This window comes from Ursus maritimus, unplaced genomic scaffold, assembly GCF_017311325.1.
Source record: "Ursus maritimus isolate PB19 unplaced genomic scaffold, ASM1731132v1 scaffold_24, whole genome shotgun sequence".
NCBI classification, from domain to species: domain Eukaryota; kingdom Metazoa; phylum Chordata; class Mammalia; order Carnivora; family Ursidae; genus Ursus; species Ursus maritimus.
In genome coordinates this window covers 9,712,619-9,784,707 of record NW_024424897.1, presented here as the reverse complement: position 1 = coordinate 9,784,707, position 72,089 = coordinate 9,712,619, and the positions used below count along the sequence as shown (strand labels likewise).

General features: G+C 38.0%; 1 non-coding gene across 1 annotated transcript; it reads right to left on the bottom strand.

Moving 5' to 3' along the window:
• Window positions 1-46,625: 46,625 nt before the first annotated feature.
• Window positions 46,626-46,729, bottom strand: LOC121105124. Its single transcript, XR_005837554.1, has one exon. It is a non-coding gene; the product is annotated as a U6 spliceosomal RNA (small nuclear RNA).
• Window positions 46,730-72,089: the final 25,360 nt, after the last annotated feature.

Sequence of the window (72,089 nt, the reverse complement as noted above, 5' to 3'; positions counted from 1 at the left end):
AGGTATTAGTTTTGTGATTAGAACTATGTTATTAAAGAGAAAATCTATATTATGAAAGAGAAAAACAATATATCCTTATATTAATGTGGTGCATTTAGAAATTGGGCCCAGCTCTCTTATAGCGATGTACAAAGCAAAAATCATCCCCTATGCAGTGGATGGACAGGAGCAGCTCTGCTCTCTTCATAAAGTAGGGAAAACTGTCAGCACAGAGCTTATAACCACATTTGCACCAGCTCTTATGGAAGGTGCTTTCAACTGCTGGAACACAGCTCACTGAAACATGGGGAATCCCTGGCTCAAAGGTACCTCTCCTGTGGGATCATTCATATTCACATTCATGTTGGGAGCCCCACATCTCCTTTGCTTTGGTTGCAAATGTGGGCATTTATGGCTTCTTTGTTATACCATTTGATCATTGAAACTATCTTTTTTTTTTTTTTTTTTTTTAATGACTGAAATGGTGAAGGCTTACTTTTTGGAAACTATCTGATGCCACTCTTGGAGAGTGAAATAGAAAGAAGCCAGACAGAACTTTCTGAATGTCTGACCTGGTTTTACCCTTGAATTGCCATCAATTCAGCAGCAAATTCTGTCCTCCAAAGGGTATGAGCTTTCTGTTGCTGCTGTAACAGAATGCCATGAACTTAGCAGCTTCCAGCAACACAGATTTATTCTCTATTTCTGGAGGTCAAAAGTCCTCAAATCAAGAAGCTGGTGAGGCTGCATTCCTTTCAGAGGCTCCAGGGGAAAATCCATTTCCTTGCCTTTTCTAGTTGCTGCGGTCTTTGGTTTATGGCCTCCTTCAGACATTCTGACCTCTCCTCCATCATCACGTCTCCTTCTTTGACTCTGACTCTCTTGCCTCCCTTCCAAGGATTCATGTGATTACACTGCACCCACCAAGATAATCCGGGAGAACCTCCTTACTTAATCACAACATCCTTAACTTAATCACATGTGTGAAATCCCTTTCACCACGGAAAGTAACATATTCACAAGCTCTGGGAGTGAGAGGAGGCATTAGTGTGCCTATCATACAAAGGGAGAAAGTTTTCAATATCAACCTGTATTATTCTGTATCCACATAGCTAAAGCATATTGAGCTCCTATTATTCTTGTCCTATTTGCAAAAGATGGAGAGACAGACTTCAAGAGTCATGTAAATATTTATCCTTGACAATGACGGAATCCGTGTGACGTACTAATGAGGAAAACAAAGCTTATGTGGCAAAATTAAGTTGAATTTCCAATCCATTGTATTTAAAGAAAAAAAAATCACTTCTGTTTGAGTTCTTACAAAAGTTATGAACTATGATTGGACAGAACATTAGAAATACAGATAAAAGGAAAACAAAACAAAAAGTATGACGGTCTCTTGGATTTATATACATATTCATTTCTATTTTAACAAAATTGGACCACACTGCACAGCCTGCTTTGCAACTCCTGTTTTATCACGCCCCTGTGAAATCTTTTCCGATAGCGTTATTCATTTACTAAGCTCCACAAAATCATAAGTTATTGCGAAATTTCTCTAATGTTACTAGAGACGTCAGTTGTTTTTCATCTTTTAATTTCATAAATGATTTTATGTTGAGCATTCTAGCAGGTCAGTCTCTGTGCACCTTCAAGGTTATTTCCGCATAGTAAAATGACAAGGACAAAAAAATGGCTGAATATCTTTAAATACTTACCTCCATAATTGATGACGCCAGGGCCCTAAAATCACACAAAGGCAATAATATAAATATAATGTTTGGGGCCATTCCACTTGTTTTGAAAGACTCTTCTCCATCTCTTCTTTGGAGATAGAAAGCTCAGAGTCAAGTGTGTTCGTTATAGAACAGAAAACCCAGACTCTATTTAAAGAGATGGTAAGTAAACATATTTGGGATCTAGGTCTTTAAAGAGCCTTCATTTAAAATGTATGGCATGTAATTCCATGTCTGCAGAGAGGGACTTACCCTGCCACGGGCAGAGGCAGCTCTCAGTGGTGGATGTAACTGGACAGAGAAAGGTGGACAAATCCAGGGCAGTAACTGGAGTACCAGCAAAAAGTGTGGGCTGGCTGAATGCCAAATGCAACTTTGTTAAAAGAAAATATCGGTAGGGTGATTTTTTTCAAAGGCATAAAAATTAAAGTAGGTGCTCATCAGTATAGTCCAATCATGAGATGGTCCTACTCTCTTGCTGATTTTATATACCTGGAAGAAAGAAAGAACATGCTTTCTTTGACACTGGAGTTCGTTATCAAATGCTGAGATCTTAGAAATCCTGTGGATGACATCTGTCGAAAAGTCACAGTGTTGAGCTACCGCTGCATTCCAGATACAATGGTCAATGCTTGAATACAATATTACAAGTGCTCCTCAGAGCATTTTTCAAAAGGAGATATCTCCATTCTACAAATGTAAAACTGAGGCTGGAAAATTTAATAAAAATTTAGAACTTGACAATGATCATAGAGTTAATAAATGTTGGCTCAGGTCATGATAACACCAAAATCTATCATCTCAACAAGATCATTTGGCTTCAAGAAAATAAAAGGGAGAAGTGCCTAGAAGGGAGGATTTCAAAATTAAGTTAATGATGAAATAATTTTTTGAAAATGTCTAAGTTATGATAAACTCATGAATAAGTTTAAAGGAAACAAGCCAATATCTACATTTTTACATAATGTGAAATCAATTTTTAAATCAACATGAAATTTTGCAAAAGAAAAATTCATGTGTATATATATATATACACATATACATACATACTATATACATATATGTACATATATACATACATATATACATACTATATATATATAGTCTTAACTTTATTATAAAATGAAGTCTTAAATTATTTAAGTTTAACTCCTCATCCTACTTGTATTTTCTATAATGGAGATGATAGTATATTTTAGAAATCACTTTTACAACGACAAATGCATAACCATTTATTATTTTAAAAAAGAGAAAGAAAACAGAAAGGAGGGGCCCACTCAAAGCTTTCTTGGATCTTCCATAAAATAGGATACACAAAAGTCAGTGATCATTTTTTTCTTATCAATATTACAGGTATGGCGTTAGACATAAATGCATTTGGTGCTGTATTTAATTTGTGAGAGCAATAAAATTTACAATGTCTGAGGAAAATTGTGACAAATCAGTCCCCGGTACATGTTTTCTCCTGAAAAACCTAGTAAATATACACGTGCAAGAATAAAACATCACCTGACACGGAAGACTTATTGCAGAAATCAGACAAGGCTTTTGGACCCTGCTACCAGCGATTTAAATTACCAAATACTTTGCAATAGTAAACAGATATCAAGACCTGATTCTCCCCACTTTAATCATTGTACACAGTGCAATTGCGAATGACTGAAAACATGTTAGCTTCAATCAAACCGTAACAGACTGTGGGATCTAGAAAATGTCTGGAGTGACTAGAAATAGCACGATAATTTGAAGTCCTAGGCTTTCCTCGAGACGTAGACAGCCTTTGAACATTATATTGGTCTCAGCTTGGGGACTGAAAATCACTTGTAATGAATTCAATTCCATTTCTTTAATCTGTGAACTCACAGAGTTAATGCAGGTGAGGTTACTTGTTTTCAATGAGCCGTTTAATAAAATGAAGGAGGGTTTTTGTAATCCCTAATTAATTCGTGCCCTCAGCCCACCAATTGATTAATAACCCATGGGAGTGAACAGTCAGCCACCTTCCCTTCCAAATAATTGCTACTCTAGTAGGAACGTTGCATTCAAAATCACTGTCATGAAAATAATAACAAATCTGAGTAAATGATGGTGGCATTAACGAGTCAAACAAGTTTCAATTCTTATTGATTAATTGGTGAAACGTATATCATAAGCACTGCAAATCTACCTTAAATAAATGTAGGAGTAGAGAAGGGAGCTGTGGTTTTTATTGAGACTACTTCAACTATCCAAACAAGTGTTTCTTTTTTTTAGTGAGCAGAATATAATATAGGACTGTGCGAGATGACTGGCTGCTATATTTAACTCAGACAAATGCATAACAAATCACTATTCTGTAGTGCAAAGGCACACCTCATAGACTCCTGTTTCTTTCTTTCCTTTTTTTTTTTTTTTTTTCTTCCTTGGGGCCTGGATATAAGACCACAGCCATCTAAATAATCCTCCAGAAATAAACCAATGAAATTGTGAGTCTGACAACAGACACAGTATTATACCTACAGCTGGTAAATGTTTCCATAGTCCAACCACCTTTCCAGTAAAAATTTTATCCCGGGGGAAAGTCAGCAACTAAGATTTTAACTACTTTTCTGCAATAGAAAAGTTTGGAGCAATTGAGACTTCATAAATTTCATTATTTATGGCCTTTATTTTTCTTAGAGAATTACCCACCCATCAAGTATATCGTGAAAATACTACTACTGTATTACTCTATTCCCGTATAAAGAAAATTTTTAAAAAATTAAGGTGATTAAACTATGAGACTACCTCATAAGAAAGTACATAATTCCAAAGCCATTTTATTGTTTTCTGTATTACTTGGTGTGTTCATAATTGAATGAGCATTTCAATTACACAAATATCAGGAGACTAAAAATGTTCGTAAATGTTTTGGCCAATTACCTGGACGGTGACCCTTCACTGACTGGCCTACTCTGTTTTGGTGGGGATCCTAAAGTTTAGAATGCTTAGGTCTTGCATCCTCCCTGTTCACTCCATAGACATAGTACTTACTTCTGCACAACTTTGAACTCATGAACATATTTCTAATAGATACTGTGCTAATACTGCAGTATGACCTTGTGAATTTAGTCTCTGCTACCATGCGATCTACCATGGGTGTTGGAAAGACAGGACATTTCTACTGAATAGCAAGCAACTCCCAGAGATAGTCCTAATCATTAAAAGAAAGTTTGCATTACTTATTAAAACTTAAAATGTGTGAACCCTTTTACCTAACATACTAGTTCCAGGAATCCATTCCTATATATGTATGGATAACAAAAACAATGTGTATAATGATGCTCGCCATGATATTACCAGCATTACTTGTAAGAGCAAAAACAGCAATATATGAAAGGATTAGCAAAAGGAGAACGTTTGTAATTTTTTTCTTGTCCCGAATTCTTCCAAGAAACACAGCCTTGGAGATGGCTTGCCTGTAGGTTTATTTGGGGAATCGATCCCAATCAATCAGAGTGGAAACACAGGAACAATGTGATAGAAAAAGAGGGGAAATACCAATTGTTAAGCATGTTGTCGATCTTGCATTTCCAGATGGCAATAATGTGCCATTCGGGGACCCTCGGAAGAAAGGTATAGAGTTTACCTCGCTGTTATTTCCTGAGGGTTGGAATCTGGTATTTGTCGTCTCCAAAATTCATGAGTTTCTCTGCGGCGTCCCAGCTTTCTTGCACCTTTATATTCTCTCATCATAAGAATTTCTGAGCAATTGACACCAATGTTCCAAATGGCGGCAGTGAATCAAAGACCAGAAAGGCAAGGTCATGCCGTGGGGCTGAGCCAAGAGGATGCCAGATTCAGCCTGTGAACCACAAGGGCAGTTGAAACACCCTGTCAGCTGCATCCCAGAAATTGTGTATGGCCATTTTCATTAAGGAGGTCATGTGATGGGATGAGCACTGGGTGTTACATGCAACTGATGAATTACTGAGCGCTACATCTGAAACTAATGATGTACTCTATGTTGGCTAATTGAAATTAAATTTAAAAAATGTATTGGCCTTTTGATTTTGTCGTTGACCCATCAGTTCTTTAGATGTATATTGTTTAATTTCCAAACATTTGGGATTTCCCAGGTATCTTTCCATTGTTGATGTTCAGTTTAATTGTGCTGTGGAAAGAAAACATGCTTTGCACTATTTCAATGCTAAGTTTATTTAATGGCAAAAAATATGGCCTGTCCTGGTGAATTACCCATGTGCACTTCAATGTGTATTGGGTGGAATGGTCTCTGGAAGTCAATGAGGTCAAGTTGGATGATGGTGCTATTCAGGACCTCAATGTCTTAATAGGTCATCTGGCTCATTTATTATTAAATCCTGAAAGAGAATGCTAATATATATTAGCAACTATAATTGTGGTTATGTCTCTTTCTCCTGTTCTGTTCTTTCATCATGTATTTTGAGGCCCTGTTTTGAGAAATACACACATTTAGATTATGTCCTTAGTGAATAAACATGTTTATCATTCTGTAATGTTCACTCATTATTTCTGGTGATGTTCCTTTTATGAAATCTAATTTATCTGATGTGAGTAGCCATCCCAGCTCTGTTTTGATTATGGCATGATTCCTTTTACTTTAGGCAATCCATGATTTATATTTACGGTGGATTTCTCAGGGGCAATATAGAGTTGGGTCTTACTTTTTTATCCAATTTGATCATCTCTGCCTTTTAATTCCTATTTTTTGAGTAATTTTTGGTTGTTATCTCTTCAAATTCTGCCTTCTCTCTCTTCTGGATCTTTACTTGCGTGTATGTTAGGCCATCTGATTGTGTCCCACAGTTCTTGAATGACCTACACAGCTTTTCCCTCTTTTTTCATTTTGTGTTTCTGTTTGTTTAGTTTCTATTTACCTATCTTCAGGGTCACTAATTCTTTCCCTGGAGGTGTCAAGTTGGTTATAAAGGAATGTACAGCTATGACATTCCTTGACACATGAAATTACTTTACACCCAAAGACACTTTGTTGAATCGTTAAAGGTATTTGTCGATAAATAGTGTAAGCTTTGGTGTTAAGATTTACTTCATTTTTGTTATGTGAACACAGCCTCTGTTTGACATGTCTTAAATAAGAGCTACCCACATCCTTATACATGTTGATATGGCATAAATGAGAGGCAGCTGAAGACTTTTCAGACCGCTTCTGTGAGGTGGAGCCATTAGTATGGATACATGAAAAGGAAAATATTAAAAACGCTGCCCCAGAGGCTAATTTTTTTCACATGCCTTGGTTATAACTTTGTTTCTATCTCTACCTCCACGCATTTCATGGTTACATATCTGTTGATGTTATTCATTTTTGACATTCTTTCTTTTAATGAATTAAATATCACCAGTCTGATGGCTATTATTTTGGGGTAAACTAAAAACACACCTATTATGAACACACTTGATTATGGCCGACAAAACAATTATGATAAAAGATGGCCTTCATTACCTTAATCCTCACCTTCAACAGCTTCAAATACCTTTTGGGGAAAAAAAAAAAAAAACAGGAGTAAATAAATAATGAAGTAATTTTCCTTTGGGTTTTTAAAAAAGATAGGCTTTCATTAAGTTCACATTTCACACTTTCTCCTGTTTCTTCTTATACCTGTTTACATGTTTGTGAGATGGCAGGCTAGGGCTTTGGGGTAGAATATTTAGCTATGGAAAGCATTGTCCACAATAGCTAAATTGTGGAAGGAGCCGAGATGCCCTTCAACAGATGACTGGATTAAGAAGTTGTGGTCCATATATACAATGGAATATTACTCAGCTATCAGAAAGAACGAGTTCTCAACATTTGCTGCAACATGGATGGCACTGGAGGAGATAATGCTAAGTGAAATAAGTCAAGCAGAGAAAGACAACTATCATATGATTTCTCTCATCTATGGAACATAAGAACTAGGAAGATCGGTAGGAGAAGAAAGGAATAAAGAAAGGGGCGGTAATCAGAAGGGGGAATGAAGCGTGAGAGACTATGGACTCTGGGAAACAAACTGAGGGCCTCAGAGGGGAGGGGGGTGGGGGAATGGGATAGACTGGTGATGGGTAGTGAGGAGGGCATGTATTGCATGGTGCACTGGGTGTTATACGCAACTAATGAATCATCTAACTTTACATGAGAAACCAGGGTTGTACTGTATGGTGACTAACATAATATAATAAAAAAAACATTAAAAAAATAAAAGCGATGTAAGTAAAGTAAAAAAAAAAAAAGAATATTTAGCTATGGAAAATTTTTCTCTGTGCAAATCCATATGGCCTAGTTAATATAATTATTGAGCTAAATCTGTGTACTTACTCTAGGAAATTCAAGGCTTTCCTAGGAATTCCATTTGAAAGCTTGTTTCTGCATCCTGTGGACACACAAGGCAGAATTTAGAGGTGTCACCAAGCCTACTAAATAACCCAGTTTGGACATGGCAATACCTTGAAACCTATGCATTCTGAGCCACGTAGATGTACGTATGGCCTCCGTGCTACGTTGACAACCACTTCTGAGATTTAAAAATTCGATCTGAGGAGAATGATGTGAATGGGCCAAAGTTATTCCAGAAGGTAACGAGAATTGTTCTGAGAGGATCATTCTTATGATATTAATAGAGGATCCTGATAGCATTGGAGTCAGTGTAAGCATACTCTAATAATTGCTTTCTATAAATAGGAGAGGGGAAAGGCTGTACACAAAAATAAAATCGTTAGGATATGGTGACATGGCTTTGGAACACCTGAGTGCCAAGTCGTTAGGAAAAGGGTTGTATCGACAGAGCTTGGGGTTAAGGACAGCCTCCTACCTGGGGACCACTTGCGTTTGAAGCTTTACAACATGCTAATCTTCCCTTATTCCAGTTATCTATTTTTAAGTAGCAAATAACCCCAAATTTTAGTGGCTGAAAACAATAACCATTCATTTTTACATGTGCTGGAGAGAGAGAACTCCACATCTCTTCCTTTTTTATAAGGACATCGGTCCTAATGGACCTGGGCCCAACCCTCATAACCCAATGACCCTAAATCTAATTACCTCTCAAATGCCCCATTTCCAAATGCCATCACACTGGGGGCTAGTGCTTCAGTATGAATTTTGGGATGATGCAATTTGGTCTATAACAGATATTGATCTGTTATTTTCTTATAATTACCATTGTTTGGTTTGAGTATCAGGAGAGCTGCCAGTCTCATAAAATGTGCTGAAGTCTCATAAAGTGCGAGGAATGGTTTCTCTTCTATTTGTTTTCATGTATAATATATATTCTTTCTTTCTTTTTAAAAAAATATTTTATTATTTATTTGAGAATGAGTGAGAGAGAGAGAGAGAGCGCATGAGCAGGGGGGAGGGGCAGAAGGAGAGGGAGAAGCAGACTCCCCGCTGAACAGGGAACCCGATGCAGAACTCGATCCCAGGACCCTGGGATCATGACCTGAGCCAAAGGCTGACACTTAACCGACTGAACCACCCAGGCTCCCTATATTCTTTCTTTCTTAAAGGTTCTGTAGAATTTACCAATGAACCCATCTATGCCCCTCTCTCCTTCTCAATATATATATATATATAATTTTTGAATGTTTTAAACTACAAATTCCATTTGTCCTTTTCTGAAATTTGACCTTAGTTTGGGGCAATTCTAATTCAATAGAGTTTTATGTTTCTGAGTTTCAACTGAGGCCAGTTTCCCAAGTCCTCTTGCTCCCCCCACCCTTCTTACACCACACCCTAGAATAGACCCTATGAAAATTGGTATTTGCAGACTATGCAGAAGATTCAATGTAATTCATTGATCAGGGCCATCTATACTACAACCCAAAAATACACACACACAGTGGGGAGGAAGTGACGATTGTATTCAGATGACAGGGCTTTCTCTCCATCATTTCCATCAGAAACAGGCATCAAGGACTCTTCCTGGGACTTCACCTCACATTTGAAGAGCAGAATACACTTAATGTCATAATTGTTTGCTGGATCCCTGAGAGATTTACTCAAAGAAAAGAGAAAGAGAGAATGGGGACTTTTCTGGAAACCTCAGCTTTCCCCTTCAATTGACTTTGCCACACAAAATCAGACTGGCAGAATATCAATATAAACTTTATTTGCTGGGATTGATTCCGGACACATAGCATATTTTCTGCTCGGATATGTGTAACTATAGGTATAAATGGATGCACTTTTCCCTAACGCTTTGCATTCAGAGGCTTAAAAATGCCTGAATAAAATGTAGTCTTTCTTTCTAAAGAAATTGATTTATATGGATGCCGTTTTACGACACCCTACAGTATTCGTAAAGTAAAACATGTTCTAAATCCTGAGCTCTAACCGTGTGATCCCTACTGCCTCTTAGTCTACAGAAATCAGACTGGGAATTAAGTATTGGACTCCACAGTTAGGAGGCACGTACTTACGGACTTGATCCTATATACATTTATGTTTAAAGCGATCTGTGGTTTTATCTTTTGAAGATATATTTAACGCTGGCACTTGGATTCTTCTAGACCATGTGAACACACATAGACAACAAATATATTCTTTAATTGGATAGTTTTTATTTCTTTTGCCTTTATTATGCCTATTAACTAGCTTAGCACTTTTTCTGTTTTTCCTTCCCTGAATAGATGTGGTATTTTCGTCTTATAAGACATGGGCATTCTGGTAACGTTCTCTGATGATGTAGAGAACGGGAAGGCACTCAAGTGTAGCTCTTAAGTTATTTGAACATGTAAGGACATTTTAATCACTTTGAAGTAGATTTTGGAGTATTCTTAATTGAAAGGCTTTCCTCATAGTTGGAAACTTCAAAGTCAGTGGCGTGCAAAAATATGAAATAAAGAAGGGAAAAAACCAACAGCCGAACTAGTTAAATCTCCGACTAGTCCTATATTTCACACACTTTAATTGAAGACTTCTTGTTTTTAGAGTTAATGAATATGTTATTTTTATCTGTTTTAAATGGTAATTGGGCATTTTTATTTTGAGAAAGTCACACATTAAAATCTTGAGTAAAATTTAAGCAGAAATAAGCAGAAATATTTTAATCTTTCCCAGGAGTATTCTACGAACTGTGTTAACTCCTGGAGAGTGTGCATACCTATAATACACACGAGAAATTATGGATAATCAAAAAAAATTTCATAATGCAGCAGACCCTTGGAGGGCTGAGGCTTCAAATCCCCTTTTCTCTCCCCTCTTCTTTAGTAATTTGAATTTGGTTTCCAGGGTGCCTGGGTGGCTCAGTCGGTTAAGTATCTGCCTTGGGCTCGGGTTATGATCTCAGAGTCCTGGGATCGAGTCCTGCCTCGGCTCCCTGCTCAGCGGGGAGTCTGCTTCTCCCTCTGCCCCTTCCCCTTGCACATAAGCTCTCTCTTTCTCTCTCTCAAAATGAATAAATAAAATCTTGAATTTGGTTTCTACTCCTCGGACACACAAAGTAACATAGGTGGCTGAGTCTGAGGAAAAGAATATTCAACTGGGAGGCAGCAGACTGGTTCCCAGCCCTGAGGGTGTCACAGACTAAGTGAGCTGAGAGAAAGCCATCTCTCCTCAGGACCTCAGGCATCTCATCCCAGCATTACTCGCTGACTCATTTTTTTAAAATTTTAACGAGCACGTATTGAGTGCAAACTATGTGCTAGACACCTGTGATGACACAAAGTTTGTGGACGTAAACAACAACAAAAATCGTAGTTACACAGTTTATAAGGGACAGAGGCTACAATTTGATCCCTGCCTTCTGACTCTAAAGCTTTTCAACACTCACGTATGATACTCATACGAATTGATAGTAATTTAAAGCCCCATATTTTACACATTGTATCTGGCTTTTTATACATGGCGAAACAGTGTATTGTCCCAATAATTATTCAAATGTAAGTAGATATCTTAGAACCATGTTTATACGAAGAAATATAAATTATATATACCCACATGCCCTTTAAAATATGCTTTCACTTTAAAATTTCATTTGGGGGTTGCTTTGTGAAAATAAAATAACTGCTGATTTATGGGTCTTAATAAGAGTCCGATCCTTTCTTATAATAGAAGGGTTATTTATGTTGTTCCCGTTAAGACAGGAAAGTTTCTCCATGGGGGAGGAAGCCATTGATTTCCCTTTGGGGGTCCTAAAAGTGATTTTCTATTTCACAAGCTAGAAAGGAGACCCCTGTGTACTCTGCTTTATGCAGCCAAAGCTTATCTTTCCTTCAAAACCCACTCAATCCCTTTATGATTTGCACCCATGAATCTTTCCCTGACCTCTTCAACTCGTGATCTCATACTTCTCTAAACCAACCGCACTGACTCTCCTTTCAACAATGGAATCAGGGAACACAGGATAGAAGCAGAGAGAAACTCCCAGTACGAGGAAACCGAGGCACACACAAGTGAAAGAATTGAGAAAGCTTCAATAGTTAAGCATTGCCAAAGTGTCAGAAATTTAGAGTAGCTTTCTTACAAGGGGACAAGAACTGATTCAAGCAGAAGATGCTGTCTCATGGAGAAGTCCAGACTTGGAGGACAGTGATCCAACAGGTAGCTCATGCTAAGTCATTTGTGCTTCTCGAGAAGAGAAAAATAGATTTTAGGGCTATCATCATGGAGTAAGCAGGTAGAGATAAGATGACCTTAGTAGACTAAGAAGAATTCCAGGGTATGATATCCTAACTTCTCCACTGAGTTCCTCTTTGTTATTACTATTGTTTTTAATTAGCTTAAAATTTATTTTTTTGTGTGAATTTACTGAGTGTCCATACTATAAATGTTGAGAACTTGTTAACTTTTGATTAATTCCTCAGCCTCAAAGCTCAAGGTGACTTATGCCACTAAACACATTTGTTAGTGGTTTATACCAAATATCACTCATCTCTTTGCTCATGGGTTGGCTGCGGGTCCACAGGACTTGACCCGGAACAGCTGGGCGTGGCTTCATGTTTTGAGTTGTGTTCAAGTTGACCCCACAGGTTTCCTTCCTGGTCTACTCCTGGTGGGTCTCAGGCACGCTTGGGAAAACCACATCACAAAAGTGTATTCTAAGCATCTGTGTGTGTTTGATGTTGGCTGCCATTCCATCACCAAAAGCAAGTCGGACAGTCATAGGACCAAGCCCCATAGCAGAGGGTGAGGAAAGGGTCTCTGTCCATAGTGGGGAGCTCTGCAGTCGTAGCAAGGCTGTAGTTACTATAAAGGAGTGAAGAACTGACAAGAATCGATTCCATCACATAAAGTTAACAACAGTACCAAACGCTTGTAAGAAAAATCAGTATTTCCCCATAGCTACGCTTCTGAGCACCTAATTTTGCTTTCCAAGAGACAAATATTTTCTATTGTTTTTGGTGTTTACCTTTATCCATCTATCCTATCTATCTATTGATCTATCATCCATGCAATATATTCAGTAAATTGTATGTTTATATGTAATGTAAATTGGTATTAGTATATATACATCAACTTTCAACATCATCCAATTCCTGTAAGAGTTTGGCTTTGTTGCACACTCATCCATGTTTACTCTTCTCCCATTAGATCAATATAATGCATCACAATTTAGGGGTCTAATCTGTTACCAGTGTTTGCATTATGTTATTGATGTAATCCACTGCTTACATAATACTTTTTATATTTCCTATACTCAACAATTTTAAATCTGCTTAAATCCCTTTGTACCTATTTCTATTTCTCAATGTTCCAAAAGACACAAGTCTTTTGACCCCTGTCACTAATTTTTCCTGGTCTTCAAGCAGATCCCAGCACTCTATTCATTACATCCCCTGCCCCCAGCAAAGCACCTCAGACACATCCTCCCACCCCCTCCCTCCTCCCACCCCCACAGCCTTGTATCCTTCTCTCTTGTCCCAGACTAATGCTCTCTACTCCTCATGCAAACCCAACATCGTTTCTTTACTTCTCCACTTGAAGTACTGCTAGTAATCAATATTCTATTAGTATTCAAAGTTTCTGTTGAAAAGTCAAATTTCAGATTCTTAGCAGGTGATCTGGTTTATTTCCCTCATAAGTTTTTAGTGTATCCATTTTATTCTTTTATGTTTGAATCTCACAGCAATATTTCTGTTGCTTACTACTGCTTTAATTAGTGACTTTTTCAAATTGAAGACTCACTCAGAAGTTTGGGAAATTGGGGGCGCCTGGGTGGCACAGTGGTTAAGCATCTGCCTTCGGCTCAGGGCGTGATCCTGGCGTTTTGTGGGATTGAGCCCCATATCAGGCTCCTCCGCTATGAACCTGCTTCTTCCTCTCCCACTCCCCCTGCTTGTGTTCCCTCTCTCGCTGGCTGTCTCTCTCTGTCAAATAAATAAATAAAATCTTTAAAAAAAAAAGAAGTTTGGGAAAATGTTTTTTATTATTACTATTCATTTATTGTATCCCCTCTCTGAATCTTCTAGAGTTGCCTATTTTTATTATCTTTTCTCTCCGATTTTTCCTCTTTTCTGTTTGCCGTCTGGATGAAATTCTCAGTATTATTCTGGCTGAAGTCACCATCACCTCTTGCCTTAATTAATATAATATCCTCACCACAACTTTTCCTGCCTTTTGCCTTGTTTCATTGTTGTCCAGGCTCAACATAGCAACCTTTTAAAAATTGTCAGAATAAATATTCTCTGCCCCAGACTTTGCAGCTGTTTGGATTCTGTATTTCAGAGGCAGGAGTTAACATCTTTACAACAGCCTACACAGCCCTTCTTGCTGTAGAAGGTCATCAGCCCTCTGTCCTGCTTTCTTACTTTTCTCTCTTGCTCTCATTCCATCCTAGACACACCAACAGCTTTGCTAGCTCTCTGACATAGTGTTTGTCTTATGGAAATAAAAAGTGAGCCTCCCCCCCAAAAAAAGTGAGCCACAGATGAAATCCACGTGTGGCTTTAAATTTTTTAGTAGCCAATTAAAAAAAAAATGAAAACAAGGTGAAATTAATTTTAATAATATATTAATCTTAATAATATATAATAAATATATACTAATATAATTTAATAATATATAATAATATATTAAATATATATTTAATAATATAATATAACATAATAAATAATATAATATATAATATAATAAATATAAGTATAATCTATTTAATAATATATTTAATATAATGTATATTTAATAATATATTTAATAATATTTTTAAATAATATATATGAATCTAATGTATTTAGAATTTATCATTTTAATATGAAGTCAAACATTTTAAAATTTATATTAATGAGAAAATTTTACATTTGGTCTTTGAAGACTGACGTGTAGTTCACACTTATCGCACCATTCAATCAGATCAGCACTTGATCTATAACTGTCCTTCAGAGATGTCCCAAATGGAGGCAAGAAGTTAGGCTCTGCATTAGGCCAATTCTTGTATACGGACCACCCCTGAGGGAAGCATATAGCAGCTTCCTTCCACGGAGGCCGATGCCTGGGAGAGAGACATAGCTGTGAGTTTTCAGCAGACAATAGCACTGAACCATTAAAGTCCTTGAGTCTGGAGGGAGGGTCTGAGCCATGCACCAGAGAATATAAAATAAAAAGTAAGATGTAATAAAAATTAAAAATAAAGATGCAGCACATTTATTTACAACTAACACTTTTTTAAAAAAAATCTGGGATGCACTATTAATTGAAAAAAAAAGATTGCTCTTTATTACTAAGGGTCAAGAGTTTTTAGTAGGTCAGTAATTTGAGCACAAGTATGTAAATAATTCCAGGTTTAAGACCTAGATGAAAACATCCAAAGAAATATATATAATGTTCTATCATTATACATGGGACAACCCTGATTTATGGTGAGAGATAAATTCTATCCATATGCTAAAAAACTCCTCCAAAATTTTTTATTAAGTTACGATGAGATTAAAGGAACATACTAGCTCTTCCTTCGGATAAAGCAGCTTAGGAGAAATTAAATTGAAGAAATATTGGTAAAAATCCCACTAACGTATGCAAGTCAGGAAGAATGAGTCTGAGACTTATGGCCAAGATATGACTTGGGATTGATACTGAAAGCTTCAAATGGGTTTCCTTTGGTATCCTGGACCAGAAGCATTTGCAGCAATCTGTGAAAGAGATACACCAGCCAGAAAGTCCAGTGGACAGTGAGGTTTCTTCTTGATCAGGCAGAACTTGTCAGTGATATTTCAGGCAGCAGCACCAGAAAGGGTATCAGGCATAGACATATTGTGTCCAGGAACTGAAGGCAAGCAGAACAGAAGAGAGCTTATTGATAGCTGTTCCCAGCAAGGCAGCCTCCCCAAGTACACAGAGATAAAATGGCACTGCTGGAAATGCTAACTTGTCCACACTTTGTATTGCTGAAGTGGTAATGAAAATGCATATCTATTATATCTGCTCATATTAGGTTTGGCTGCTCAGCGGAAAATCCAAGTAAGCATGGCTTAAAGGAGGTGCGTTAAGTAAAAGATCCTGGAAGTTGAGAAGGAGAGATAGAATTAGAACTGACTAGATTTTCAGAAGACATTGGGGACTAAGGAGCACAAGTAATAATCAAAATAGAATAAACTCCTTGAGTAATAGAACTGGCTTTGCAGAATGTCGAGGTAAATTAGACACCAAGGAAAATCAATTGAAATAGACCAATATATGCCACCCACCTTAAAAAAGTAAAGAAGGAATTTGAAAGCATCAAGTAAACAACATAAATAAAATAAAATTTGTTATCAGAAAAGGAAGAAGAAATCAGGTTGCCTTCAGATGCCTCCTCGGCATTAAACACAAGAATGCAATGGAAGATTTGAAGGAAATGAATTATTACTAATGATTTCTATTACCAAACAGGTATTTTAATCATAAGGTAGAAGTCAAACATGAAGAGAAACAGTACTCATGTGCTTTCTCCAAAAGCACTCACTGAGGTGCTCTTTAGCTAACTGAATCCAAAAAAAAAAAAACCTCTCAAAAGTGAGCAGTTTCTAAGATAACATCAGTAGGAAGCACAAAAACCATGTAAACTAGTTATGAGAAATCAAGTATAAAAAGTATGATTATTTTTAAAAAGGCAACTAGTTGGGGAGCCCAGGTGGCTCAGTCAGTTAAGCTTCTGACTCTGATCTCAGCTCAAGTCTTGATCTGAAGGTCATGAGTTCAAGTCTCATGTTGGGCTCCTCACTGGGCATGGAGCCAATTAAAAAAAAATGCAACTACTTATCATAAGAACAGATATGTAATGTAAAATGATGATCATAAACAGGTTCTAAATACCCAGATCATGTCCCCAAAAGTGGGGGCTGGGATTTATAGAAGGAAATAAAAATATGCTAAATATGCTAATCTTAAGTAGGGTGGGATCAACAAACACAATTTTATCACTGACATTGGTAAAGAGAAAATATTAAGTTCAAGTGTGTGGGTTTTTTTTTTTCCAAAAAATAAAAGGCGAGCATTTGTAGGGTTAAGGAAAATGTAACTTGTTCAAAAATGTGAGGTAAATACCTCTGCTGAAAAAGTGAAAAAACAAAACCATAAGAATGAAAATAATAAAACTTGATCTCCAATTAACAAAATTATTAGTGATGACAATAAATATAAATGAGTTAAAACTCCTCTATTAAAAGATAAACACTCTTATAAATCAAAAATACGATCCAGAAACTTGCAAGAAATGAGGCAGCATGGAAATTTCGATTTGTAAAATCTCCTTTCCAAAAATAAGAAAAGAAGATTTATGAAGTAAAGGTAGCAAAGAAGATACAGTTAACAATGAAACAAACTAAGGGCCTTTAGCCAAACATAAAGAGTAAAAATCAGTTTTTGCTATTTTTTGTACTCTACATAAAGGTAGAACAAATTGGACCAAATTGAAAGATGTGCCACTTAAGAAGGAGTAGAAGAGAGGAAAGTGAGATATTTTTTTAAATTGTACGGCTATCCCTCAAAATTAGCAGAGCCAGAGTGGAAGTATGAGCAGTAATTTGGACAAAGAATAGAAAAATATTCTCCTTTGAGTTTCTCTTTGCTCATAGAAAACCATCAACTACATAAAAGCACGTTCACAAAAGTTGGAAGAATACTCCACATTAACCTCCCCACTCTAACCCCATTACTCTCTGGCAAATGGTAACCTTGGAGAGAACAGAGTATAATCCCCTAGCTTTAATTCTTTAGCAGAAAAAGAAATTTGTAAGAAAGAGAGAAAAAAATTGTTCAGCTATTCCTAGTGACAAATTTCAATCCACAAGTCTTCCTAACCTCTGAAGCAGGAAGGCGGAAGGCTCATCCCTATGGGATTGGACAGGGCATGGGTTCAGAAGAGTGGACCTCAATGCAGGACACTGAGTTCAATTCAAGGCAAGAAGCATGGTCGTGTCTCCCACACACCCAGTGCACTTGCCTTTCTCTATTTTTTTTCCCCCTCAATAAACAGTTTATTGCTCATTTATTTTTGTTTATGGTATTTTTTAAATAACAAGTTTTTAAACTTTATTCAAAAGGTTTTATCATTTCTATTATGATTCCTTTTCCTTCCTTTGCTTTTGTATGGAAAGACTTCCCTTGCCATGATCAGATAAATATTCACCAATAGTTCACTCTAAATCTTAAAAAAAATTAATTTATTCTTTTATCAACTTGAAATTTATTTCAACATACAATGTGGAATGAGAATCAAACTATTTATTTCCCATAAGAAAGCACTAATTGTGACTGTTGAGTCAACTGTCCTTTTCCAAAGGATTTGAAAAGGCATCCTTATCCAAAACTACTTTTGTATACACTATGTGTAGTCTTGCTTGGGAAACTTATTTTGCATTTTATTAATAAATATACCTTTTTCTGTAGCATCAACCTTTTACTTACTATAAGTCTATATTAACCATCCCTCTCTCCAAGCTTCACTCTTCACCTATATACTTTTCAAAGATTTGATTTGAATTATCTTCTCTTTTATGATCCCTTTAACCTACATACAGATCAAATGCTTTAAATGTAACATCAAGTTGAAGTATGAATGTTAAGATTTATATGCTCAGTCAGCTGAAGGGAAGAAGTTGGTAAAAGGGTACAGTTTCAACTATAAGATGAATACGGTCTGAGGACCTAATGCAAAACATGGGGACTAGAGTAGATTCCGCTCTATTGTATCATTGAAATTTACTAAGAGAAGAGAACTGAAATGTTCTCACCACATACACACGAAGATAAATATGTGAGATGATGGATGGGTTAATTAACTAGGTGAAGAGAATCCTTTTACAGTGTATACTTATATCAAATCACCATGATGCACACTTTAAACGGCTTACAATTTTATACACCAACTGGACCTCAGTAAAGTTGAAATAAAAAAGTTAAAGATTCTGTATTTAGCATAATTTCCTTGTGTTTCTCAATCATTTTAGCTAAATTATGTTTTTACCGTGTTATGTACTTCATGCCCCTTTTTCCTCTTCTTTTTCTCCCTTTCTTTATTAGCAAATGTAATGAGAATTGTATCTAAACTGGAATATCATTGAATGTGATCTCTGCCTCCACTCTACCCCCTTTGATTTTGCTACAACACAAAATACGTTGAGCAGATGTTCTACTCATTAGAGGCCCTGGCTAAGGTACAATGAAAATGGACTGACTGCCAGAAATTAGGCAGAGGAGTCTAGACCTGGTATCTTTGGTCCAATTCAATCATGTCTTGTGCTAATCCTTCCCTAGATGAATCTAAATTTATCTGTATGTCTTTGGCCTGGAGATGAAATGGAGCGTTTATTGGTATATTGTCCTTTGCAAACTTAGGAACATCTCCTCTCTTCGTCAATTGAAAAACAACCCCAAGTTAGGATCTTCATGGACTGTTGCCCTGCCATTTTAGAAAGGAAGAGATGTTTGGCTGGCTGGTTCATCAATCTGGCAGGTTTAGACATTCCCTAATATCCATTTGTTTAAATCTAAAAATTATGAAATTGTAGTTTTATCTAATTTTTATTTATAAAATAGAAAAATGGAGAAAATATATATCGGGATACCCCCCAATTCTATTCAGATCATATTTTTAAATTTTATTTTATATCACATTAATTTCCTCTATTTTAACATTTTTTCTATTCATCTAGTGTTTATATAATTCAAATAGTTGCAGATAGTCATCATGTCTACTCTTGAGTCATGGCTTGGACCAGAAAAGTATGTGGGCTGGCTTCTTCTTCTTCTTCTTTTTTTCCCCTTTTCCTTTAGAATTCAGTTGGTCAAAATTATCACTTTGGGTTTTTTTAATACATTTTTTATTTCATTTTTTCTAAATGAGTCTTCACCAGAATTCTTTCTTTTTCTGGATATGTGTATCTAGAAATTAGTATTTCCTGTGCCAGAGAGACATAGGAGACGTGGTAGCCAGTGTATGATATTTAACTTAGTAAAATCTGAGTTTAAAACTTTTTTCTACTTTTTACCAATTTTATGCTCATAGGCAAGCATAACTTCTCTAAATTTCCTCAAATAAAAATTGTTATCCCAACAGTCTCACTGGTACAGATAATTGAACATACAAATCTGATAAAAATGATATTTTTTCAAGTTTCATTCATATGTCCTCCATAGAGATGTTATTTACACATTCACCTACCTATATGACTCACTTCCTTTTTAGAAGCAAGAACAAACACCAAAAAAATTAAAAAGGAAATTTCAGACTACTAAATATATTATAACACAACGTTGAGTCCGATACTTTGTCGGTGAGCTCAGTGTAAGATAATAGAGTCTGCAAATAGACTTTTTGGTAATGTTCATAGTTTATAAATGACAAATACGCAATTTCTATTCACTTGGGAAAAGTTAGATTATTTCAGCAAAAATTTTGGAAACATTGTCACAAATGAATCCCTATCTTATAAAAATCCAAGTTTTTAATGTTTTAGAAATAAATAAGAAATGGTAAAAAGAAATAAATCAGCGATGTGAACAATTTCTCTTTTGATCTATATTTGAATTATGAAGACATTACCAAGAAAATACATCATAATCGTTCAGATCTTTCAAAAGGTCAATATAAGAGTGCTTATGGAAATTCAAAAATCAAGCACAGGTATTATTTAATCTAGCAGTCCTTTTAAAAACTTACAGTCAAAAGGTAATTGGGGGCACCTGGGTAGCTCAGTCTGTTAAGCGTATGACTTCAGCTCAGGTCATGATCGCAGGGTCCCAGGATTGAGCCCCACATCGCATTCAGCTCCACGCTCAGCAGGGAGTCTGCTTGTCACTCTCCCTCTCCCTCTGCCCCCTCTGCTCCTCTTCCCCCCACTGCTCATTCTCTCTCTCTCTCAAATAAATAAATAAACAAATCTTTCTTTAAAAAAGTTGCTTCCTAGGACGCCTGGGCGGCTTGAGTCATGATCGCAGGGTCCTGGAATTGAGTCCCACATCAGGCTCCTTGCTCAGCAGGGAGTCTGCTTCTCCCTCTGCCTGACACTCCCCCTGCTTGTGCTCTCTCTCTCTCTCTCTGACAATAAATAAATAAAATCTTTAAAAAATAAAATAAAATAAGTTGTTTCCTTCTGTACTGTCACAGAACTTTTACTTACCTTCTCAATCCCACCTGTGAAAACTCTAAAGAGAAAGAAACTATTTGCAGCCCAACACAAAGGGGGGAAATTTCTAAAATAGATAATCCGTTTTTGCATTCCTTAAAGTTATTTTTTAATAAAAGAACTCTCAAAAGTGTTAAGTTACAAAAAAAATGTTGAAGAATAATACATTAAAATCGTGGGGGGGGGGGAGGAAAAAAGACACATCTCCAAATTTATAATATTAATATGAAGATCATAATTTAACAAAATATATCGCCTGGACTTGCCGTCCCGGTAAATATAAACAAAATTACCACAACAGCCTACTGTGGCAATAAACAGGTTTTGATAAGCTAAATGAGCTTTTTTCATATATTGATGTGCAGTGACAGGCAAAATTTTTGCTTTCCAACTTCTGAAAGTTAGATGAATTTTAAAAACCAGGGGAAAAGGCATACATGAGTGCTCTGAGGGTAAATCTACAGTATTTAGAAGGGAAAAGATGGCCAGGAAGCGACACTGCAAGGCTAGGAGAATGTGTCATACGTAGGAAAATCTCAGCTTAATCTCACTCCATCAGCTGAGTGAGAGATCCGTCCCGCTTCATCTGACTACTTTGGCTCTCATTTTCTCTCTACAAGCAAACACTAAAAATCAACGCTTCAAACCAGACGACGACGAAGTTTTCTCTAAAGGACTGAGCACATGACAGTTACGTCTGAAATGTTATAGATGCATTCCTTTGGCAACTCTGTGATTCTAGGGTGGCCCCAGTTATAGTACTTTTGTTAAAATAAAATCATTTCAGTGCACTTGACACAGGGAGACCCAATATCCGTTTGTCAAATGCTCTGCTTTCTGGTGCCCAACAGATATCTACATGGTCAGCCTGCTGGTCTGTTGATAATTTTACATCCTTGAAGTCAGGCTTTATGATCTCACCATCTGAAGACATCAAAACATCGAAGGCACCAGACGACGGCAGTCACTTGATATATCCTCGCTCTCATTTTTGTTTTTTGTTCAGGTTGATGGAAAAATGTAAATGTAGCTTTGGATATCAGGATGTTAGCACAACCCTAGGGGGAAAGGGTAGTTTTCTTTGTAACTTGGCAGGCCTGGAATGGCCGCTTCTGACATCATGGGTATTTTTAATGAAATATTAATGACTCTGATTTTAATAGGAATTTCAGCACAACCTAAATTAAGCCATTGGAAAAGGGATATGGTCCCGTTAAGAACAGTAAAACCGTAAGCCCCCTTCCTGAAGAGTAGCTGTGAGTAGTTAAAGTGACAATCAATTTAAACAGGCCATATTGCTTTGTAACTCTCTGAAGTGTGAAGTCCCAGCATGCCCGATGTATTTCATTTTAATTTCCTTTTGGACAGAGCTATGGTTAGTGGGGAACCTCACACACAAAAAGAAAAAAAAATGTGCAAAAGAGGAGGAAATTATTTAACCCTTTCAGAAAGCTATGCGATGCATTTCACGAGGTAAAGAAAAATAAGCATGATTAAGTTTCTCCTTTTGTTTTTAAAGAAAAATAAGAGTGGAGCAGCGCATTCAGTCATGATGGCCAATCTTACTGCTAATTTCTGTTAAAAGCCCTGAAATGCTCTCTTAACACTTACTTTGAGTTGTTGTTGTTGTTGTTGTGCGTGTGTGTGTGTGTTTCTTAAGAAACTAGGGGTTCAAAAATAAATCTTCCTTTGGTCTATCTATATAGGAAGATAAAAAATCCTGTTATTTCATATGATTTTTTCCCCCCATCTCTCCTTGGAAGGACCTAGCTCCACGGTCAACTGCTGATCTGTTGATAATTTCACATCCTAGAAATCACGTCTCAAGATACGGCTTTTGGAGGCAAATCAACTTTGATGTTTTCGAGATGGTGACCTTGTCAATTTTTACAAAAATGCCAAATAAATCTGAAGGACTCTTTAAAAACTAGAAATGTTTCCTATGCATAAAAGGCTCAGCTACCTGCAGAAGTTTCTGTGAGACTGTTTTGTTCCAAAGCAGCCAAGAGAGAAGACAGCAATTATTCAGTGGAATGTGGAAGGGAGAGTTGGACTCGGAGGCAGGAGAGCTAAATTTGACTTTTATTAGCTTTGATGCAAATTCATAATTTGATATTGTTAAAGTCATTTGTTCTGTTGGTTTCATTTTTTATTCTCTCAGTGAATACTGGGATGTACATTAAACACAAAGCACCTTTTGAGATTTTTATGTGTTCAAAGTATCAATTTTAATTTTCCTAAAATATTAGCTGTTGGGAAAAAAAAAAGCAAATTTTGCCATATGTGTGATATTTTTACCTTAATACAAATTTAAAGGTGACTGTCTGTATTAAAATCATCTACAAGAATAATTTCATTCAAGGATTATTTTAATACCAAAAATAATGAAGGACACTGTTTTGTGTCCTTGTATGAAGAATGGAAAGCATGACCACATTCTTTTGATAAGAATAGCATGTATCAACTCATAATTAAATGAAATTTCATCAAATTCATATTTCTGAAGTGCAGTTGTGGCAATAATACTCATTCTGGTTAAAAAAAAAAAAATCTAATGCTTCCAAAACTAACGATGGAATTTCTTTCCTAGACTGACCTTCAAAGCATTCCAAGATTTCATTTACTTCACCTTAATGCCTGTCCAATATCTTTTCCCATTATTGCCAAACTGCACTCCTTTCTCTAATCTGGCTTACTGCTATTCCTTGTTTCGGGGATTCTCTTTGACATCAACAGATGTCAAAACTTACCCAGCGTTCAAGGTCTAAAGCAAATGCCATCTGCTCCCCTGATCTATTGATTGCACATGATTTCTCTTTCCTGGATTCTCATGGTAACCGAATTTTGTGGGCATGAAGAGTTAGCTTAAACACTGGCCCTACTAATTTAGGGTACTGACCTCACTTATTCCCCTGAATTGTGAGGCTATCTGAAAGGTATTAAAAATGTCTTCCCTGAAGAGTTAAGAGATGTGAAGCACACGACAGACTTTGCAAGTGTATAGTTCCTTCTGTTTTTCCTGTTGTCTTCTATGACATCACGTATTGCTTATTTATTTGTAAATAAAAAACATGTTACTATTATATATTATTAATATAAACAGGTGCAGATTTTCCATTACTAAATTGCATAGTATACACATTGACGTTTTGGTTCTGGCATAAGGAATTTCCTTCCCCATTCCAGAGAGTCAGGAGGGACCAAAGTCTCCCTCTGCTTTCTCCCCCAGCCCCTGGGAGCAACATATGAGCACGAGACCTCAAGGCTTAACCAATCAGATACATGTCAGGATTTGGATCCTGAGCAAGCAAGACCAAGATGAAGAACAGGTTACAATTCATATGCAGAAGTATGGGACAGTGTCTTGTAGCCATGGCATCCTGGCCAAAATGTCCCTGGTATGGCCTCCTGCTTCTTGGCTGCCTCTGTCTGGTATAGTTTCCTAGCTTGTTCACATCAATTGTGTCAGCCCCTGATCTACTTGATTTCTCTTTGCTTAAAGGGTATCTACCCCAAAGATAGAGATGTAGTGAAACAAAGGGACACCTGCACCCCAATGTTCATAGCAGCAATGTCCACAATAGCCAAATTGTGGAATCATCTGTCCATCGACAGATGAATGAATAAAGATGTGGTTTATATACACAATGGAATATTAATCAGTCATCAGAAAGGATGAATACTTACCATTTGCTTCGACGTGGATGGAACTGGAGGGGATTATGCTAAGTGAAATAAATCAATCAGAGAAAGATAATTACCATATGATTTCGCTCATACATGGAATATAAGAAATAGTGCAACGGATCGTAGGGGAAAGGAGGGAAAACCGAATGAGAAGTCAGAGAGGGAGACAAACCATGAGAGACTCTTAACTCTGGGAAACAAACTGAGGGTTGCTGGAGGGGAGGTGGGCGGGGGGATGGGGTAACTGGGTGATGGGCATTAAGGAGGGCATGTGACGTAATGACCACTGGGTATTACATGCAACTGATGAATCATTGAACACTACATTGGAAACTAATGATGTACTGTATGTTGGCTAATTGAACTTAAATTTAAAAAAAAAAGAAAAAAGAAAGCAAGCCCCTGTAGTTTCTATTTCTTGCAACTGAAAGCAATACAGATATCAAATTTAACGAATATCTATCTCCGAGTTCTTGAATGCACCACAAGTGCCTGATGTGATTTCCTGGTTTCATTGTTTTAGTTAGCTGGATTACTTCTATATAAAAATTTGTCAACTATTACCCCAAGTACTGTTTCTATAGAAATGTCAGGACAAATACTTGAGACTTTTTCCTTATTTGCCAGCTTTTATTTCTCTAGCTTTTTTCCAAAGATGACTTATATTTTTAGTATCCCTGTAAACTCATGGATATAAACATATCTGAAATGTTTCTATTACTTGCAGTTATGGTGCTATTAAAACTCAAAATGTCCGACCTATGTTTGCAGGGGCCTCTTCAATTTGACTTCTGAGTCCTTGTCCCCCAAAAAACAGTAGTTTTGGATAGCATCCTTGATTTCTGTTAGGGAAATTTTTTGTTTTGTTTTGTTTTAAGGCTTATCTTATGTATTTCCTGCTCAGACCTTAGGTCAAACATTTCTCCACGGAGGCAGATTTTCCTTGAGACAATGGGTACAATCTTTTAGTGGTAGTCTATCCAAATGCTTACGTCTTCCGTTTTTTTACTTCCCCTGAAAATGAAAATCTTTATATTGTCATTCTAAATATTAAAAACCACAAAAAAGTAAACATTCTCCCACAGGCTGCTTGCTTTGTAGTAAGAATTTGTAGATAAAATGGCCATTTGGATGGGGGGGGGAGATCAATAGCCAAAAAAAAAAAAAACACCAAAAAACAACCAGGAAATCAATTAATTGTTAATTCAAGCAAATGAGTTATAAAAGTACTGGAGTGATACATGCAGAATAAGGTGAACAATTAACCAAATGATCCATTACGTGGTCCAAAAAATTTTAGACAAAACGGAGAACAAATTTTGCAAAGTTACATCACTTTTTTTTAAAAAGAAAGAAAAAAAATCTTTGTTTGAATCAGTTAAGAAACTCCAACTTAATCTGACTTTTAAAAAATTATATTATATATTTAAAAATATAAATATACTTATATATTGAAATATAAATATGAATATATTTATATATTTAAAAATATAAAATAAATTTTTTAAAAAATGTCTTCCGTAACTGAAATAAAAATGCAGAAGTCAATCTCCCAGTATTCCAGGCATTGGAAGCCCAGTAATATCACCAAGGACTCACGTTCTTTAACTGCTCAATCTTCTGGTTTCTGGCTTCATCTTAAAACTAGTTCCTTTAGGCTTAGGAGAGTTGCTAGGTAACGCCCACCACTCAGCATTACAGCTGCCATAACAGCCTCCAGGAGTTAAGGGAGATTGTGGAGAAACCTGATGGTTTTACCCCTAGTGGGAACGTCCTCTTCTTCCATAGTAACAGAAGGTGATAGACTTCACCCCGAAAACTCATTTCCCAGCCTTCTTTGTAACTGAGGATGACTAAGTGACCAGGTTCTGGACAGTGGGATGTGAACATATGCCATGCTATGGGAAAGAAATACAGGGCTATGTTCCTAAGTGAGAGTCGCCCGAGGTTTGTTTGTTTGTTGTTTTTTGTTTTGTTTGTATAGCCACCTAGTCTGGCTAGGTACGGTGGTCACCTATACACAGATCCTCTCTATAGGTGACTTTTTTAAATTAAGAAATCTTACCATAGAAGTCCCCTGAAATAACCCCCTAAAGCCGTAAAGGGTTTTCTTTTTCTTTTTTTCCTTTGGCAGGACTGGGCCACCTGCCCACATCCAAGCCAATTAAACGCAGGCCGTATTGAAAGTATCATGCCGATTATCGTGAATTCTTAGAATGAGCAGGGTCTGTGTGCTTGAGCTGGGGATGCGAGCATGTTTCTAAACAGCACACGAGTACGTGGAATGCTAAACAAAATGACTGTTTGAAGGAAGAAAGTAGAAATTGAACTAGCAACCCTAATATAATTGCTATATTTACCAATGTATTATGTCTTGTCCACATATAAAAGTGAGAATACATGCCACGCAATTACATACAATGTTGCATCAGTCACAGTGTGTATGTAGCGTGGTGTGTGTGGGTGCGCCTGAGAGAACAACAGATAAGCCCACACCCCGCGCCCCATGCACCTGCATAATATTGCTTAATGCACAGTGTATGTATAGTTGCCATTCTGCGTTTTCACTTAAATTATGCACTCATTTCCATGCGACTAAAGCTTTTAATTATTATCCCATTAGTGCTCACATAAAAATTCATTGAGTAAAAGGCACTGCATTGTATTTTAATGACGTCACCTTACCTTAGTGTCACCTAGCTTTGCAAACTCAATTCTCATTTGTTTCCAGGGGATGTTGTCATTAATGCCTTCATGTGAATGACTTTTTTTTTCTTTTAGTTTATTTCATCAGGAAACACTCCTAGAATGTTCAAATCACAGTAATCATTACTGTTACCCATTCTGCATACTTTCCAAAAGGCTATACCAGGTTACACTCTTGAAATAATATAGGAACATACCATATAAGTGTAACCTTGTTTGTTTGGAATTTACTTTTTTAATTTATACTTTAATGAGGGTAAGGTGTCACATCATTATTAATGCCATTTACCATGATAGGTCAGTGAAACAAAATTTGCTATGTATATCTTTTTTCTTGATCTCCTGGTTGATTTCCCCCCCCAGGATTTTAATATTTTCTTACCAAAGTTTTACACTATTTTTAAAACAAAATAGTCCCTTTTGAATGAATATTTATTTCGAAGACAATCTGAAGGTTAGAGAGCTATTAATAAATATTTGGCAAATGGTCATTTTTATACTCATGTATATGAGCATGCATTTATCATTCGTCCTTTTAGAATCAACTTTGATATTTCAAATTACTTATTTTTCCACATGCAATTTAGTACAAATGTATGAAGTTATAAGAACTCCACTGAGCTTCAAATAAGATTGCGCTAATACACAACTTACCAGGAGAACTAGCACAATTATCCTATTTTATCTTCCCTTCCAAGGACATTTTATATATACGAGTCTTATTTTTTTTTTCTCAAGTACAAAAAAAAAAAAAAAATCCCCAAAGCATAATAAATTTTCTGAAGGACATGCTCTTTTCTTTATGCTGGAAGCAAAGTCACAAGTACACCTTTATGCTTACAGACTTTGAGTGGTCAAGGAAGGACACAACAAATATGGATGTGTTTTGGAATTTTTGGAGTTAGTCTTATTTTATGCTTCTCCACAAACCAGATTTAAATTTCTCCGTAGAAACCTTGATCTCTGCTGTATCTTTTCCTGACAAATGGGTCATTGATGAGTATTTGAATAATCCTCGCATTATCTCATTTATTTTTGCAACCATCTGAAGTTGGCAATAAAAACTATTTTCATCATTTTTGCGGCATCGCTGTGTTGGGATGAGAGGCATAGCTGATGTATCAGACTAAGAATATTCAGATTGGGGGTGCCTGGGTGGCTCAGTTGCTTAAGCATCTGCCTTCGGCTCAGGTCGTGATCCCAGGATCCTGGGATCGAGCCCTGCGTCAGGCTCCCTGCTCAGTGGGGAGCCTGCTTCTCCCTCTCCTGCTCCCCCTGCTTGGGCTTTCTCTCTCTCTGTCAAATAAATGAATGAAATCTTTAAAAATAATAATAAAAAATACTCGGATTATGCATGCTGAATAAGGCACAAGCCACTCGCATCCAGGTTCCAGTTTGAGGAAATGAAAACCCCAGGGTCATTTTGATTGAAGGAACAGTTTCAGCACACCCATGCAAATGAAGCCAAGTGACAAGAGTTGTAATTACAGACTCCTGAAACGGGGTGGGGGGCGGCAGAGGGGGCAATGAGCCAGGGTCCTCCATGCCAGGCCACGAGCAGGCAGGAGACCAGACCAAGAGCAGAGGGACCGCACTGGTTACTTACAAGGTGTTGGGTGGAGGCCACCAACTTTTCACGGGCTCCACTCTAATTGGTTATTTTCAAAGGTGCCCCAGGAAAAGCAGGGCAGGAACTTGGGACAGGAATCCCAAACTCGGGTCCTTCTCTAAATGCCCAGACTCTGGGTGTGAGTCAGTTGGTTGCGCTGTAACACGTCTGAGCAGCATCTCAGAGTGGCTGTTTTCTCGTCACATCAGGGGAGGGGAAGAAGCTCCAACAGAGGCAGGACCATGGGGCCCGGGTGGCCTTGGAGCCATGAGTGTGCCGCCCTCCTTGAAAAAGCGTGACTCTCTTCCAATACCACCCTTTCGTGCCTAAACCCCTTAAGGCTGCACTGACTTTCTCGAGATCTTTCCTCTGGAACCAGAACTCTGGTCTTCAGACCCCCACTCTGGTTCTTTCTGCCCGTGTAACAGAATATTCTCCAGAACACAGGAAGTCTCCGCGTTCCTTGCTTTGCATTTACAGATCCGCGCCAAAGTAGCTATACGTAATCTGTCCAATCTGGCCAAGTCACCCTTTTCCAGGGCTTTGTTCAAATTGTCCCCTCTGCCAGGAAGCCCCCTGGCCCATGCTTCACTTGGTTAAAGCCTGCTGTCAGCGCAGTGAGGTCCATATACAAATTTCCATAACTGATAGTGTCTTATTTCCTCGCTAGGTTTTAGGCTCACTAGGTTGAGACAGGGACCGGGCCTATCTTGTTTTTCACACACTGCCCCACCGTGAGCCTGGAGCCTGACACGGTACGTGATAAGGAGACAAAAAGTGACAAGATGAATCTTTTAAAAAGATTCCAACCGGGCACCCTATTTTCTTGAAAGACTTGCCTTTCCTATTATGTCTCGGAGTCTGTCATGACAATACATGCAGAACTCTCTCTCTAATTACCACTTCCCCAACTGACTAAGAATTACATGAGGCACCTGTTTGTTTTTTCTTTGTAAAGGTAATGACTGATACAGTCCTCGATACATAGTAAGCGCTCTGTCTCTTTCTCAATATATATCATGTAACACACACACAGAGCTTCAGCGAGTGTGATATGCCGTCACTTCCTGGTCACTTTTTGGAGCTAAGGAACTGACAAATGTATGAAGTTATAAGACGTGTCCCCTCCGGTCTGTGACGGCACAGGAGAGGACAAGTAAGAAGAAGTACTCGGACACTTGAATCTTAACGGCTTATCTTTGCGTTTCTTGGATAATAGAAATACTTTCCCTTGTGGTATACAAAACTTTGATTTTATTTTAGAAGAGGCGTATGTCAAACACACCGCAATGGGGATCACTCATCCTAGGATTTTGGCTATTGGCAGGTTTACCTTGATCCTGGAAGAAAAGACACACTCATGGGTGATAGTAGAGCACCGAGCAATGGGAAATACTGCAATGCATACAAGCTCCATGGAAACTACACCCTGAATTTGTTCTACTCTTTGCCACATCTCCAGTGTTCCTGAGCTGTACCTAAGACATAACAAGTGCTTCACAAACATTTGTTAAATTCCAGGGGAGTACAGTGGAAAAAGGTCTTATGAGAACTCAGTTTCTTTGGGAAAAAGTTTCAGTATGTTGTAAAAAAATGACTTACCTTCACACACTCTATATGTCTGTCTAATGTATCTCTGAAAAACACGACACAATGAATTTGAAATACACAATGAGAAGCTACTTTTCTTAGTGTGCTTTCCTTTATGACTTAGAACAAATAATTATGAAACGAACGATCCCTAATAATGACCACACAATCTGAGGTTTTGTATTTTTCTTCTTTGTTAACCCTAGACCCCGTTATTGAAATGGAAAGTTAAGCTGACATTTTTGCAAGTTTTTTTCTTCTTTTTTATAGTCTAAAGGTTAATGAGCTGTCGTGTGGTTTAGTGCTGTGTGCGCTAAGCTAGCACCTAATATGTTAAGTTGGGCGTGATTCAAGCCTTCCAAAGAAAAGTGGCCTCTGACAGTACGGATGGGGGAGGGGAGGACAGAAGGGAAGAAGCCAGTACCATTGTGCTCATGTTATTGCTCAAGAAAGGTGGTCCTGGTCAGCGCACACTGCTGTTTGGGACTTTATATGCAAGTTGTTCTCGGGGGGAACATAAATATCCCACATTCCATTTCGAGAGGTGCTGGGTTATAGGTTATTGACCAGTTTAGGGATTTATAGCTGGAGTCAGTAATTGTTAAGGAAAAATGGCTTGACAATTTTATTATAGTTTTGGAGGCCTGCTGGAAAAGTTGAATATAGATTTACCTAAGAACTAACTTGATCTTAGTAATAATAGGCATGTCTGCGTGTGTGCGCACGTGCATAGTGACATTCTTACACTTTAATACAGACGATGTTTTCCTTTTCATGGACAAGTGTATAGTACTAATTCAGGTGCATGTGTCACACGAATAAGTATACTATATAGTGTTTTGTAAGAATATATAGATTATTGTCTATAAACGAAATGCTGACAAATAAATCCTTTCTGAACAAGAACTTGTTAATTTGTTTCAGATTTGAGAGTAGTCGAGGAAGAAAAGAACAGCTACTTTTTTACCAGTTGGTTTCATATCTCACCACCACATTGCTCCCCGCCAAAAGATATGCCCACACAATTTAAAATCTGAACAAATTAATCAACTAATTTTTTTTGAATCTACAGATTTTAAAAAGTTGATTTAGAGATTTAATTATCACCCCGATTCTTTCTGATGCTTCATCTTGTAGGAACTCATAGATCAAGATTCAGTGCTAAAAATTAGTTTGATATTTTTATGTTGACATAGAATATTACGAAAAACTTCCTCTAAAAAGCATTCAGCAAGCAGGTGCTACTGCAAAGTTCTGGGGCAAGTTTTAAGTAAGAATTGTGGATTTCCGTTCACTTGAATTTTGCAAGCAACAATTGAACACCCAGTGTTCACCCACCAGATCAGTTGTAGGGAAATACCTTCAACATACAGGCCTATGCCCCCTTTCAGACACACAAGGATGAAACCAACAGAATAGAAAAATTGAGAAGACATTTTTTCAGGGTGCTAAGCTAGGAGAGAGGACCACACCCACAGTGGACACCTCAAGGGATTTCTGCAATGCGTGACTCTTCACCCTCAAGAAACAACCCAGAAAAGATCCCACCAAAACTCCACTCTATATCCTGCTTGCCCACATCTCATCCTCACCCTCAACACAGAACAGGAACTAGAATTAAGAACAAGGTATGTTGCTGTCAGTTACCAATCTTCGAGAACAATGTGGTTACAGGGAAGTCTGAGGAGAGTAGGAATCAGGAAGGATTTCTGCCTAACAAACACCTTCGCTGAGCAAAGAGATATGCTTTCCACTGCAAAGTATGTTATGCTAAATCTCACCCAGAAAACAGGGACGGGGTGCCTCCCACGAGTCCCACTTTATTTTGTAAGGGCTACAGTGGTGAACGAACACAAGCAAGGTTGAACGTTGGGACCAGCCACTCCAGGTGGAGCCACTCTCAGCGATGGGCCATCCATCCTGTGTTGAGAGGACAAAAGGCACGAGGTCTGACCTGGAGGCACAGCAACCAAGTTCTAACTTCGCACATTGTACTTTTAGAAATAATAACCCTGACTAATTTAGATAGATATTTAACTACCTCCGGTGTGTTAAGGAAATGTGTGGGACTTAGGACTCTTGAAAACAGGACCTATTAGACATAAAGAAGAACACACACAAAGAAAAGGATAATAATTTAGAAATGAAGTAACAGAGATGTCATAGGATGATAAAGCTGATCACATTCTGATGGTCAAGTCTGAAGATGACAGTTAAATAAGTCGATAATTGGGAAGATGAATAGATAAATAAAAGTATTCACAGCTTCCATTTTCTTACGTGTCTTACCAGGGAGGTGGCCTTCTGCTAACAGGTGCTCTCCAAGTCAGGTCCAGAGCTAGGTCCTATTTCCTCCCCTCTTTCTTAATGTTTATTTGTTGATACTGGAGTAAAACAAAGCATCCTTTATCTCATGATAGGCAAGCCTTCCTCCTCGTCTGTCAGGCTGCTGTAATAAATTGCCATAAACTGGGTGGCTGATCAACAACAGAAATTTATTTCCTACCATTCTGGAGGCTGGAAGTCCAAGATCAAGGTGCCGGCGGATTCCCCGTCCGGCAAGAGCCTGTTTCCTAGTTCATAGACGACCTTTATTTCTCTGTGTCCTCATATGGTGGAAGGGATGTCTCTGAACTCTCTTTCATAAGGGCACAGTCTCATTCGTGAAATTTGTGACCTAACTGCCTCCCTAAGGCCTCACCCCCAGATACCATCACATTGGGGATTTGTTTCAACATATGAATTTTAGGGGGACCCAAACATTTAGTTTATGCCACCTTCACTTTAAAATGTGCATGTTCAGCACGTTAAGGCCTTGCTTGGATACCTTGTGGCTTGTGGTACCAAGCGAGGGAATACATGATGCCACGGGACAAACACGGTCTATCTCCCTGGGAGCATGTCCTTAGCTAGAAAGTTAGAAGGGCGCTTAGCTCAAAAGGGGTTCCAAGCATGCTGTTGCACTGAATTCAACAACCTAATACAGTAAGAGGTAAATAGCATTAAAAACAGCCCAAATTCACTACCTTTTTTCTGATTTATTGTGTCTTTATATACTTAAAGTGTATTCTTTTTAAAACTGTGTCACCTCGAGGCTCCTGGGTGGCTCAGTCGTTTAAGTGTCTGCCTTTGGCTCAGGTCATGATCCCAGGGTCCTGGGATGGAGTCCCAGTTCGGCTCCCTGCTTCTCCCTCTGCCTGCTGCTCCCCTTGCTTGTGCTCTCTCTCTCAAATAAATAAAATCTAAAAAAAATAAAATAAAATAAAATGAAATTGTGTCACCAGCAGGGTACACGTGATATTCCCAAACAAAGCCGAGTGTTGGCGCATAAGCCAGAAGCTACCCAACAGTCCTTAAAGAGTGTGCCGTTTATAAAACTAGGGTCTTTTCAGCTTCAAATCTGCTCCTTCCTGATCGGTTGCCTGAGGTGGGGCCAGGAGTCAACCATCCCTGTGCCTGCTCTGCCAGCACCCGGTTGGCAGCGACAGGAAGGGTGAGCTGGGAGACTGGAGGGCCAAGGAGTGATTGGCTCGGTCATATGAGCTTCCTGTCAGTTTTCCTGTCATCTTGCTAGCTTTGCTGCCGCAGTCTGCGGTGGTGCTTTACTCTGATAGCAGCTGTTGAATCCAGTCCTGCTTCCCTACGCTTACAGAGCGGCCTCAGCATGCCACCTGTCACTAGCCACCCAGCTCCTCCTCCCCAGAAGTCTAGTCCCCAGTGCTACCAGCTCGCAGATCTGAGCTCAGAGACATCAGTCCCATCTGAGGAATGGCCCCTCCTCGGATGTCTGTGGAGTGCGTTCCCCAGATGACTTCCAATGTGCAATAGTCACGGGGAGCTAACTGTCATTGACGTTTACGTACCCTCGACTTCTTAGGGCTCTCTTCGTGTCCTTCCAGTTCCTCAATATTTAATTTTCAGTTCTTTATTTCCTCTGCTTAAGGAACTCATATGATCTCTGCCTCTGCTCTAGGTGCCGAGTGATCCCAGCAAGCAGATCAAAGGTAGTATTGGGGGGTTGATTTGGTGAAGAGACTGCAGTAGCCTAGTCAGGTGTCAGGTATATCCCCCCCGCCCCCATTCCGAAATGATCCACCATGTATTATACCTCTTTTTGTATGGTAGATGGTAACATTTTAGCTGTTTTTCTTTTACTTTCGATGGGACATCTTGACATACTCAGACATTTGGACTCCCAAACGTCACTGGGGATGTGAGTCTCTAAAATCGAGTACTGTTTTTTTCCCCCCTACTCTCTGATAGTCTTATTTTAAGGCATCTGAACTATTTGGTGCTACAGGTCAAATAAAATAATCAAAATAAAATATTCACTCAGTGGCAGAATAAAGTTGACAGAGTAAGGAGACCATGAACCTAAAGACAAGCCTGTAGATATTATCTCATATGAAAAAAAAAAAAAGGAAAAGAAAGAAAGAGAAACTAAAAAGCATTAATGAAGGAACCTGTAAGACAATATCAAAAAGAGTCAGATTTCCTCCTGGTTGGTACACATGTGGAAAACATCTGAAAAGTACTATACAGGTTTTCAAAACTGAATGGATATTGAAAGATAGGTGATTAGTTGTGTTATGAGCCAAACTGAGATGATTGCTAGAACAATCCATAGGATTTAAAAAAGACCCAGAATCTCATAGAGTAAAATTAAAAATTTAAGGATACAACCCACAATTACTTGGATATAATTATGAAGACTCAAGAAAATCTCAACAATTTGCAGGGGAATAAGTAGGTAACACTAATGTTGGGATTATCAGACTAATTTACAGTAACTATCACAATTAGGCTCCCGGAAGTAAGATAAAATGCTCTTGAAAGGAATGAAAGATAGAAAGTCTCAGCAGATAAATAGGATATATGAAAAAGAACCAAATGAAACATTTAGAACCTAAAAATAAAATTATTATTTTTTAAAAGAGTAAATAAATTTTTAAAAAATCAATAGCAAAATGGGGATGACGGTGGAGTCAGTGAAAATAGATGAGTAGAAATTACTCATTCTGAAAAAGAATTGAAAAAATAAAGAACGGAGCTTTAGGTATCTGCAGGACAATTCTCCAAGTCTAATATTCCTGCCACCAGAGTTCCAGAAAGAAAGACAAAAGAGGGTGGTACAGGAAAGTAGTTGAAGAAGTACTGGCTGAAATTTTTGCAAACTTGGTAAAAGATGTAAATTTTCAGTATCGAGGCTGAGTGAATCCCAAATAGGATGAACTAAAAAAAAGAAGAGGGAAGAAGAAGAAAAGAAGAAGAAGAAGAAGAAGAAGAAGAAGAAGAAGAAGAAGAAAAAGAAGAAGAAGAAGGAGGAGGAGGAGAAGGAGAAGAAAGAAAGAAAGAAAGAAAGAAAGAAAGAAAGAAAGAAAGAAAGAAGAAAGAAAAAAAAAAAAGCCACTTCCAGACACATCACAATCAAACTGCTAAAAACTATAAGCCCGGAAAGGAAATGTAACAGCAGCCAGAGAAGGAAAAAACGAAATGAAAAATTACAAATAAGGAAGCAACCTTGATTTGAAAGGCGCCAGATTTCTCATCAGATGACAAAAATAAACATACAAAAAAATTGAGAAAATTTATTTTATGAATATTTCCTAAAATGATGGATCAATATATACTCTGGTGATGAGAGCTAGTTGGTTTTTGTTTTTGTTTTTGTGTTTAGAAGTAAAACAACCAAACAAAACCCCCCTGCGGTAGGAAACTTAAAGTTCTCACTGTTCTTTGAGATCAGCCCTTGGATGGAAAGAAGCACAGATAATGAGAAACTTTTTTTTTTCAACTTAATGTAAAATCTTATCTCTGAATGAATGTGTAGACACATTTTTCCTGTCTAAAACTGCATGAATTGGTATTACATATAATAGTGATATTCTCAATGACCACCAAACCTTTAATGGGGTTTTTATCTTAAATGTGGTGACTTTTTGAGGAGAGACACTTTCCTATGTAACTGTATTCTATAATAGTTTCCAACACGAAATACATGTTTGTAGAGATTTGCTAAATCACAGAAAGAATGAGAGATCCTATCTTTTTAATTTGTTTTTTCCAGAGAGAGAGAATGTGATTGGGGGTACAGACAGAGTCAGAGGGGGAGAGAGAATCCCAAGTAGACTCCACAGTGAACATGAAGCCCTATGTGGGGCTCAATCTCACTGCCCTGAGATCATGAGCTGAGCTGAAATCAGGAGCCAGACGCTTAAACAACGGAGCCACCCAGGTGCCCCAAGAACGAGAGATCCTAATAAGTAAATGTGTGATGCAAATTATATTGTTTTTCAATATTCTCAACATTTACTGTGTTACCAGTTAACAAAAATTAACAGTTCACAAAAGAGAAGGGGAAAAAATGATCAGAGATAAGGATCTTAAAGTATGGAATTCATTTTTTTTTAAAATCAAGATTGGTATAGGAAAGAATAGTTTGACTGAAAGTGACCTTGAATCTCATAACCACATGATATAAAAATCGCCTAATAATGTATAAGCTGGCAAAAGCTTTCTTCGATATTTCCCTCTACACGGGTGTAAACCAATCTCCTCTTTATGGTCCAGACTGATATTTTTGTCTCATGAAAGATACAGGGAATCGAATAATTCCATCAGAGGAGAGTTTTGAACTATGTTTTTAAAAAGTGACAGGTCAATATTTTTTAAATCTGTGTCTTTAATTATTTCCTTACAATAATAAATTGAGAGATGGGCACTAATATTGTAACGAAACAACAGAGGAAGTAGCATGTTTTTAAAAGCCTCCCAGCCATGTGGCTCCTGCTCTATGACTTTTGTCTCAATGGTTTCCTGAACATAGGTGGAAAACACTACTCTCATAATATTACTCGAGCCTTCTCTCTTCTCCGTCGTCTTTTAGGTTGGTCATTGGGGGAATCACCAGATGAGAAGAAAGCTTTCAAATCCATTACTGCTTTCCTATCCCTTCAACACCTTCTGATGTCCACTGGGGTTTTCACAGGTTCTAACATTACTTCAGTGATTCAGCAAGCCTTTGAATTGTGTTCAGGAAGGGAATACTATTCTCTTTCTAATTCTCCTAGGCATTCACCTTTCCTTCCTAAGAATACAGACAAAAGGCTAAAATATTACTCCCACTGAATTAAATAAAATAATCATTACGGAGCTAAAAAAAACCCCTACATTTACAAAGTCTGGTTAGCAACAATAAAACAAGAGTAGGGAAGCAAATCATCAACCAGTATTGACTTACGGGAGGTAAAATACTACTCAAAGTCTTTAGTGCACAACCATATAAATTCGGAAAAAACAGAAATTAATTGCAATTAAAAACAATCCCAATTCTGACAGTAATCTGATGTGGGGAGGTGGGCAGTCTTGTAGGGCAGAGCCCTTAACTCGTGGGATCTAACTAACTCCAGGGAGACAGAGTCAGCGCTGGATTGAAGGTAGTGCACCGGACTGGTGTCAGAGAGGTGTTTGATGGGTGGAAATACCACACATCTGGTGTCAGAAGCAAGTTGTAGTCTAAGAGTAGAAAAAACACACTGAGTTTTCCATAGACGTAAGAGCACCAACATTATTTGAGAAGCTTAGTGGTGACTCTCCTTTGTAGAGAGGTGGCTGTCTTGTGATTAAAGGAGTTGTTGTTACAGATTTTGGCTGCTGATAGCAATGGGACTGCTCGAATGTCAAAATAATAGGGGTGGGAGGTCATTAAATCACCAAAGACAAAATGGGTACGATTATTATAATGAGAGCAAAGTGAAAGCGATATTTAGGGGGCCTTGTTCTACAGAAGGTTGTGCAGATGGGAATCACTATCTCCAATAAGAATATGAAGATGGGGAACCATAAAGGTATTGTTCAGACTTCACAATATAAAATAAAGGTTGGAAGGATGACGAGGAAACTGATGTCAGCCATACTAATGAAATTATCTTGCCCAGCTTTTGGACCTGAGTCACTTTATGGATCTAGAAGCCACTGACAGAAGAATCTGGGTCTCACCAGGACACTAAAACACCATGTCAATTGTATTATCAGACATTTCCAGGATTTCAAAGATTTTTGGACAAAAGGTTTAAGAAGACATTAACACCCAGTAACCGGAAGCTTCATCATGGCCTCCTATGGAAATCTCACAGAGGTCCATCTCACAGTGAGTCCAAAATATCCATGGACCTACACAATACCAGGTCACAGCTCCCAAAGGTATAATTAAATAGACGTACTTGGTATTTGACAAATTATCTACATTGGTTTCAGGGCATGTGTAGTAAGATTTGTTACCATGGGGGAAGCCATGTGGGAAGCTTGGCCAAGATGGTAAGTCCAATATAATTCTGCACCTCAAGGAGGAAGAAGAAAGATATTGTCCCTACCCTTCATGACCAAAAGAGATCTAAAACATCAGACAATCCTTCAGAATGACAGTGAAATGCCATTACTTAACCAAATAACAACTCCAGTTGTAACAGCTGCTCCCTTTATAATATCTATGCTCGAGCAGATTAAAATGGACTCAGGTACATGCTGCAGCCTTCCACTTGGGAAATGGGTTCCCTTCATCCTTATCAAGTAGAAAGCTCAGAAACAGTTCACGTGCACATGGGCTGGGGAACAGTAAGCACTTCAGTCTTGCTTCACAGCTATATTAACTCTCTTAACCTGTTCTAGAACACAGTTTGAAGAGAACTGAATTCCCTGGTCTTCCTTTAGAATTGTATCATCCACTCAATGGCATCATATTGATTGGAGCAGATGTGTAAGGATTGGAATGTTCATTGGACCAGATGAACAAAGGCTGCACTTTGTTCACAAATATGTTCGCTCGGGACACAAGACACAACGAGAGTGCTGCACCACAGCCCTACTGAAGAATGGCCCCACGAGGCAGTGATGAGAGGAAACCCAGTGGTGGAACTTCAGGCGATGAACTTGGTCATCCATTTTGTGAGGGAAAGGAAAGTTACCGAACACACAGCCGGTGGTTCGCCATAGTTAGAAATAGATAGACAGATAGGTAGATAGCTACTTAGATGAATAGAGAGAGAGAGACAGAAAGAGAGAGAGATAGGCAGATGAATTTAAAAAGCCATATTGAAGAATAAGGAGAAACATATATGAATAACATCTAAAGGAATCACTGTGGCTGCATAAATTCTACTAGGATTAGGATTGAGCAAGGTGGATTTTAAAGCCCTAATAGATGTAGAACAATTAAGAAGACATTATGTGAGGAACATAATCAGTAACAAGCTTAATATTTTCTGGTAAGGAAAATGCGTTTGTAAAGCCACGCATACCCCACGGAGCTTTGTCCCAAAGCAGTGTCACAGTTAAAAGGACCCAGTTTAAGAAACCAAAAGTAATTTCAAAATATATAAATTCTTCATGACAATCCTCTAAATCACCCATAATTAGGACCATACATGATTTTGAGTTTTAAGCCCTACATTGTAATATGTATTTTTGAATGTGCGATTCATACGGTGGCACAGGCATATAACATAAATAAGGCAATCAACATTTATTTTTACATTATTTCAAATTATATGACAGAGTGGAGGAAGTAATTCCATGCAAATATAGTTTAACTTCTTTCAAATTTAATAAGTGCATTCTTTGAAGCCAGTGTAATTCAAATCCTTCACTTCTGTTTTTTAGAAATGGGTATATCATCTTTGGTAGAACTGCCCAGTATCAAATGCAATCTTGCTTCACTAACCCAAGTCCCTTCTACACTGTGGCTGTGACCCCACTTTTCTCTTCCACTCCACTGAAATTAAACTTCTAGCCTTTACACATGGAGTGCTTTGCTGTTTTTCAGCCTCTCACTTCCCTCCTGGCTCTCTACAACCGAAGTCCAGAAACTTCTCAAGAAGAAACAGCGGTCTAGACAGTTCTCTGTCCTCAGATGGAGAAAGGAAAATGTAGGAACTCTCCAAGGTGAATGGTAACAGTGACAAGGAAACATGAAGAACCAAGTAAGAAGGCACTGAGCCCACCTTACGGGCTTACTTTGTATATTTATTATTTTAAACCATACAAATTGCCATTTCAGTTAGTCGAAAATGACCAAATATTGGCTCTTTCATATGATTCAGCTCCATACAAGGCACATAAAGAAACCAACGATTCACATCTTTGGTCTTCTACAGTAAGAGGAGAAAAATAATGGGTAAATCAGCATCAAATAATCCAATCACCTGTCTTACATCTATCACTGTACGATTCTCTTTTGTTGCAAGTGCCATCATCTGGGCTTCTCCAGAAATGTGAAGACTACTTATCTCCATTATTAAGTGATTTCTTATCACCCGAGTGTTCCAGTGACTCTCCACTTAAGGCAGAGACCTCTCTTTTTGCCTATCCTATCCAGATATCCTATCAGAACATCTTTTTTTAAATTGAAGTATTAGTTTCAGACGTACAACATAGTGATTCAAAAAATTACGTACATTACGTACCGCTCATCATGAGAGGTACAGTTACCATCTGTCACCATATGTCTTTTCAAATTAGTGTTTTTATTTTCTTCAGGTAAATGCTCAGAGGTGGAATTACTGGGTCATATGGTATTTCTATTTTTAACGTTTTGAGGACCCTCCATACTGTTTCCTGTCAGAACATCTTGACTGTTCTGTAAACCCACACGGGCGCCACACCAACACCCAAACAGACTTCCTCCCTCTAAACCATACTCCTTCTTCTAACATTTTCTACTACACACTCTAGTACTTTTATTTGTATTATTTTCCACAAACCCTTCATCATTTTTGGAAACAAAAACCGTGCATGCTCAGCTGTCTAAGTCAAATAGTTGCTCATTTCCTATTGTGTTTTTATTTCATTTATTCCAGGACCAAATATTATGATAATGTTTTAATGCCAATGAGTGATGTCAATGCCTAGGCTGAAAAATGAAACCAAGTGATGTCATGAACTTTATCAGTTGGAATAAAACAGGTTGATTGTGGTTTGCAGATTAAAACTGGTTAATCATAACAAGTGTAGTCCTTGGAAATGTACTTAAAACTCCTTTCACACATGCCTAGTAATTCTAGAGAGATTATTCCAAAGGGGGAAAAATTACCTTCATCACTGGGCTTCCAAAAAAATAAGCAGAAGTGGATTAACGTAATTGCTTAATCGACAACATTCCCCCAAAGCCTCTGAGGGTATAGAATTAATCATCTTATTATAAGATTCATTAAAAAGTAATGGGCATAGTGAGAACATTGCACAGCTGGGAATAATTTTGTTCCATTAAAAATAAAAATAAATACACCTTAGAAAACAGTATTTTGACAATATTTTTGCTCCCTGATTTGTCTTAAAAACAAGGGTTCTGTTCACTCACTCCATGTATATATAACACCATAATCATATTTCCAGGAGTCTGAAGTACGTGAATGACAAGAGTCACAAGATAATCCATTTTGATAGCATCTTCTTCCCTTAAAAGAACCTCTTAGCCCTGATTAATGGTCAGTAAAAGTGTGAAAATCTTTATTATTCCTTGCTCTATGAAGATTGTATTTTCATCATACTAGTTTATAGTTCTTAGAACCTAAAATTTAGTTAGCAGTTTACGAATTGGAGGTTTAAAAACTGTATAGAATGTATTTTCCAAATATAATTAAATGGTTAAAAATGAAGTACCTTTCACCTGGGGGGAAAAAAGAAAGGAGATTAGAAATATCAGAAGGGGGTAAGTTGTTCTATCCTTTGACATTTAAGTAACGATTGTTAAACTACCATTAACTCTAGCTTCCTGAAGACAATCAAGTATGAAATCAGTCCTTGTAAAATGTCTTGTGCCATTTTCAAGGATTCGTTATTGTTTTGGGGTACACTGGGTAGTTGTGATTCAACTTTGAATTGAGAAAGACTGTTCTAACAAATTGCCTAGAGGGAATGCTTCCATTTTATTCTCTCTTTGCCTTGCATGTACAGGGTCAATGGCCACTGGGTTTGAGGGTCATTGGGTTTTGCTCATCATTAGGTTTGATCCCGGTGAGGACTATAGTTTAAATTAATGTAAATGTTAACGATAACTTCCAAACTAGATCTTTAGACCCTAATGTATTATTGATGTGGGTTATCCATATATGATGTTAGGGGTAATAATAGTAATACCTCCAGTAGTTACTAAGTTTAGTACATACTTAGGTACCAGATGCTGAATTAGCTTAACTAAGAACCCTTTGCATTTACCCCTATTTTCCTCCTGTATAAAACCTTTTAAAATTCTCCTTTTTCTTCCATAATAATTCATCTCATACCCTTAGTTTATGTACCCCATTTGGCAAGACGAAAGCTTGGAAGGTAGCCAAGGACCATCTTTTGTTCCTTAAACATTTCCCTTGAGCATTTACTCCACCCCTGCCAAGTGGTTTATCAAATATTCTTGTAACATAAAAGAGTAAAAAAAAAAATTCTCCTGCTAAAGAAATAACATTTTTCCATATTGTTACATTATTAATGAGTCTAGAAAGTTCATTTGAATTGTATGGCGGCAGTCTCCAGTTCTAATTAGAATCACCTGAGAAATTTTAAAAACACATTTTCCTGGGACCCTCCCAGACCTACTCTTCAGAATCTCCTGGGGTAGACCAGAAACTCTGGATAGATTTCATCCGTCTCAGGTGATTCTGGGGAGGAGCCAAGTTTGGAAACCACTGATCTATGGAAATAGTTTTCTTATATACCCATGACCTCCCATGTACCAATATTTGACCAAAATATTTTGGCAAGAGACCAGAATTCGGTCACGCAGAAAAATATTGATGAACTGTTTCTTCATCTTTCACTTCCAATAATTTCCTTATATCCCATAAAATAACAGAGACGAAACTTAAGATAAAACAAGCATTTTTCAGCCTGCTTCATGCCCTGGAGTGATAGTTAAGGAAATACTTATCTAGGGTTTCCTCCTCCAAACCGATGCTGTCTACTTACTAGGGTGTGTTAAATATTACAGAAAGCCTGTGCTGATTCTCAAGCTACTGATAAGGAAGCCATTTTATTTTTAAAGCTATGAAGTAGCAGTTAAAATGAACAGTCGTCCAATATCAATGTCATTTTTTGATTCCTGGAAAAATGGCTAACAGTAGAAAACTTTGACAGCTCTCTCTTAGATTTGTTACAGAATTTACATCATTTGTGTGAATCCTAATTCATAAAAATTTGGGGAGACAATTTGTTTAATCTATAGTTAAAAAGCAAAAACTAGACAATTCTGTCAAGAGAATAACAAACGTCATGGTCAATCACACAGTGTCACTGAATTACCTTCTTTCGATACTGAGTATTTGAAAACGAATACTGCACTCGTAAATATAAACTGTGTGCTTGCCAGAAGCAAGGAATGAATATAATAGCATAAGTTCTATAATTTACTTGCAAGATGTGTGTGTGTGTGTGTGTGTGTGTGTGTGTGTGTGTGTTTTGGTGAAACTGAAATCAGATTGAAATTTTTTGGAGGTATCTCTTAAACTGATGTTTTCTTATGTTCAGATGAAATAAAATTCGTCAGGGATTTCTTTTTCATTATTTTCTCTGTTAGTATATGCAAATTCAAGTTCAATTTGAGCGTGTGAAGACTTTTGGTTCTTCAAAGTCCCTACCTCTGTACCAAGCAGGATATTAATAATGCCATATTGGTAACATGTTTTCATTATGACCTAATTGTTAGTAATACTTACATGTTTCCAGCACTCTGTGGCTTATAAAATGTTTTTGTATATCTCTCATTTCCCTGATTGCGACGTGTACCTTCTATTTACATTTCATATTTCTCGACTAATTGGATGACTCTTCAAGTCAATGTGCTTGCTTAATATGCTAAATGGTGCTCTTCATTCGCAAGCTTTCTACAAGCCTTGCCTTCTTACCATCCATGGCATCTCAAAATCAAGGAACTATGCTATTATTGCCGCTGATTCTGAGGACAATACTGTAGAGTCGACAGGATTTCTATTTTCCTCATTTAAGCAACAAGGAAATTATGCCATAATTAGAGCGTAAGTCCCCGCATTCAAGCATACTTCTCGATGGCTGTATATGGTTCAAGGGATCCTCTGTCAACATGTACGTTTATTTTAACATGAAAAAGTATTTCGTTTGAAAACAAACACACAAAAGAATACAGTGGTGTGCAGTACGGTTTTCTCTAACGAGAGTTTCCAAGAGGAAGTAGAATATGTTTAGTTTCAAGTATCCCGTATGCACGGAGTCATGTGGTAAGCATCTCTGTGAGGCGTGTGGCGCGGGCAAAAAGCAAACTCCCTCCTTTCCAGTTCTTTGTTTGCTGGAGAATGCTACCTACCTAATACCCCATGATACTCTTTGGCCCGTGAAACACGCCAAGCTCTGCCTGTTTCTCTCAACTTGGTGGTGACAGCTCCCAGCTGGACACCTGATCAATCATACCTGTCATTGGCCTCCGTGTCCAGAGCGTGATTGCTTTTGTTTGTTTGTTTTCTTAGCTCGCTCCGCTGCTTTCCTGGCAGGCTTCCTCGCTTGTCCATTAAAAGCCAAATGTGAAAGTAGCAAACTCCACCATCTGGGAAAAAGGGAAAGGGTCTGGCACATCTCACTGGCCTTGATTGTATCAAAGCTCCTGGAGGCTGCAGATAGGTTCCTCGGTGCAGACATGTTTGGGCTGCAGTTGGTCATGATGAAGGGGGGAGAAGTGGATTTGGGTGCTGTTTGGGTTTTGGGTTTTTTGGTTTTCTTTTTCTTTTCTTTCTTTTTTTTTTTCTTTTCTTTCTTTTTTTTTTTTTTTTTTTCTGCCAGATCTCTTTATAGGTTGGGCGTGGATTGGATAATAGGATAGCACATAGGACATCTTTGAGAAACTTCCTCCTGAATAAAATATTTATCTACTTTGACCGTTCAAAGGAATACTTCAATCTCCACCGACACGTGACTGTGAACAAGGCTTTTCCAGAATACCAGGGCCTTTCTTTGGCTCCTGGAAGGAAAGTATTACAGTTTATATTTATTGATTCGATGATCTATGGGAGAAGTGACATAAAACACTGCTCTATTAACCTTTTCTAAGCCTCAAACTTTCGACAGCAAGCACGATCTGCAAGAGCTTATCAGCTAGGACTCAGGGTGAAAATGGCAAGTGTACCAGCTACCCTCCCTTGAACCTAGAATTTTATATGGTTACAGCATCTCTAGCAAAGCATCCTGAAGAAGTCTTCCCCAGGCACACCTCTTCGGTGTGCTTCTCTTTCCTTTTGCACCTGTTTCTATGTCGAAACACGTTACCAACTAAGGAATATGTTTCATTGCTCCCCGGCTACTACAACGTTCATTGTGATTTCACTTCTGCAGAAACAAGAAAGAAAGATCTGCGTCTAGTAATGCCCCTTAGATTTTGAAGACTGAAAGGCACATGTCATGTGAGTGGAAAACAGGGAGATTAGGAAACGGCAGCTAACGAGTTTATAAAGCACACCTTCACTGACTTACAGTGGGTTAAGTCCCAATAAACCCATCATCAGCTGAAAGTATCCTGAGTCAAAAATGCACTTAACACACCTAGCCTACTGGACATCAGAGTCTCGCCTCCCTTAAACACGCTCCGAACGCTTACATTAGCCTCCGGTTGGGCAAAATCATCTCACACAAAACCTATTTCATACCAAAGGCTGAGGATCTCATGTAATTGAGCGCTAGACTGCAAGGGACAAACAGAATGGTGTGGGCGTGCTCGCAGTTACCCTCGTGACCGCTGGGCTGACGGGCTGTGGCTGGTGAGGCCCAGCATCAGAGAGAGGACTGGAGTGCACTTCCCTGGCCCAGAAACAGATCCATGCGCAGGGGCCATGCTAATCTTCTCTGCATGGATCCAATTTTAGGATATGTGTTGCCAAAACATGCACCAGACACAGATCCAAATTCAAAATTTGAAGTGTGGTTTCTACTGAACGTGTAACGCTTTTGTATCATGGTAAAGCTGAACCATTCTAAGTCAGGGACTGTCTGTAGTCACAGAGCACATAGCTACAGGGGGTCCCATCTCCTACAGAATCAAGTGGAAGGAACAATATGCCCATATCCACCTAAATACAAGTGTAGCGTTTTAAAGGTTTGGGAAGGACATGTATGAATACCCAAGACCACTATATTCCAGAGAGACAAATAGAACATCCCAGGGGGGAAAAGAATCTTGGTATCGTTTCTAGCAATAACTCCAACAGCTGTGGTGTTGAGAGGGACAGAGCTGATGGATGAGGCCAGCCCAGACTGTGTCAGTTTTGCCACAAATGAAAAAAAAAGAAAAAAGAAAAGAACAAAAGAAAATTTATTCATAAGCATATGCTCAATTCCCGTCAGAACTAGGGCAGCCTTTGGAAAAAGAACAACTAAAGACGCTGCTAGAATTCCTACACTCCTTCTCCCCAGTCATCACCACTATTTTAAAAATTTGCTTCTTTTTCAGACTTACTTCATCTGAAAATTAAAGTGAATTCAATGTAATGCTGTTATTGCTTTTATCATTGGACACGGCATTGGGGGTGTGGGCAGGTGCATGGGTGATGAACTACCAAAATGATTAAATTGCTTGTTTCTTTGACAAAGGAAAGTTGCCAGCATATTTTGGTTGGAGTACCTTATAACAAGGTGATGTGTCATACTGCAACAAAAATTAGACGTTGCTGATTATCATCTGTGATTAAAGCTTTGTTCACATAAGTGTATCGAATACATTTTCAATATTCCTATAAGAAATTGTATTCTTACTTTCAGGGATTCCTATAACCACCAGCATTTCTATCCAACAGGACCTGGAAATGAAATTAAAAAAAACAGCAAGAGAGAAAGACTCAAAGTTTTGCAGTGTGATGATTAAATTATAATTGCATAGAATTCTTGTCTTCCTTTCCAGTTCATTGTTACCTTATCACAGCCATCTGCAAAATGGGTATAACATTACATGGCTTAGTTGCAAAAATACCTATGAATATAAAGTAAATAGAATCATGAGAATTGAACACCTTCTTAAAGACCATGAGATTTATCCCTAATATAAGTATTGAGGAAAATTTGAAGAAGATTAAATAGCCCACACAGAAAGGGCCAAAGATCTTATTTTCTTAATGTAAAATTTATACTCAAATAAATGGATGTCAATAAGAGTTTTAATAATTTCAAGTAAGATACTTGTAACATAATCAGAAACTGCGGAACAGCAGGAAGTATGGTTGATGGAAGCTCAAATCGATAGAGGTTTGGGCATAGCACTGCTTTTTGGGGGGAATAAAGTTGCAATGATCCATGCAAGAGATTTGCCCTGTGGCAGTGATAATATAATGGGATATATCTTCCAAAAATAGCTAATACTTATTCTAAAGAAAGCACATGATTACTGAAATTCCTTCCAGATTCTTAAGGAAAGAATATATGAGTTTGTGGTCTCTTACAAAGCTTACTGTGAACACATTTAGGTTTTGTTTTGTTTTGAACATGATTTTACTCTCCAAGTCCGCAGCCCGCCAAATCTGTGCTTTATCTTCTTGCTTTGGTATAATGCCTGAACAAGGCCTTTCAAAATAGCTTCCTGTCTGGCTTGTTTAAAACATACCTCTTCACTGTCTCTGGGCTGAGCTTAAGGGAGGATGTGAAGTCAACAAGTATAAGGTGAAAATAAATAACCATCCAGTTCAAACAAACCACTTGCCTCAGTCAATAGTTTCTGGCCCCAGTTCAGTTGTACCCAACAAAGTTCCTTAGATATCTCATTATCATGCTTCTTTACGGTTAACCCTTCAGAGATTATCTTGTTTTGAAGTTCTAAACATCACAAATGCTAAAATGACTCAGGTATTATCATGTATTGATGATTCATGATGTCCTTCTGGAAAATGAAAACTCAGGCGTCTAATCAATAAAATAATTTTGAGTCTTTGAACTGGTTCCAGGTCAATTTTTCTTGGCAGTTTTTTGGCTTCCTGAATTATACTGACCCAAACCATGAATAATGATCTAAAATTGCACAATATACAGAAACCATCTGTTCGATAGGAACAAGAGGATGATGTCATGGGGCCATTTCTAATCTCGATTTAATGTCCTGCCAGTGCTGATGTCACTGGCTTGGCAACCCATTGGCAGACTCCAATTTGTTAAGGATGAGTAGGTTCAAGAAGGAAATTGTATCAGTGAGTGGAGAGGGACTTCTCATTTTTTTCTGGATTGGAGGTGGACTAACGAGAAACAGCAAGGGTTGACAGTGGAATGACTGGTATATTCTCTACTGCAGGGATAGAAGGACTACAGTTCACAAATATGTCCCTGTCTCATTTGCATTTGTCAAGAAACAAAGTCCCTGGTCTTTTGAAAAGCAAGATGTTGCAGAAGTTTTCGTAGGAGTAAAACAGAATTGCACCAAAAGAAGATGGTAAGGAGTAGTCTTCGCTTAGCTGTCCAGAGGAAAATCTGGGAGTTGAACTGAATGAGACTGGGAGATAGATGAACAATCTATGAACAGCAAGGTTTGATTTATACCTAAGTGTAAAATGCAGGAACTGTAACAATCATCCATCTACACTCAACCCTGAGAGATTTATCCCTTTCTGGGGTCCCACAACAACAGAAATGACAAATAAGTAATACGGAGAAGTTTGAGAGGATTCAAAGGAGTACAACAAAAATGATTAAAGGGTTAGATTACCGTTTCTGGGTTAAAATGTTAAAATATCTGGGACACTGTTGGAGACATGAGCAGTAAAGGAACACGAGGAGCTCAGACATACAGGATTCTTTGCCGAAGACACTACTGCCTACATAACAACAACAACAACAACAAAACATGTTGCAGCTGTAAGGACTTAGCATAGAAAGGCAATATTAACGACTTTTATTAAGGTAGCATTTTTGTCTGAATTACTGGTGTATAAAAAATTGTTCTGATTGTTTACCTAAAACTGTGTCAGAGGGGCACCTGGGTGGCTCAGTGGGTTAAGCATCCGACTCTTGATCTCAGCTCAGGTCTTGATCTCAGGGTCTTGAGTTCAAACTCTATGTTAGGTTCCAAGCCCAACGTGGAGCCTACTTAAAAAACAAAAACAAAAAGTATGGTGTCAGAGTTCTCAATTGTCAATCAAATTATTTGAGTGAATGAAGGTCAGCTTATTTATGATTTAGGGGCTTCTGTAATGAATTTTTGAAATACATTTTATTACTAGACTAGATACATTAAAGTGTACATTTGCTATCTGATTATTAAAGTAAGGGGGACTTGTAGAAGCTGATGCCAACCGTCACTGGTCTGAAATAATACAATGACCCAGTAAACAATCATGAGTTTTTAGGTACATCTCAGAAGTGTACAAAAGCATTACTAATTTAAAATGAGACAAATATATTTTATATGAACATTGTCTATGTGTAAAGAGAAAACTCTCTAAGTTATCACATAAAGGGTTTAAATTTTAATTTTTTCCTTGTTTTGAGTGCAGAAAATTTCACACCTGTACAGGGACATGAATCCCATTTAATGTTATTTTAAGATGATGGTGTTTTTCATGAGTTTCTATGAAGAGAAAGTTTGCAGGTCCAAGGCAACAGACAAAAACAGATTCTATTTACATATTTCAAACTTCTTTGAAAAACGTGAGGTTTTATTAGTAATGATAGAAATTTCCCCAAAATAAATCATGTTCATATGAACTTTGGAGAATAAAAATTGAAGGGCTTAAAATGTTTTATTATGAAAATGTAGAACACGAACACATTATCTAGAGTGTGTCCTTTATGAGATTAAGGAGAATTGCTAAACAATCGTCAATTAATACCAAGACCCAGAGGGGATGGTCAAGGAAAGAAGGTTTTCTTGATTGCAGCCTCGTTAAGCAATTTAATTAGAACGGCTGCTTTTAAAATGTGTGCAATTTTGCCAATGGGAAGTGTGTTTTCTGGTGATAGATAGAAACACTGATGAGTCCCAGCCAGGATACCATTACAAAGACAAAAGGTCACTGGGCCCTCCTGACAACAAGCACATGTTTTCCATTGGATGCCTTCCCTACAGTGAATTTTCTTGCCACTCGTTAGAATTTATCGACACATAATTCCCCTGCAAAAGAGATGGTGGAAAATGTAGTCTTACATAATCTTTCTCTGAAGAACTCAGTGAATGGTGTATCTCCGTGGCCATTTAGGTGGTGATGATGAAGTTGAGAGAGAGGAGAGAAGGTGAGGGATGTATGCAAAATGTCCATTTGCCATTTTGAAGCATACGCAGACCTTTAAATGGTTCACTTATCTCATATTGTAAACTCCAACTTGAGGAGAAATATTCACCAGACAGGTCATAAATCATGCCCAAAGACAGGTGCAATAAATACCAATGTCAAAAAGTTACAAAGTAAAATTATATTGTTTTGACAAGGCTTCCAGATGCGCTGACAACAAGGCAAGTAAAATGGTCTCTTTTCTGAGAGCCCACATTGCTGGTACATGGGTGGGGAGAAGGACCGCAAGCCATCATAAGAAGGACAGCATCCCAGAATTTTAATGCTTTTCCTTCTTACTGTACTCAAGGAGATGGCGAGCCAAGATCCCTCGTCTTTATAAGGACGTCATCACGTGTTACAATGTCATCTGTGAAAACAGGTTTTAGGGCAGGGTCAAATACCATAAGAAAGATATTTAACATGGACATAGTGTCCCTAGTGGAAAATTTACTTCTAAATCAAATTGTGGTGAATTGTATAGAAGAATACACACACACACATATATATGTATCTATACCTTCTAAAATTCTTTTTTTTTATTTGAATATAGTTGACACAAAATGTTACTTTAGCTTCAGGTGTACAACCTAGTGATTCAACTTCTCTGTGCTTTATGCTGTGCTCACAAGTGTAACCACCATCTGTCACCGTACAGCGCCATTACGATATCATTGAGTATATTCCTTATGCCGGGCCTTATATTCCTAGGACTTATTCATTTCAAACTGGAAGTCTGTTATCTCCCACTCCCCTTCGCCCATTTTGCCCATCCTCCTGCCTCCTCTCCTTTGGCGACCATGAGTTTGTTCTCTGTATTTATAGGTCTGATTTTTCTTTTTCTTTGTTCATTCATTTGTTCTGTTTATTTCAGATGCCACATATGAGTGAAATCATATGATATTTGTCTTTTCAGTCTGACTAATTTCAATTGGCATAATACACTCTAGGTCTATCCATGCTGTTGCAAATGGCTCAATCTCAACCTTTTTTAAGGTTGTGTAATATTCCATTGTTATATATACTTAAATATATATACATAAGTATATATATATATACACATAAGTGTATATATATACGTAAGTGTATATATATACACACATAAGTATATATATATAAACATATATTAAATATTAACTATTTAGTGAAATTACCCAGAGATCCTTTTTTAAAAAGATTTATTTATTTATTTGAGAGAGAGACAGAGTGTGTGTGTGAGCAGGGGGGTGGGGCGCAGAGGAAGACAGAGAGGGAGAGAACCTCAAGCAGACTCTCCACTGAGTGGGGAGCCCAATGCAGGTCAATCTCATGACCCTGAGATCATGACCTGAGTTGAAATCATGAGCTGGACGCCTAACTGACTGAACCACTCAGGGGCATCCCCAGAGATCCTTTTGTAAATGAATTACTACCTAGTACTTACTTATCATTTGTGTAAATCTGGATTTTAACATACTTAAATGAAAATACTTTTATATGAATTATATTATTTTTGTACAAAACAGCTTCACTAATTAAATTTAAGTAAATTCTCACAGCCTTGTTTTCTTAATAGATGTATTAGCTGTAATAGAGACTTCATTAAAATGACAAACGTTATGTATTTTATATATTAGCACATATCAACACAACAGGATGCCAAAATTCTCTCCAATTTTGCTATATGTTTCCTTCTCAGTCATAGTTGCATGAAAAGTGCCAATGTTGCCTGGGTGGCTCAGTTGTTTAAGTGTCTGCCTTCGGTTCGGTTCATGATCACAGGGTTTCAGGATCGAACCCTGCATCAGTCTCCCTGCTCAGTGGGCAGCCTGCTTCTCTCTCTGCCCCTCAGTCCTGCTCTGCTCTCTCTCACTCTCTCTCTCTCAAATAAATAAAGTCTTTTTAAAAAAACGTGCCAATGTTATTCATTGAGCAATTGACTCAAATTTTCGTGTGAGCTTATGCTGTAGATATAGTCAGCTCTGGAAATGTATTAAGGGCTACAAGTAATTACCTGAATGTTCACATCCTTAGATAGCTTAATCCGAAATAAATAACTAATTAGGATATACTTTTCGGAATTTGAGTGATAGAAATAATGGTTTAAATTATATGCCCCTCTGGGGGCGCCTGGGTGGCTCAGTCGGCTGAGTGAACAACTCTTGGTTTTGGCTGGGGTAGTGATCTCAGGATCCTGGGATGCAGCCCCGTCCTGGGCTCCGTGCTCAGGCTCCGTGCTCAGTCACTCAGCTGGGAGCCCGCATTTGGATTCTCACTCTTCCTCTCCTTCTGTCCCAGCTCTCTCTCTCTCTCTCCCTCTCTCTCTCTCTTTAAAATAAATAAATAAGTAAATCTTTTTAAAAATAAATAAATAAAAATTACATGCCTTCTGCATAGAAATGTTGAGTTTTTCCCTGAATAATTCAGCTGTACAGCTTCGCTTTAATAATAATGGCTATTTGTCTGAATCGATCCTACTATTTAGATATTTACTGTAAATTGAGGGGTGCTGAATTCAATAATTGGCCAAATGCATAATAAGTAAAAGAGCTTCAAATCTGTATTAGATATGAAGAAAATGAAAGATAAGCGCAGCATCAACTTAAAAACATTTTATTTGGATACATTCAGATTGACGTGGGACCTAACTCCCATTTTCTCTCCTGGTTGCCTGCTTAGAATAATAACAGACTGAGATTGGAGGTTTCAAAACAGTTTCTAAACTCCCAACCTGCAGCCTGTTGAGGAAGTCAACTCAAGAATTGTTTATATAATCCCCCTAGAAATGGCTCCACATTGGTAAATCAGCTGCACATTCCTGGGTTAAAAAGTTTTCTCTCTTCGAGGGAAGAAACAAGTCACAAAGTGTTTCTTCATTGATATGCTTGACATTCCAAAGGGTGTTACATTATTTTGCATTTATTCCTGGGAGTCAGATGAGTTATGTATGTACTTCTCATGAAGAAATGAATTCTTTCGCTGAGTTGTAGGTGGGGAATTAGGCTTATGACCTAGGGAAGCAGAAGTCAGGGGTGGAAGGCCTGGTAGCAGCATCCTATAAACCGAGCCGATGTGTTGCCCTGGAAAGGAATGTGCTGCCATCAATGAAGGCACTTGGGGGGCAAGGGTCATGGTATGTAATTAGCACAGGCTATTTAAGGAAGAATAAGAAAATAATGTTTTACAAGCTGGTAGAAAGAGAAGCAAATAATCATTTAAATGTTCCAATTGTGAGTTCCGACAGTGTGTGTGGTTTATTTTACAAGCAACTTTCTTACCAGTAAAAGGCAAAGCAATACTGAAAAATTAGGTACTCACAGGTACTTGCAATGCCCATGACATGGCCTTCTCTTCCAGCTTATTTGCATAAGGTTAATTCTAGCACTCCATTTTTTCCTCTTACTCTAGAGCCCATTCTGACATTGGTCCAATGATAAGCGGAATAAAATAAAATATGGAAGTCTTTTTAGACTATGGCAGATCCTTTGGCCTGTTTCTGTACGAAAAGGAGCTCTGGATTCTGGTTTATAAAAGTGAGGCAATCACAAAGGAAGCGGAAAAGATTTTCTCTCAACAGCCAGCCACCTAATGCTTGTGATCCACTAATGTCACTCTTAGGAGTATCCAGTTGGCCGTTTCATTTAAAATAAATGAAACAAAGTTTCAGCTGTACCTTTAGCAGAGCAACTGACTTATTGTTTAGAATAGGAAGTAACTTCTCTTTAAGCAAAGGTAAGTTAAAGGTCCTGTGAAATGAGTGTTACGGACTTCCATGCATGTTTATAATTACACTTATTGCTTTTCACGTAGAAAAATAAAAATATTTTAAAAAAGAAAAATATTAAACTATTAAGCTATTAGCGCAGTAAATCTTCCCTACATATATGTACGCTGAAAGTAAAATACGACAAGTAAGCAAATAAAGCACTCATGAACTTATAACAGGTTGCTAAATACGTGTACAGTCATTCCCTTGGAAATCCTATGCAGAGTAACACGTGGGATATCTTATTCTGAAATTGTCATTAGGCAATCCTTTTGTGTTATACTCAAGCTATACAACTGGTCAACCCACAGTTGTTTCTGTTCCAGGTGCAAGTTAAATTTTACTGTGGTTATATTTTGAAATATTTCTTCTCGACATCATTACCAGAGCAGTTGCAATCTTTGATCGAAAAGTTGATAATGGAGGACTGTCTTACCAGTAAGGATGCTATGAGTTTAAGATGGAAATCTGGGGACTGGTTTCCATTCTTTGTTTCCTATAGTGGGCAGTAAAAAGAGCAAATTAATGGAGTGAAACATGATCTCTTGCCTGCTAAATTCCAAGGAACCAGTGTGATATTTAATTACTTACAGATATTGACCTTTTTTTCTCACTAGTTTTTATTTTATCTCTATTTTTTTCATTATGCAATTTGTTTTGTGTTGTTTTCTTGTTAAGTTAGAACTCACATGAAGGTGATATATAACCAATAGGACTGAGGGCAGGATTCAGAAGAGTTACTTATAAAAGACATTCTCTTCACTGGCTCACAACATTACAGTCATGGATACGAATAAATCACCAAACACTTGACAGTGGGTTGTGCTTAAATTGTGTCTAGTCTGAGATTGAATTCTTATTTGATTTAATATTTTGTCTTCACTGGAATACCTAAGCATGTGCTAAGTGATACAATCTGGATGTTTTCATTTTAATTTCCTAACGACAGAAATCAAATGGAAGTTGTACGTATTTCACTTCCATGTTTAAAATGACTTATCTGAGCTACACTGAATATCATGTAAAAAATTTAATTGTGGCTTTACTGTATTTGTTCTTGTTAAATAATTCACAAGATCCCTGCCACTCTCTTATGTTTTAACATCATATGAGAAGAGGAATAAACTCAGGAAACTGACCTCACAATTGGGGAGGGACCACACAAATTGTCCATTAATTATTCTGTACATACTTCAAATAGTAAGTCTGTTTTCCCGAGCACGATTGTAAACTCCTTGAGGACAAGAATTATAGACTACTGAAATTCTTGCAATGTCTAGAGCCAGGAGAGAATTTGTCACAGATGTTTATTAATTCTTTGGATTGAAGAGCTGAGATTTACTCTCTTCGTAGTGGGAAACCATGGAAAGGAGTGAGAAACAAATGAGTTTAGAATTCATTGCCATCTGCTTCCTTAGGCTCTGTAAAACAAATAGGGTCCTGACAAATTCAATAGGTTTTCTTTTTGTGTCTAGATAGTACTTTAAATGGCATAGCATCCATTTTAACCATTACTGCTTAATTATAAAGGCAATATATATTCTTTGAAAAAAAATTTTATTCAAAACTTTAAAAAGGAAAATGAAAATTGTCTGTAGATCCCACACCAGAGAAAAAGGCCAATTATTTGTATACCTTACTGTCTATATAATTTGTAGATTTTATACATGGTGAATCACATTGTATGTGTAGTTTCAGTATCTTACTTCTTTTTATATACACGAATACATTTTCTCATTGAATTAGATATTCTAAGAAAGTATTTCAAGTAGATTTATTTTCTACAATAAATGAATACGACCATTTCTTTGTTGCCCTATTGTGATTTTTTTTAACTTTTAATTTTGCTATTTCTATAACAAAACGTCATAATCACCACAGACAGTATTGGTGGGCTTCCTTGATTATTTTATTTTGGTAAATTTCAAGAAGTAGAAAAGCTAATTCAAAAGGACAATCCTTATTAATTTGGGTATATTATACCAATTGTTTTGAATGATATATATTTCAGAGGACCTTCGTAAGTAAAGAATTATGTCTTTTGTGATCTTCTTTTCCTTTTTCTGGCCCACATACCCACATGGCCTAGTCATTATCTTCTGCTATTTAATACCAAAGGAATTCCTGCTAGGGATCTGCCTTTTTCAGTTAATTCTTCCCCTTTGCAGTTTTTTGCTTTTTTTTTTTAAAGATATAATCATCCAGAACAGCAGGTCCCTACAGAGAATTTGAACATTTGCTTTTAATCAAAAGACAAAGTTTATATTAAACTCAGTAAACAAAATCAGGGGACTTGTATAAATAACAATTTGTGCATATCATTTTCATTTTTGCTGACACTTTTGACTCTGGCATTGATCTTTCGCCAGGTTGTGAAACTCAGGGGGCAAAGTGCAAGGTTCAAAAGTGGCTATTTGCCTCAAGGTTTATTGAAAATAAAACATCGACGGAAGTCCGCTCAAGTAATTTGAGGAAACTTTTTTTTTCTTCTAGGAAGGATGTCATTATTTGGTTTCTAAGGTTAAGTCTGCTTAGAGAAAAATAATAGAGTGAAAACAGGCTTGAAACATTAGAAAGCTGGCAGAGAACGTCTATAGAATTAGGTGACTTAGTGCAGGTATGTGAAATTTTCAAGGAAAAACATCTCATTCAACATTGAACATCCCTTCATCTGTTCATCATCCAAATATCGAAGCTTTAGCTCCATGTTGCTAATCGCACACCCTGCACAAGACAATTGTCACATGGATGAATAAATGCTGTCACAGCATTTAAAGATATGCTATCATTTATGTTAATCATAAAATCGATTTTTGAAAATCAGTACAACCGATGGTTTGTCATTATGCGGATAAAGACAAAGTCGATTTTTCATTCTCCCCTTCCAAGCTATTGCTTTGCCTGCACACAAGCACTCACTGGGAGTGTTTCTGTTGCCAACAAGACAAGTATGCCACCGGCAGAGCTGTTTTTAATTTTTAAAGATAACTGGAAACACACAGAAAAGTTGCCCAACTTTGACCTGAAATTTGTGTACCTTGAGATTTGCAACGCATTTATTAGAGAATGTCCATCCAGCTTACGAGGATTTTAACAATCTTCCTTAGGTTGGACTGAAAATTAAGCCAGAAGTCGAGCAGTTCAGCAATCTTTCCCAGGGTCAGGCAGTAGATCCTGGTTATTTTCAACCAAATTAGACATCATTTTGGATGTTTATTCTCCCAATTAGCTGCTTTTTACCTAATCCTTTTACATTTCTTTATGATTTTATTTAAGAATTCTCTTAGTTTCTGATTACTAGAGGGACTTAAATGTGGTCTATTGGAAATCTTCATCACATGTAGAAGGAGAACACAAAATCGTCTATGGAATAAGGCTCCAGCTAACAGGTACCCTCAAGCAATCTGAATACTTAAGGAATAGCATGAAAATGGATCCAGAAAATTAAGTTAAAAGCGGTTGATACAAATCACATAGTGCTGTGCTTTTATAAAACTGATATATCTAAGTATATGAGGTCTTAGCTTTCCAGGAGGTTACATTTTAATCGTAGAAGGCATAGCACACCATTAAGTAACTAAATGATTAGAAAAGAAAATTTCAGATACTGTTAAGAACTCTGAGCAAATAAAGCAGTGTTATGAGTGGTGATGAACAGTCCTTTAGAAAGGATGTGCAAGAAAGGCTTCATTCAAGAGATTATAGCTGAGGTCGGTCCTGAATGAGACGGTGACCACGTAAAGCTCCTTGGGAAGAGGGGACAGAGAAAAATAGTAGGAAGCAAAAGGACCTAGAGTGAGGATAAGGTTTTTGTTGTCTTGTTTTGTTTTCTCCCTTTGGGGACAAAAAGAAGGTGAAGATTGCTGGAATGCAATTGGTATAGAGCAGAAGGGTATAATATGGATCAAAATTAAGCAGGGACTAGGTAATGCATCAGTGCAGTGAAAACAGTGGCAGCCACTGGACAGTGAAATTGACTGATTGAATTCTGAAGCCATCATTCCAGTTGCAGTGTTGTGTAGGTTATTGGGGAAACTAGCAGGGACACTATCATTAGGGTATTGATTGGGAATGCAAGTAGAAGAGAATCAAGGGAGTAGTTGCTTAAATGAGAGAACAATGTCATTTTCTTTTATGTAATAGTAGGCAGTTTAGTGTTGTCATGGCAGATCCGTTGATGTTGAATCCAGGCTATTTCCGGATTTCCATTCTATCATCCCTAGTGGGTATAAGAAGGATGGAGGAGGTAGAAAGAAAGGCTGCTTTTGAAAGTTGCATGTGTCACTTTCATATACTATTCAGAAATGAGTCACATATCTAAGCTGGATTAGGTCATGGGCCCAGTTACAAATCAGGGTGACACCCTATGAGGACAAGACTGGGACTAAAAGGGAATATGCTAAGGTGGTTAGGTGAAAGAATGGAAATCCCCGAGTTAGTGAATTAACATCCTTAGGTTACTGAATTACCCTAACCTGGAAACACCCTCTCTTGGGGATTCTTGTCATGTGAGATAATAAGTACTTCGTACTTCATTCATTCTGAATTGGGTCATCTGTCACTTGCAACCAATAGATTCTTAGGTGATACATCTCAGGTGAAACGGGATAAAGACACATATCTACCCTCTCCGGTTAGTCCATCCATGTGATGAGCTAATGTGTGCTTTTTCATTATTAGGGTAGAGATCAGCCCCTTTGCAAAGCTGATGTCTTTTCTATCCCTCAGATCCTAGAACAATAACACTAGTTGTACCTTCATGAAGCAAGTCAAAAGTTGAAGAAAGCCACAGGATTTGTATCCAGATCTATGAATGGAAAACATCGGAGATTGGAGCCTGAATTCTATTTGTCGCCCACACTTATACGTAAATCACCATGATGTTCCTAGGTTGGTGGGGGTCTCCGTTTTCGTTTTGCTTTGAAACTTGTACTATGTGGCCATCTGGTTCACTACTTTGGGTATAGAGTCCAACCGGCAAGGGCTTTGCTTGATGTGAATTTTGCATATTTCACATGTGGCTTAATCTCATAGAGATTCAGTTCTTCACATAAGGATTGATAAGACTACCTATTTCACTGCATTATAATAAGATGAATAGTTCATGCGTACTGAGGTTTTACAATGTGCCAGACACTGTTCCAAGCGCTGTGCAAGTGTTAACTCTTAATTAGGGAGATCTATGTATTATTATTCCCCTTACACTGGTGAGAAAATTGAGACACAAACCAGCTGAACAACCTGCTCCAGACCACTCCGCTATTAAGAGCTAGAGCTAGGATTCGACTCCAGGCTGTCGGGCTCTAGAGTGTGAGCTCTCTGCCCTCTCTGTGTTTAAACGCAGTATTGCCTGCAGAGTGTCTGGCACATACGCATACAATAAATGTCCCTTAGTGTTTTTATTTTGCATTTCCCCATTACTTTATTTTGACTTCAATGTGGGAGAGGTGATTATTCAAAGATGTGAATTATCCAAGGATTGTGATAGTCGGCGGCAGAGGAAATATTAGATTTTTCTGAGTAGGAGCAGGGTTAAAGAGTCTCAGTACTTGAACCAGTCCAGAGCAAGAAACAAATGTCCAGAAGCCTTCTCTGCTCCACATCTGTTTTTATTTTTCAGTTTATCAGCCTGCTGTTCCATGACAGGATTTTGCAATATTCAGCTCCCCTGGTGACTTATAGGATATCAAGGGAAAAGAGAATAAAGAAAAGCTTTTAGCCAACTTCAGCCTTTCCTTCCTTAAAACTGAAGATAAGCTCTGGCTGGACACCATGAGGTTGGCTGAAAAGGCTAATTCATGCGTCTCCTCATTATCAGCGCGAGAGGGGATGCTGGCTTTACCAGTGCCCGGCACTGTTGATAGTCCTTGTCCCACAGGGTCAAGATGGTGGTGTGCGAAGATTAGACAAGCTTGTAGCTGAGGATGCCCAAATACAGTGCAGTTCTTCTCTTGCGGAGCAGAAGATGATCTCTGGTAGATCTTGGGTAGATGATATCTGTGTCATCACATCAAAGGTGAGGTCTGATGAGAACATGACTAGAAGTGTGTGGAGGTACATAGCTGCTGGGTCATCTCCTGCGAAACCGGCCACTCTTTCACGTACTGCAAGCAGGGAATGACCTCCAGCCTTTGGTTCCTCATAAGAATTCATATACACTGCATCAAAAGTCAGGCCAATGCCTCTAACAGTCAATGAGTTCTCATTAGGGAGGAACAGCCCATTCTCAGGTTGGTATGAGGAGCTTTAGGCAGGCGTTCGAAGTAATGCTCATCTTCCATAAAACTTTTACTAGTGGTTGCAAATTGCTGACAACAATTCTGGCCTAAACTGTGAAAGATCAACTCCAGATGTTTGCCTTCTGCTGGAGGAGACCCAACAAGTGTCTCTCCCATCAGAAAAGCCACTGGAGTAAAAGAAGTGACTCCAGCAACTGGTCTCCTGAGCTGCCTCTGGAGCTCAAAAGTACTCAAACGTCTCCTATCCTCCCCTCTTTCAGGTCTCTCACTGGGCTGCCATTACATGGCTTCTCCTGGCTGTGGTGAGTAGAGATGTTATGGAATGGAAAACATTTAGGTCTCTTAAAACAATCCAGGTAGTGAGTGATAGTTTGGAAAGAAACCACCAGAAAAGGCTGTGTCAAGACTAAGGCCAGATTTAAACATGTCTTATGTTGTGATCAAGAGGCAATTACCTGGTTAATTCTACCTATGGAACACAAGTTCTCCCAAATAACCCAGGTGTTTAGGAAGCATAAGGTCAATTAGAACACAAACTGGTCAAAATACCTTGGTTCTTTGCATTCAGCACATAAATTGGAAAAAGAGATACACAGTGGGATTCACAACCCAATGAAATACTTTATTATAAATCTGAGTTAGCACAATGGATTGTTTCTGTTGAGGAGCTACAGGTCAATATTATAGTTATTTCCTTGAAAGCATTATGCTTGTTTTACTGTTCCATCTTTTTTTTTCTTTTCTTTTTTTAAAAGATTTTATTTTTTTAAGTCATCTCTATATCCAATGTGGGGCTCGAACTCACAACCCCGAGATCAAGAGACACACACTTCACCAACTGAACCAGCCAGGTGTCCGTACTGTTCTTTCTTTTAAGATTTATTTTCATCCAGTTTATAGTGACGTATCCAGGTGCTTTTATCTTGTTTTGTATTCTTGGAGTTCACCAAGCTTCTAAGATATTTGATTTGAAGACTTTGATTCTTTTTGGAAAATTCTTGACCAAAGTCAATTTATTTTGTTTTATTATTTATTATGTTTATTTTAGTTTTCTTTTTTTATTTGCGTATGGTGGACACACATTGTTACATTAGTTTCAGGTGTACCACATAGTGATTCAACAACTCTATTTGTTTGTATTGGTTTTATTTTCCACATGTAAGTGAAATCATACGGTATGCCAAAGTCAACTTTAAAATAGCTCTTGCTTTCTCTGCTTTCTTGTTTCCTTTGTATCTTCAATTACATATATCACACTGTTTATTATTATCCTAGGCCTCTCGCATTGGCTCTGGTTTTTTGGTTTTGGTTTTTTGTTGTTGTTGTTAATACATTTTTCTCCCTGCTCTTCAGTTTAAATTATTTCTACTCACCTGGGTTTCAGTTCACTGATCCTTTCTTATGCAGTGTTTGGTCTGTTGTTAAGTTTATCAGCGCTTAAAATAAGGATTTTTTTTTTCAATTCTAGAGTTTCCATTTGATGCTTTTTTAAAAAGTCCTTTTCTCTATTGAAGTTGTCCATCCATCTTTTCCTTAATTGTGTACACACTTTTCTCTCTTCTTTAAAACACTTATACTAGTTATTTCAAAGTCTTGCTAGCTGATTGCAATATCTTAGTCAATGCAGGGTGGATTCTTGTCCCTGCTTTTTTTCTCTTTCCCCATAGTTTTATATTACATGCTAGAGGTCTCTCTATGTGTTTCTAGCCAAACTACAAGCCTACCCGTCACTCCCTCCATCACACACTTAGAAAAATCTAGTGGTTGTGGTCCAATGGGTGGAGAGGATCAGTTTTGATTTTAGGATTTCTCTAGATTCAAATAGGTCCTGCCAGTCTGTGTGGCTGTTAAAATGTCTATAGATTTATCTTTACTCTAGCAGATACCCTCTGCCTTTGCCAGGCACAATGCTCTGCCAGCAGGTGCCCAGTCATGGACAATGGCCCGTAGGAAGAAGCAGCTTTTCATCATTGTTCACCCAAGAAGTGAGCACCCTGTGGGACTTAGTTCCTTCGTATTCTGTGCATTCACAGTTAGATGTCTGGAGTTTATTTCACTTGTACTTTACAAGTAGAATATACCCCTTATTCATATCTTTGCAGTATTTGTTGTAGTTGCAGGATAAACGGCATGTGTGATCCTCTATACCAAGAGCTGGCAAACTACAGTTCAAATCTGGGCCTACTTTTATACAGCCAGTTAGCTAAGAATAGCTCTTGAAGTTAGCGAAGGATTGCAAAAGTAAGCAACCGCCGAAGAAGAATATGCAACAGATGATACATGACTCACAAACGCTATCGTATTTACTACCTGACCACGTTAGAGAAAAATCTCATTGATCTCAATCTATATTTTAACTTAAATGCTAACATTGTTTGCTTCGTTTTGTTTTTATTCTGTTACGCAGCAGAGTTAATACAAACTTGCTGCCAGCATTTCGGGAGCTAGCGAAGTGGACAGCTGAGAATCTAAACAGTCACAAAATAAACTTGTAATCAATGTCTGTTTTCCACATGAAGTCCTCTTGTCAACTGATGTCTCCCAGGCCAGATCCCATTTGGTTTACTCACTTCCGAGAATGCACCTGCAACCGTCAACTGCAGGAACATTGCTAGCATTTTAAATTATTTTGTTTTAACGCTTTCTCTTTTTTCTTGTGGGATTTGCTTTTCTCTCTTTTATTCCCTGAAATTATTATACTGAGGCATCTGGAGGGCAGAATAGTGTATGCATGTAATCTTCTTTCCACCTTTAACCAGATGCAGCCTCCACTCTTCGTGGTGTTCATGCAGAGGAAACTTACATAGGCAGAAGCATTTGAAATCTGAACCAGAGCACAGACTAGGTCATGACAGAGTAGCAATAGCTGTATTTCTTGTGCAGATACTTGCATAGGGAGTCTTAAGTGAACTAAAAAGGCTGTAAACAAAACATACTCTGGCAAAATGATAATATAAGCCACACTTTTATTAAAATCAAACAACATATGATAACATGCATTCCTTTGCTGGGTTAATTTTATCCCAAATTGTGGATGATAGCTAATATGAAGTCAAATTAAAGGTTGGCATTCATTCAGAAGTGTTGTTTCTACAGTGAAAAAGAAATCGATCTGCTGTTTTTGTCCTAACTGTCCCTCCATGACAGTGGGCATGACACTTAACTTTCTAAAGGTCACTGAATGGGGGAAAAACTTAGTCTTTTATTTCATTATCTTCAAGGTCAATCCCCGCTTTATAAATTTATCATCTGTTAAAAGAAAATATGAACTTATTTCACTGTGTCAGTTTAAAGAAATCACCTTTCTTCTTTGCTAATAGAACTGTTACTAAATTTTATATCTCTATAAGAATTAAAGATATTTCTGGGACAAATATAAATCCTCTTTGTACAGTTAGCTGGACAAATAAATGTTAGTTCATCAGTTATATCAATTCAGGCAATTTACCAAATGAAATCAACAAGAATCACAGAGATTCAAAATATCAGTGACTCTAATCCTATAATAATCCTCTGATGGCAGGATGATCAAGGTTGGTTTTTTTTTTAAATAATTGTTACAGTTGAAGTCATTGGATAATCCCAGCAAACAAAACTACAAGTCCTGCTAAGGAGCTTTTGTATACAGCTCTGTATAAGAAATGCCTGATTAAATTTTGTCTGACAGAGCTAAGTTGATGGGTAGTAGATTTGCAAATTTTTGAAATGAGGGAATAAAGAGAGGAAGGAAGTAATTTAAGGTCATGATTTCTAATTTGTAAAGTCCATTTATAATATTCTTGAGGGTAATTTGCTGATGACAGTAAAGCTTAAGGAGATAGATCAAACTAATTCATTAACTGCTCTATCTTCTTGGAGAGGATTAAGAGATGGAGGAGAAATTGGTCTGCAGAATTTCAAGCACCAGGGGAGTTCTACACACTCAGTCTGTGGACAGAACTAGCAAACCAAAATGATAGATCATTTGGCTGAATTATATCTTTCAGTCTCAGTAGGGTAATCACCGTCATCATCTCAGGAATAGATTTTTTAAAATCCATAATAATAATAGCAATAATAACAGTAATGGTAATACGAATAGTAACTCCTTACATGCATTAATCATTTGCCAGGTGCTAGCTTATGTTATAAGAGGCTTTATTTCATTTCATCTTTGTCACAACCTATGAGAAAAGTTTTAGTATTTCCCTGTCTTTTCAAGAAAATCAAGGTACAGAGAAGTTACATAATTTGGTCACGAATTAGGAGGCAAAGCCATATTTTAAACCTCATCAGTCTGATCTCAGAACCAAGTTTTACTGTTATTTTTAAGGGGATTGCCAAGTTAAATGCTCTATTCCCTGTGTTTCTATTCCATAGAGAAATAGAAAATAATTTTTTTCCTCTAAAGACAAAAGTTACTCCCTAACACCCAGTCATGTTAGTGAAGAGGGACAAAATAGGATAAGAACAGGGGGCGCCTGGGTGGCTCAGCTGGCTAAGCCTCTGGCTCAGGTTGTGATCTCAGGGTTGTAGAATCGAGCCCTGCTTCGGGTTCTGTGCTCAGTGTAGAGTCTGTTTGGGATTCTTTCTCTCCCTCTTCCCCTGCCCCTCCACCCCTTAAATAAATAAATCTTTTAAAAAATAGGATAAGAAAGTAAGGTAATTAATAAAAGGGAAATTGAAGTATAAATTCAAAATATTTTAAGAAGCATGGATACTAATTATTTTAACCATGGTGATTTGAACCATATTTCTTTTTTGTCAGTTTGGCACACAAGCAAGTCATTCAACCTCTTTAAACTCCAGTTTCCTCATCTATACTCTGAGTATTATAAAGACCAAAGACATAATGTAGGTAAATAAACCTAATATAGCACCTACATCAGTGAAATGACGGTGATTGTGTTATCAATGTTAGGATTAGAATGTTCTCTCCAGGGGCGCCTGGGTGGCTCAGTCGTTAAGTGTCTGCCTTTGGCTCAGGGTGTGATCCCAGGGTCTTGGGATCGAGCCCCGCATCAGGCTCCCTGCTCTTCTGGGAGGGAAGAACTGCACATTTGTGTTCAAGTGTGCCTTGCCTGTGTTCCCTGCCTGCGTTCCCTCTCTCGCGGGCTGTCTCTTTCTGTGTCAAATAAATAAATAAAATCTTAAAAAAAAAAAAAAAGAATGTTCTCTCCAAGCCATTGGATAAAAGCTATGGAAAATAATACTGTGTCTTCTTTTGAAATTTGCTCCTGAAATCTCACCAAGTATGTTGGAAGCATCTCTAGTCTTCCACACCATGCGTGATCTGGGGAGAAGCAGTAGCAGGAGTTTTCTTAGAAATGCAGACACCCTGGCCACATCTCAGACCTGCCAAATCGGAATCCCCAGGAATGCTTTCAGCATTGAGAAGTACTGGTTTATAGAGATGGATAAGGAACTGATGGTGTGCATAAACAAGCAGAGGAAATAGTGAGAAGGCTTGATTTCTGGCACAGACAATTGGAGACCAACAAGTTAAAGAAGTTCTTTTCCCCCATTTGTTTTATTGTTGTTTTGCTTTGGTTTGTTCGTTTGTTTGTTTAAGCTAAGAGAAGCAAAAGAGCCACAAAAGAGGAGACATTGCGAATGAGACAACTGTACTAATGGAACCAGGTCCCTGAGGTCTTCTCAAACTCAGAAAGAAATGGGATGGAAAGCAAAGGTGTATGCACGAGTCTAGTTTGTAGAAGAGGAAACAGGCCTTTCGAGATAGAGAAGAAAGGGCACAGATGGAATTCATTGTGTGGGCAGAGTGCAGGAAGCTGAAGAAGTCAGTGAGCAAAAAGCCAGATATCAAGTGAGAGAGGTGAGTAGAGCTGGCTTGGGGAAAGGGATGAAGGTTTAGGGGACTAGAGGTATGGTGGATGAGAGAGAGAGAGAGAGCTAATTGCAGATACAATAACCTGAAGAAATACTGAAGCCGGTAGTGAGGACTAGGACATTTGCTACAGTGCTTCCCAGGCCTGAAAGAGGATGAGGGAGAAGCCATCTTGCCAGGCTTTGGTTTACTTCAGTTACATAAAGGTGGAGAACTCTTTCTCTGAAAGCTTGAAAATGCAGGTCAATCGTGATTGATGGCATGGGGGTCTCAAGTGTGCAGTTCACTGGAAAGAAGATGAATTAGGGTAGATTGGGTGGGTGAGGTAAAAAGCGAACCTACCGGAAGGGAATTATACATATCAGAATAAGGAACTGAATAAAGGAGGGATGAGAGAAATGAAGACAGGGCACATTGGGTCCAAAACTTATAACAAGAGCCATGAAAGTCATTGGGTCGAATACCCAGATACTCTGGAGATTCCAACGGTCCTGCGCATTTGGTACAAATTAGTTTTGAAAAAGAGGGAGGGAGGGAGAAAGAGAGAGAGAGAAAGAGAGAGAGGAGAACTAATTGCTTTCCGGGACATCACTTCAGACTCTAAGGTCAGAGGAGTACACCCTGAAAATATGGTTTTATACTAATGAGGAACCATGTTCTAGGGGCAACGTGCTGACTTGACTCAGGCTAGCCATCTGATGGATGCAGCCGCCACAAAATGACAGTGGTAGTTAGGAAGGGTGGCCCCTCTCTTTTGCAGTTCTATCTGACCCCTTTTTATATGAAGCAATATTGAGCTGCTCACTGAATCAAAGCAGGAAACCGACAGAAGAGAAGTAGATTAGTGGACACATCTTCCTTCGGAATAGGAGAAGAGCTGGAGGGAAGAAATGCAGCAAAATCAATACCAAAAAAAAAAAAAACCAACAAAAGAATCAAAACCTCGCTTACCTCTTCACCTCAGGGTTTTCAGAAATGAGGCAGGATATATCAAGCACAGAAGTTTCTCTCTCACCAAGGAAACCGATCATCTCCTCTAGCGTAAATTTCTATCTATTAGAGACTGCTTTGTTTTTAAATGAAATTTCCAACTGACTGGATTTGAAGGAGTAGCAAATTAGCCAATGTTAGTCATCACCGTCTTCTGGTACTTTTTTCTAATCAGATTTTTTTCTTCCTAGTCCCTAGATGAATTATTCCAGATAGTTGTGTGTGTGTACCATGTATATACTTTATTTATGTGATATGCACACTTATATATAATGAGTATATATTATGCATAATATATCACCCATAAATAAATACATATACGTAACATACGTATTTTTTATTTTTAAAAGATTAATTTATGCAAAATTGAAAAACCTTAAGAGAACAAGTATTCAGTGCAAATCATGTTTCCTGTCTGCCAATGACTCTCAGTCTCTTATTTCCCTATCTTAGACACAATCACTACGACAAAGATTTTTATGTAAAAATCTACAGATAATATAGGTGTATGCCAACATGTGTATAGCCTTCTTCTTTCACACAAGTTGGCTTTTGCACACATTCTCTTTTCACTCTGCATTCTCACTTTGTCTTGGAAGTTGGTCCGTATGGATACATACAGACCTTCCTCATTCTTTTCTGCCAGACGTAGTTCCCTATTAGTCAGCTGGATGGAACCACCAGTACTTGTTCACTAAGCCCCTCTTCCTGCGCTTAAACGTCGTTTCTGGGTCCTTCACCTTCATAAGCAACGACATAGATGCCTTCTTGTGCCTACGTATCTGCACATATCTAATCTATAACCAAGACTGTAAGAATGCAATTCTTTGTCAGGATATGCTTATGTAGAATTTGATAACTTTTGGCAAATTGTACTGGGTAAGGGTCTATATTCTCTCTGTCCGTGTATGTGAGTGCAGTTCTCCACGTTCTCTTTGATCTTACACTTTCTGGTCTTAATTAACCTAATTATTTAAAAATATATAGTTTCATTTTTAATTTTGACCCTTTCATATTTAAATTTAATTTCTCTTTAAACCACTAGGAGCTATCTGTTCCTGTCCCTTGACAATATTCCCACTGGAATGTTTGGTTTCCCTGACTGACTTGGTGGAGTATTTTACTCTAAGAAAATTAGCTCTTTCCCTGNNTTAAGTGTTACAAAATGTATTGCCTGTCACTTGACCTCGTTCGTATACTTTTTAATTTTTTTCCTTTTGGGCTGAAAGACTTAAGTTTTTCTCGAGTTTCCAAAGACAAGCCACTATTACTAGACGAGGACACTGAGCAGGGGGATCTGTTTCTTGGTGTCTCTAACATACCTCCACAGCTCACCTCCGTTTCTAGCACCCCAGCTGCTGCCATATCTTAAGAGTCAACAGACTTCCCTCAAGGGAAGAGCCATCATACCCCTCACCTGTCATAGAGTTTACATTTATATGGCTTACGTCCTCATCTGGCTTAATTGCAAAAGGAAAGAGACTTCTAACACATTTTTCTCCAACTAGGGTGTCGAGACATGGTTCAACGAAGCTACCACATATAATGTTGATAACTGACCGATTATGAAGACCTGACCTGGAATGAAAGCAGATAGAATGGAAATGAGGGGCGTATTTTAGGGGGCAATAGTTGTACGTAACTAGCAGTGTTCAGAGACTCATCAGGTAAAGTCACAAGGGTAGACAGATGAGTGAGGCATCCAGAATGGCTCCAGTGGGGAGAATGTAAGTAGGGCAGTGGTAGAGCTGTTTCTGCGGAAAGAGGAGGATTGAAGATAGTGAGAAAGCACAGAGGCAAATTTTTCACATACAACTTTTATGTGCTTAATTATATATTCAGCTTTGTAAACAGCTGAGTCATAGATCAAAAAATATTGTGGAACAGACTAAGAGAAATAAACGTTTAGCAGACCACTTAGCCTGCACTATAGGGACATGTTACTCTGCAGCCAGTTATAATAGCCATGTTTCAATAGCACTGAGATCCCTTATCTAATTGGTTCAATTCATTAGGCCAGATGATGGTGCTCTGATGATTTGAAAGCCAGATAGATTACTCGGCTGCCTCAGCCAAGTAGTTTGCACCAGATACTGAGACCTGGTTACACAGACAAAGCAGTCTAACCAGCTGTAGGGACCTATATTTTGCCAGCTTCATGTGAGTTCCTATTGGCTTGGGCCTTTTATTCCTACAGAATTGTTTTGTGGCTAGGAAGAAACGCCGTCTTAGCAAGGCTCTGAGAAGCCAATGTTGCTGGGAGAGTTGCCAGAGAATGAATGGAAGGCTAAGAACAGCAATCTGTACATTTGCTTTTAGGGCTTTGATACAGTACATTTCTGAAAGCAGTATGCCACTAACTAGAACATTCAGCAAAGCACCTGGTACGGAGCCATTTGCCAGTAAAACTGATGAATAATGAATGGGAATGCATATAATGAGGAGCCAAGAGGGAGACTTCTCTATGGCTTAATCTGGCTAATGAGTTAGCATTAATGAAATTTCAGCAGTGTGGATATCTACAGGTTTCAGGTGCATCCATGTTGCCCATCCCCCACTTTACGTCTTTAGTAGAAAATATCACACGTGCCAGTCTACATGGGTACGCTTGCAGCCCATCAGATTCTAAAATGGCCATTCATCTCTGCAGTTGGTGAGTCTAATTCCTTGTCTCCACGAGTATTTCTTATGGGTACCAAAGTATTTACAAGAATGCATGCAAGTAGGGGTGAGTGTCTCGGGATCTATTTGAAGACCTATCAGTCGGTCACCTACCTACGCTGATTTAATTAAACATTATCTGACTTATAACTGTAATACGAGTCCGTTTAACAATAATGCCACTTTTTTACAAGCTCAGGTATTTTGTTGCTCTTCCGCATTGATGTAGGCAATCTCCCAATCAGAAAGAGGAAGTGAACCTCCTATTACTCTGATCAATTGGCTCCTTAGTCATGCTTTCACTATTTAATTTTATCTAAAGGCATCTCTCAAAATGATCTCCTCACCCATTTCATCTCACATGGTGCCTAGAGCTGTATACGAATAAATTAAAAATGAGATCAGAGTTGGAGCTGTAAAAAATATGGGCAATATTCTGTGTTGATCTCATCTATCCCTAAGGCTCCCCATCCCAAAGTACGTACAGTGGAATTCCCATTTTATTCTGAGCGTCATGCTCCGTTTACCCTTACATCTCCAAGTGTATCTGACAAGGGTGATGTTGCACATTATAAAATAAGATTTCTCAAACTCTGCCCATCTGTTAGCGATACAGGCAATCTAAGTGTCCTATATATAGAAATATATACATTTCCTGCATTGCATATTCTTTCAAATATTTGCACTTGGCATTGCAAGGTGTCCCACTGTCATAACAGACAAGTCATTCATTAAGCTGTCAGCACCTTGCTACCCTGCTCCCAAAGAGGGCCTATTTCTGTGTTTTCTGTTTCTTGTCGGATGACCTATTCACTCATCATGAGCTAAGCAGTTACTCTCATAACGGGTGCAACTGAGTTGTTCATGTCAACATATGTAAACCGAAGTTCTGCTTCTTCATTTCCAGCGGCCCAACACTTGAATGGCGGAGGGCACTAATGGGTTGGAAAACCGGCTCGCATTCGTGAGAGTTAAGTTGGTGTCAATATGACGCAGCTCTTGGCTGCGACATCTAAGGAAGGGGCATTCAAAGCAAAGAAGGAGAACAAACAAGTGACAGCCAAAAAAAAAAAAAAAAACGTGACTGATTGTAAACATTGTTTGAAAATCTGAAAGGGAATCAAGAAAGGCAATTAGCTCCCCAGACCTACACATTGTAACTATTTGGAACAGAGTAAGTGGGAAATCACAAAAATATATTTAACCTAAAAGTAAAGCATCTAATATGTCCCTATATGGAAGATGAAAAGAAAATTAATTTCTGGAAAATTAGCGCTAAACTCCCCTGATTTTTAGCTTTGATTTTGTTGTATCCCTCTGAAGAGGGCTATGTCTTTATGAGAAATTTGATAGTCACTGAAAAAATTAGGAAGATAATTTACTTTTTGCTCATTCAACATCTTAGATTATAGTCTCTGAAATATTCAAGCCCCTTTCCTTTTTTTTCTTCTTGAGCTTTTGCCTAATCCTTGATTATTTATATTCCAGAGAGCAGAAAATGGGGGGGGGAGAAAAAGGGGGAAATTAAATTGGCCAATTTGCCT